General features: G+C 44.9%; 1 protein-coding gene across 1 annotated transcript; it reads left to right on the top strand.

The window, feature by feature from the left end:
- Nucleotides 1-26,674: 26,674 nt before the first annotated feature.
- Nucleotides 26,675-63,920, top strand: LOC144483491 (uncharacterized). Its single transcript, XM_078202184.1, has 11 exons — nucleotides 26,675-26,715; nucleotides 28,125-28,193; nucleotides 30,100-30,180; nucleotides 30,663-30,794; nucleotides 37,811-37,980; nucleotides 42,255-42,421; nucleotides 53,857-54,028; nucleotides 54,132-54,197; nucleotides 58,492-59,049; nucleotides 59,566-59,685; nucleotides 63,886-63,920. The coding sequence occupies exons 1-11, from the start codon at nucleotides 26,675-26,677 to the stop codon at nucleotides 63,918-63,920; spliced, it is 1,611 nt and encodes a 536-aa protein (XP_078058310.1).
- Nucleotides 63,921-72,089: the final 8,169 nt, after the last annotated feature.

The following is a 72,089-nucleotide window of genomic DNA, read 5'->3' as shown; positions in this document are numbered from 1 at the left end:
CCATCCCTGCAACCACATGTTTAAGTGCACTCTCTCCCTGTTCCTCAACTCGCTATCACGTGGCACCGGTAGCGTACCAGAGATGACCACATGTTTTGTCTTTGCTCTCAGCTTCCAGCCCAGCTCCCGAAATTCCTGTTTTAAATCCCCGTCCCTTCTCTTACCTATGTCGTTGGTACCAATGTGTACCACGACTTAAGAACATAGAACATAGAACATAGAACATTACAGCGCAGAACAGGCCCTTCGGCCCACGATGTTGCACCGACCAGTTAAAAAAAAAACTGTGACCCTCCAACCTAAACCAATTTCTTTTCGTCCATGAACCTATCTACGGATCTCTTAAACGCCCCCAAACTAGGCGCATTTACTACTGATGCTGGCAGGGCATTCCAATCCCTCACCACCCTCTGGGTAAAGAACCTACCCCTGACATCGGTTCTATAACTACCCCCCCTCAATTTAAAGCCATGCCCCCTCGTGCTGGATTTCTCCATCAGAGGAAAAAGGCTATCACTATCCACCCTATCTAAACCTCTAATCATCTTATATGTTTCAATAAGATCCCCTCTTAGCCGCCGCCTTTCCAGCGAAAACAATCCCAAATCCCTCAGCCTCTCCTCATAGGATCTCCCCTCCATACCAGGCAACATCCTGGTAAACCTCCTCTGCACCCTCTCCAAAGCCTCCACATCCTTCCTGTAACTTGTGACTGTTTCCCCTCCCCCTTAAGAATCCGGAAAACACGGTCCGAGACGTCACGGACCCTGGCATCCGGTAGGCAACAAACCATCCTCGAGTCTCTTTTGCTGCCACAGAACCTCCTATCTATCCCTCTAACTAATGAGTCCCCAATAACTATTGCCCTCCCGCTCTCCTCCTTACCCTCCTGAGCCACAGGGACGGACTCAGTGCCAGAGATCCTCTCACTGCGGCTCACCACTGGTATGTCGTCCCCCTCAACCGTATCCAAAGCGGAATACTTATTGCTAAGGGGAACGACCACAGGGGATCCCTGCACCGACTGCTTCTTCCCAGCCCCTCTCACCGTCACCCATCTATTTTCATTCCGCGGAGTAACTGTATCCCTGAAGCTTCTGTCTATGGCCATCTCTGCATCCCTAATGATCCTAAGTTCCTCCAACTCCAGCTCCAGTTCCCTTACACGGTTTTGGAGGAGCTGCAGATGGATGAACTTCTCACAGGTATAATCAGCAGGGACACTGACGTCGTCCCTCACCTCGAACATAGTGCAAGAGGAACATTGCACTGCCTTCACACCCATCCTCTCTAGATACCTTGACAGTACCAGGTAGAAACAGCAAAAAATGAATTAACTCACCCCTGCTCGCCCTTTCTGCCTAAGCCCTGTGAGCCAAAGCCCTACAGCTTTCACTCTGCCTCCTGCTCACTCCCCTGCCCGCTAATGACGCTGCCCGCTCAAAAGTGCGGCCTACTTTTAAACCCTCCAAAAACCTTCCCAGACTCCTGCTGGGCCCACTTCCTGTTTTGAAAAAAAAACCTCCGATTTTTTTACACAAATTTAACTTAAAATAAATAAATAAATGTAGTGAACAAACCAACTGCCTTCTCCTCAGCCTGGTCCTGTGGAACAATGAGAAGGACACAAGACACAGACACAGAGAGTGAGAAAAAGAGAGACACACAGATTGAGAGAGGTATAGATGGTCTCCCTTTTGCTGCACGTTTTAACTTGCTCCCATTGAATATGTCCAATGTCCCAACTCTCTGGGGAAGGGAATTCTAAACACTAACCAACCCATAAGAGAATAAATTATTCCTCCTCATCTCCATCTTTAATTGGAGCTGTATGAATTTTAAACTGTGCCCTCCCTGATACTAGATTCCACCATGTTGGCTCTGTTCTGTGATAATTAATGCAGATGTTTAAAGATTATTCAATAGTTCTTGAAGGGACACAGGGAAAAAACATGCGGCTCTTTACACAACAGATATATTTCAAGGGGATACTGCAGCCAGCTGTATCTGAGTGGGCAGTAATCTTCCCTCAGAATCAGACAGATTGTGGGTTCAGCTCAGAGCCTCAAATACTAGGCCCTTAGCATCAATCAGAGACTCCGAACACAGCATGATGGGAGAGGGGACAAAGGAAATTGGTGTTGAATTTGTGAGCCTTGTTTTGTGGAAAGCTTTAGTTCTTGGTCAGAATGTCAACTTTTGAGTGGACCTACCATATATTAAGCTGATCTTTCTCTACAGCCTATCAGTAACTGCAACACTATATTCCACACCCTTTCCTCTCCATCTCCCATGTGTACTCTATGTGCGGAATATTTTGTCTGTATAGCGCACAAGAAACTCTGCTCAGTCCTGTGTTGGGGTATTGCTAAGTGTGTGATCAGTGTTTGCTGTTCTCAAACCGCACTGATATTCCCAACAAGGTCAAGAGGTTTCAGTGTTTAAAAACAAAAGCAGACAGGATTTGGTAAAATCTCACGGGATCCAGGGTGAGGTAGCCAAATGGATATAAAATTGGCTTGATGACAGAAGACAAAGGGTGGTTGTAGAGGGTTGTTTTTTTGATCAAACTGGAGGCCTGTGACCAGCGGTCTGCCTCAGGGATCAGTGCTGGGTCCACTGTTATCTGTTATTTATATTAATGATTTGGATGAGAATTTAGGAGGCATGGTTAGTAAGTTTGCAGATGACACCAAGATTTGTGGCATAGTGGACAGTGAAGAAGGTTATCTAGGGTTGCAACGGGATCTTAATCACTTGGGCCAGTGGGCTGACGAATGGCAGATGGAGTTTAATTTAGATAAATGCGAGTTGATGCATTTTGGTAGATCGAACCAATACAAGACTTACTCAGTTAATGGTAGGGCGTTGGGGAGAGTTACAGAACAAAAATCTCGGGGTGCAGATTCATAGCTCCTTGAAAGTGGAGTCACAGGTGGACAGAGTGGTGAAGAAGGCATTCGGCATGCTTGGTTTCATCGGTCAGAACATTGAATCCAGGAGTTGGGACATCTTGTTGAAGTTGTACAAGACATTGGTAAGATCACACTTGGAATACTGTGTACAGTTCTGGTCATCCTATTATAGAAAGGATATTATTAATCGAGAAAGTGTGCAGAAAATAATTACTGGGATGCTACAGGGCTTGCTTGTTTGAGTTATAATAAGACGCTGGATTGTCTGGGACTGTTTTCCCTTGAGTCGGCTTAGGGGTGCCTTATAGAGGTCTATAAAATAATGAGGGCATGGATATAGCAGCTGTACAGAATCTTAGTTAGGCCACACTTAGAACATAGTGTTCAATTCTGGTCGCCACACTACCAGAAAGATGTGGAAGCTTTGGAGAGGATTCAGAAAAGATTTACCAGGATGTTGCCTGGTATGGAGGGCATTAGCTATGAGGAGAGGTTGAAGAAACTTGGTTTGTTCTTACTGGAACGACAGAGGTTGAGGGGAGACCTGATAGAAGTCTACAAGATTATGAGGGGCATGGACAGAGTGGATAGTCAGAAGCTTTTTCCCAGGGTGGAAGATTCACTTACATGGGGCCATACGTTTAAGGTGCGAGGGGCTAGGTTTAAAAGAGATGTATGAGGTACATTTTTTTAGAGTGTGGTGGGTGCCTAGAACTTGCTGCCGGGGGAGGTAAAGGAAGCAGATTCGATAGTGAGTTTTACGGGGGGTCTGGACAAGCACATGAATAGGATGGGAATAGAGGGATATGGTCCCCGGAAGGGTAGGGGGTTTTAGTTCAGTCGGGCAGCATGGTCGGTGCAGGCTTGGAGGGCCGAAGGGCCTGTTCCTGTGCTGTAATTTTCTTTGTTCTTTGGTAAGCTAGTCAACATCTTTTCCAAAAGGGAGGGGTGTCTAAAACTAGAGGAGATAGGTTTAAAGTGAGAGGGGAGAGGGTCCAGAGGGCAATTCTTTTCACACAGAGGGTGGTGAGGGATTGGAACAAGCTGCCAGAGATCGTAGCAGCGGGTACAATTTAGACAGCTAAATTGGTAAGATTGGTATAGAGAGATATGGGCCAACACAGGCAATTGGTACTACCTTAATGGTAAAAACTGGGTGGCATGGACATGTTGGGCCAAAGGGCCTGTTTCCATGTTGTAAACCTCCATGACTTTGTGGCACAGTGGTTAGCACTGTTGACTCACAACACCAGGGACCTGGGTTCGATTCCCACCCTTGGGTCACTGTCTTTGTTGAGTTTGCACGTTTGCTAAATTGCCCCTGAGTCTCAGGGGGATTCAGGCCTGGGTGGGATTACTGTCGGGGCAGGCTTGTTGAGCTGAATGGCTCCTTCTGCAGTATATGAATTCTATGACTCTCACTTTCCCCATTGCTGAACACTCACTTCTTCTCTTGAGAAATGCCAATGTCTCCCCACACTCTGTTTCCTATCTCTGAGCCAACAAGAAAAAAAAGATCCTCCTCACGTTACATTTGCCAATCACAGTGACTTTGCATTCGCTTGTTATCTAAACTCATGTTGTGAAGATGCCGGCGTTGGACTGGGGTAAGCACAGTAAGAAGTCTCACAACACCAGGTTAAAGTCCAACAGGTTTATTTGGTCGCACAATCCACAAGCTTTCGGAGCGCTGTCCCTTCATCAGGTGAGTGGGAGTTCTGTTCACAAACAGGGCATATAAAGACACAAACACAATTTACAAAATAATGTTTGGAATGCGTGTCTTTACAGGTAATCAAGTCTTAAAGATACAGACAATGTGAGTGGAGAGAGCATTATGCACAGGTTAAAGAGATGTGTATTGTCTCCAGCCAGGACAGTTAGTGAGGTTTGCAAGCCCAGGCAAGTCGTGGGGGTTACAGATAGTGTGACATGAACTCAAGATCCAGGTTGAGGCCGTCCTCATGTGTGCAGAACTTGGCTATCAGTCTCTGCTCAGCGACTCTGCATTGTCGTGTGTCGTGAAGGCTGCCTTCGAGAACGCTTACCCGAAGATCAGAGGCCGAATGCCCGTGTCCACTGAAGTGTTCCCCAACCGGAAGAGAACACTCTTGCCTGGTGATTTTTGAGCGGTGTTCATTCATCCGTTGTCGTGGCGTCTGCATGGTCTCCCCAATGTACCATGCCTCGGGACATCCTTTCCTGCAGCGTATCAGGTAGACAACGTTGGCCGAGTTGCAAGAGTATATACCGTGTACCGAGTGGATGGTGTTCTCACGTGAGATGGTGGCATCCGTGTCGATGATCCGGCACGTCTTGCAGAGGATGCTGTGGCAGGGTTGTGTAGCGTGGTCGCTGTTTTCCTGAAGGCTGGGTAGTTTGCTGTGGACAATGGTCTGTTTGAGGTTGTGCGGTTGTTTGAAGGCAAGAAGTGCGTATGTGGGGATGGCCTTGGCGAGATGTTCGTCTTCATCAATGACATGTTGAAGGCTCCGGAGAAGGCATTGGAGCTTCTCCGCTCCGGGGAAGTACTGGGCGACAAAGGGTACTCTGTCCGCCGTGTCTCGTATTTGTCTTCTGTGGAGTTTGGTGCGGTTTTTCGCTGTGACGCGTCGGAACTTTCGATCGAAGAATCGCGCGCCATATCCTGTTCTTATGAGGGCATCTTTGAACGTCTGGAGTGTTTGATCTGAACCTCCTCAAGAACCGCACCGACCTCCTCACAAGACAAACAAGTGTCGGTGTGTGTGTGTGTGTGTGTCTTTGTGTATGTGCTCCTAGATCTAAAGTCTGCTTTTCATGTCCTCCCTGTGTCCTAGTGGGTTTTCAGTGGCTGCACTGGTTTCCTTCCACTGTCCAAAGCCATGAAGACTAGACTGATTGTCCACGGTAAATCATCACACACAAATACCCGAGGCTGAAATCGAACTTAGAGCTGTGAGGCAGCAGTGCTTGCCTTACAAATAGACAATATATGCACATAAACAGACAAACACTGAGCGTTTCGTTTGTTTGTCGGAGTTTGTGTCCGTGAGAGTGCTTTTCATTTGCGAGTAAATCCTGTCCCTCAGAATCCTGTCCAGTAATCTTCCTCCCATTTGTGTAAGGCTCGCCAGCCTGTAATTTCAGAGAATACCCTTATTGCCCTCCTTATTCAAAGGAACAACACTGGCTATTAGCCTGTCCTCTGCGACCTCTCCTATGAATATAAAGGATATAAAGATTCCGAACAAGGCCCCAGCAATTTTCTCCCTCTCCTTCCTCAGTATCCTGGGATGAATCCCAGCATGTCCTGGGGACTTGCCTACCTGAATGCTTTTCAAAGAACCCAGCAATGGTATCATTCTTTATATCAGCATGCTCCCCTCTCGACCCACCACCCAACATGCCCCTCCTTTGTGAATATGAATGCAAAGTAAGACCTCACTCACTTTCTGAAGATGAACCCAGGCATTTTCTCCTTTAGCCTTGAGTGGACCTACATTTTCTGTAGCTGCCCACTTGCATGCATGCCCACTTATATACATATAAAACGCCTTGGGATTTTCCTTAACCATGTTTGTCAAGGACATTTCATAGTCCTCTTCAGACCGAAAGACTCCTTGATTCAGTTATTTCCTCATTTGTTGATATTCTCCGCGGGTTCTGTCTGCCTCCAGTTTACTCAATCGTACTTATGCCGCCTTTTTCTTTTTGACTTCCCTCACTATATGTCTTGTCACCCAAGTCTCCCAAAACTTGCGATCGTTTTCCTTCATTTCGCAGACATGTTGGTCATGAATTATAATCCACTGCCCTTTGAAACGTTTCCACATACCCTCAAACAGTGGCCCCTGATTTAAATTCCCCAGTTTCTGCCGAATACTGTTGTAGTAAGCTTTACCCATTTTAGTAACTCCATCAGATGGCTACACTTATACTTATCCATAAGTTACTTATAGCTTCCAGAATTATGTCTATTGTTTCCAAAATGCTCCACACTGAAATTTCGATCACCTGACCGAGTTCATTCCCCAATACCAGGCCGAGCATGGCCCCCTCCCTAGTTAGACTAATTACAAGATGCATAAAGAATGTCTCCTGAACGCACCTTACAAATTCCCCACCACTTTATCCAATCCTTTGGCACTAAGGGAGTCCCAGTTAATATAGGGGAAGTTAAAATCACCCGCCACAACAACCCTGTAGTTTTTACGTGATTCCAAAATCTGCCCATATACCTGTTCCGCTATCTCTCCCTGGCGGTTGGGAGGTCCAGTACAACCACACCAATGTGATTGCGACCTTCCAATTCCTGAACTCTACACTTATGGGTTCGCTGGATGAGCCCCCCACCAAGGTGTCCTCCCTCAGTACAGCTGAGATATTCCACCTAAGCCGGAATGCAACTACACCCACCTCTTTTACACCCCTCTCTATCACGCCTGAAATATCCAAATTCTGCAACGATAAGCTCCCAGTCCCGCCCCTCTCTCAACCAAGTCTCTGTAATACCTGCACCATCATAGTTATTTGTACTAATCCAAGCTTCAAGTTGATCTGTCTGAGCTGTCATACTCCTAAGGTTAGCACAAAGACATTTCAGACCGCCATCCCTGCCTTGCTGATTAACCTCTCTCTGACGGGCCTTGCCCTTAGCCTTATTGCTTTTAAACTCTAAGTCCTCGTCGGTCATTTCACTTGCTGATCTGTTGCTCTGATTGCTATCCTGCTGCCACAGTAGTTTTGAATTGAAAAACAATTCCCCTCAGGCCATGGAACATTCTCCCTCACTTGGCCTTTCAGTATCAAGCTGTAACTATTTTGCGCCAGTGCTTGTGTCCATGCCATGTAAAGTTTCAAAGCAGGTTTGTTTCTCTCCCTCCTGCCTGACCCATCACTCCCCTGCCTCCCTGTCCCTATACTCTGACTCCTACTACAGCCACAAAATAATACAGTGGGAATGTTGCGGTGAGTGGAGCAGAGCATCAGAGAATTTTCAGAATGGGGATGTTTATGTGTAGGCATCAGGTATTCCTCATCATGTCACATCACAGGGAAGCAGTTTATTCTGTAACAAAAAATGTTGTACTTGATGTTGTATGAGGTCATTATTGAAACATTTATAACAGGATTTTTTCCCAGTGTGGGAGTCATTTAATCGAAAAAAGAAGACGCTGATGAACGAGATCATATTCCAGCAAAGAAAAACAGAATAGAAAAGCCTGGCAGTAAGCAGCGTTGATACATCCATTGTTCTGGAATCGAGTTTCGTTTCTACAGGCGCCCGAAAACATATTTGAGTGAAAGCGAACAAATTGCAACCTCCATTTTGCTTCAAGACACGGGAAACGAATCTTTCAAGCCTCCAACAATTTCATGCATTATATTACAGACTGGAAATAAGTGACTTTTTTATGTTCTGCCCTTCTGATAATCTAAACGCCTGTTAAATTCCTGGATATGGCTTGATCAAATGTAATTTTGAGAAAAACCTTTCGTTACGTTTTTTTTTCTGGTTTTGCAATGAGCAAATTGTAAAGCTCGCGTTTCATGTCTAAGTTCACATGGACGCCTGTTTTGTGACTGTTCTGCAATTATACCACTGGAAGGGTTTAACATTCTTTCCGAGAAATACAACGTACTCCTGGTGTTAGTGAAGTTGGAAAAAAATGTTTTGTGCAACAGGCGTCCTTGTCGGTAATACAACCATAAGATCTGGTCACTCACCGAAGGTACAGCTTTCCCCGATTCCTTCCATCAACACATCTTGATCACACTGTTATGAATAGATCTCATTTTGCTCCTGGGTTCCCCATGGCCTGTGGAAACCCTTACTTGTGGTATCCTCCCGACTGTGTTCCAACTTTCGTTACCGAATCTTTGCTTTCTTCCGCAGCATTGCAGATCTTTCGGTTTGTTCTCTAACATTTTAATGTATTTCAAAATTTCGCAGCACATGCAATAACACCTGAATCAAACTGTTAACTATTTTCCAGGCTCAAAGCTTAATTTTCTTGTTTGGTTCCATTCCATACAGTGAACATTTTCACGATGGTGGTCCTGAAATTCAGAAACTGTGGTCTCTCAAAATGTGTCACTTCTCACCTCGTGGCCATGGCAGCAGCGGATCTACTGGTCATTATCCTCGATCTGATATTGAGACGCATTCCAATTGTTTATTGGGAACACTTTCTTTTCCTGCAGTATATTCTCGTGTGTAATGTCCACGCCATTCTGCTTTATGCAGCTACTGACTGTTCTGTCTGGTTCACCGTTACTTTCACCTTTGATCGATTTGTGGCCATCTGTTCCCAAAAACTGAAAAGTAAATATTGCAGCGAGAAAACGGCGGCTGTCGTGCTGGGAACAGTGACTGTGATGAGCTGTTCAAAGAACATTTTCTGGCCCCTTATGCTGAAGGGTGCATATAGGTTGAGGAACATCCCTTGGTTTTGCCAGTACCCGAATTATGTTTTGTTCTCTCCAGTCTGGGGGACTGTTGTGTTCTTGCACAACCTTTTGAACCCATGTGTCCCATTTATCGTCATTTTGGTACTCAATGTTTTCACCTTCAGGCACATTGTAGTAAGGAGCAGAGCCCGCAAGAGACTCCGAAAGAACAAGAGTCGCGAAAGCCCCAGAGACCTTGAGATGGAGAGCCGAAGGAAATCCATCATTTTATTGTTTATTCCCTTAGCCTAGTCAGGGAAAATGGGAGAAAAATTGACAGCAGTTATAGGCAACTAGTTACACCGGGGCATCGGGAGAATGACACGTGGGTCACAGTTAGGAGGAGTAAAGGGCAGAAGGGTAAAGTACGAGGGAGGACTCCAGAGGTGTCTCAAAATAGGAAGGGCTTGGTGACAGGTGTGAGAGGGGGGGGGGAGTGGACAGTTAGAAGAGGGGTCACCTGTGGTTGTCCCACTCCAAAACAGGTACATTGTTTTAGATAGTGTGGAGGAGTGTGCCTCTCCAGGGGTAAGACACAGTGACCAGGTCACTGGCACGCAGTCAGGCTCTGTGGCCCGGAAAGGGAAGAGAGGGGTTAGGAGAGCGATAGTGGTGGGGGATGCGTCAGTTAGAGGGACAGACAGGCGATTCTGTGGGGGCGAACGGGACTCCAGGATGGTAGTCTGCCTACCTGGTGCGGGGGTCACGGATGTCTCCGAGCGGATAAGAGGCATATTAAAAAGGGAAGATAAAGAAATGGATGTCATTATACACATTGGTGGAAATGACGTAGATAGGAAGAGTAGGGGGGTCCTAAGAGAGCAATTCAGGGAGTTGGGAAATAGGTTAAAAAGTAGGGTCACTAGGGTGGCCATCTCTGGGCTGCTCCCAATGCCTCGTGCCAGTGAGGCTAAGAATAGGGAGTTGGTTCAAATGAATGCCTGGCTAAAGGACTGGTCCAGGAGGGAGGGCTTTATTTTCATAGACCAATGGGAGGTTTTCAGGAGAGGATGGCACCTGTACAAGAGGGAGGGGTCACAACTAAGTTGGAAGGGCACAAATATCCTGGCTGGGAGCTTTGCTAATACAGTTCGGGGGGGTTTAAACTAGTATGGCAGGGGGGTGGGGATCAAAATATTAGGTCTATAAGTGTGGTGGCTGGGGACGAGCTTGGGGCTGGGACAAGGCTGGCAAAGAAGAGCACTCTGGGGGAGGACGACCTCACTGAGCCTGGGGGTCTGGAGTGCTTATACTTCAATGCAAGGAGCGTAGCAGGTAAAACAGACGAACTTGGGGCCTTAATGCGCACGAGGAATTTGGATGTGGTTGCGGTGACAGAGACTTGGTTGAAAGAGGGACAGGACTGGCAGCTGAATATTCCAGGGTACAAGTGTTTTAGGCGAGACAGAGGAGGGGCCAAAAGAGGTGGGGGAGTAGCGGTATTGGTTGGAGAGCATATTACAGCGGTGCAGAGGGAGGACAATTCGGTGGAGTCGTGTAGCGAGTCACTCTGGGTGGAGCTTAGAAACAGGAAAGGCGCAGTCACTATGTTGGGGGTGTACTACAGGCCCCCAAACAGCCCAAGGGAAGTGGAAGAATGGATATGTCAGGAGATACTGGATAGGTGCAGGAAATATAGGGTTGTTGTAGTGGGAGACTTCAATTTCCCTGGTATAGACTGGAAATCGCTGAGGGCAGGGACTCTGGATGGGGAGGAATTTGTAAAATGTGTACAGGAGGGTTCGTTGGAACAATATGTGGACAGCCCGACTAGAGAGGGGGCTATACTGGACCTGGTACTGGGGAATGAGCCCGGTCAGGTCTTCAAAGTTTTGGTTGGGGAACATGTGGCAAACAGTGACCACAATTCTGTTAGCTTTAGGATAGTGATGGAAAAGGATGAGTGGTGTCCCAAGGGTAAGGTGTTGGATTGGGGGAAGGCTAACTTTATTGGGATCAGGCAGAAATTGGCAGCTCTTGATTGGGAGAGGCTGTTTGAGGGTAAATCCACATCTGGTATGTGGCAGTCTTTTAAGGAACGGTTGTTAGGGCTACAGGACAAGCATGTGCCTGTAAAAAAGAAGGATAGGAAGGGTAGGATTAGGGAACCGTGGATAACCAGGGAAATTGAGGGACTGGTCAAAAGGAAAAGAGAGGCGTATGTTAGGTCCAATCAGCTAAAAACGGAGGGAGCTCTGGAGGAGTACAATGAAAGTAGGAAAATACTCAAACGGGGAATTAGAAGAGCAAAAAGGGGTCACGAAATGTTCTTGGCAGACAGGATTAAGGAGAATCCCAAGGCATTTTATTCATACGTTTGGAACAAAAGGGTTGTTAGGGAAAAAATCGGACCTCTCAGGGACAAAAGTGGGGACTTATGCTTGGAGCCCAAAGAGGTAGGGGAGATCCTAAATGAATACTTTGCGTCGGTATTCACAAAGGAGAGGGATGTGTTGACTGGGAGTGTCTCGGAGGGGAGTGTTGAACCGTTGGAGAAAATCTCCATTACAAAGGAGGAAGTGTTAGGTTTGTTAGAGAATATAAAGACTGACAAATCCCCAGGGCCTGATGGAATCTATCCAAGGCTGCTCAGGGAGACGAGAGGTGAAATCGTTGGGCCTCTGACGCAAATCTTTGTCTCGTCACTGGACACAGGTGAGGTCCCAGAGGATTGGAGGATAGCCAATGTGGTCCCATTATTTAAGAAGGGTAGGAAGGATAACCCGGGTAATTATAGGCCGGTGAGCTTGACGTCCGTGGTTGGGAAGTTGTTGGAGAAGATTCTTAAAGATAGGATGTATGCGCATTTAGAAAGGAATAAACTCATTAACGATAGTCAACATGGTTTTGTGAGAGGGAGGTCATGCCTCACTAACCTGGTGGTGTTTTTTGAAGAAGTGACCAAAATGGTTGACGAAGGAAGGGCCGTGGATGTTGTCTATATGGACTTTAGTAAAGCGTTTGACAAAGTCCCTCATGGTAGGCTAGTGAAAAAGGTTGGATCCCATGGGATAAAGGGGGAGGTGGCTAGATGGGTGGAGAACTGGCTTGGTCATAGAAGACAGAGGGTGGTAGTGGAAGGGTCTTTTTCCGGCTGGAGGCCTGTGACTAGTGGTGTACCGCAGGGCTCTGTATTGGGACCTCTGCTGTTTGTGATTTATATAAATGATCTGGAAGAAGGAGTAACTGGGGTGATCAGTAAGTTTGCGGACGACACAAAACTGGCAGGACTTGCAGATAGTGAGGAACATTGTCAGAGGCTACAGAAGGATATAGATAGGCTGGAAATTCGGGCAAGGAAATGGCAGATGGAGTTCAATCCTGATAAATGCGAAGTGATGCATTTTGGTGGGAATAATGTAAGGAGGAGCTACACGATAAATGGAAGAACCATAAAGGGTGTAGAGACGCAGAGGGACCTGGGTGTGCAAGTCCACAGATCTTTGAAGGTGACGTCACAGGTGGAGAAGGTGGTGAAGAAGGCATATGGCATGCTTGCTTTTATAGGACGGGGCATAGAGTATAAAAGTTGGGGTCTGATGTTGCAGATGTATAGAACGTTGGTTCGGCCGCATTTGGAGTACTGCGTCCAGTTCTGGTCGCCACACTACCAGAAGGACGTGGAGGCTTTGGAGAGAGTACAGAGGAGGTTTACCAGGATGTTGCCTGGTATGGAGGGGCTTGGTTATGAGGAGAGATTGGGGAAACTGGGGTTGTTCTCCTTGGAAAGACGGAGGATGAGGGGAGACTTAATAGAGGTGTATAAAATTATGAAAGGCATAGATAGGGTGAACGGTGGGAAGCTTTTCCCCGGGTCGGTGGTGACGTTCACGAGGGGTCATAGGTTCAAGGTGAAGGGGGGGGGGGAGGTTTAACACAGATATCAGAAGGACATATTTCACACAGAGGGTCGTGGGGGCCTGGAATGTGTTGCCGGGCAAGGTGGTGGAGGCGGACACACTGGGAACGTTTAAGACTTATCTAGACAGCTATATGAACGGAGTGGGAATGGAGGGATACAAAAGAGTGGTCTAGTTTGGACCAGGGAGCGGCGCAGGCTAATTGTTCCTTGTTTCTCGTGGAAGTGGAAATGACTAGGGTTGGGAAGCATTTTCCGATCAGGGCCATTGTGATCTCCTGGACTCGTTTCGATCGCCTCAGGGGGTCGGAGAGGAATTTCCCAGATTTTTTTTTCCCCATATTGGCCCTGGGGTTTTTCACTCTGGGTTTTCGCCTCTCCCTGGAGATCACATGGTCTGTAATGGGGGGGTGGGGGTGAGTTAATAGGTTGTAATGAACAAAGCATCGTAGCTGTGGGGGACAGCTCGGTGGATAGGATATTGGTATGTAGATAGGCTGGAAAATTGGGCGGGGATCCTGGATTCAGGATTCAATCCTGGACCGGGGAGCGGCGCGGGCTTGGAGGGCCGAAGGGCCTGTTCCTGTGCTGTATTGTTCTTTGTTCTTTGTTCTTTGTTCTTTGTTTGTTATATCGGCAAATTTCATCCTTTTATGGGCAATGTTAATGGTTTACTCTATATGATGGCGGATGTATTACTTCGGATATTGGCACATATGGTTAGATGCATTTGTTCAGGAATTGGGATTGATGCTGCAACCCCTGAATTGCTGCACGAACACTGCTATTTATGCCGTTACACAGACAATGTTCAGAGAGCAGCTAAAGAATGTGCTCAAGTATCCCTTAACTCCAATTCTTCAATTATTTCAACGATGAAAATAATTGAGTCATTGGGAACTAGTCAATCATTTTCATTTGATCCGAAGGTTCCAGGATTGAGAACACACAATTGTGCTTCTCTTGTCTCCCGGTAGCTGACCTGAATGTTCACATTCCCTCTTCGTCACATGGATCAACCAAAACAGTACGTTTCTCTCGTCCAGTAAACCTGTACACGAGTCTGATGCTGCATACTTAATGGGCAGAATCACAGTATCTTAGATTTGTTGCAGAACAGAAAGAGGTCTGGTGGCCCGCCATGTTTCTTCCGTCTCCACATCTGAGTATTCTTCCAACCACAACACATCACCTCACACTTCACCGCATTGAATTTCACCTGTCATCTATCAGCTCTCTCCACCTGCTTGTCCATGTATTCTTTATCGTTATCGTCTCTCAGGGTACAATGCCTCCTGTGTCAAAGTAGAAACTAATATCAAATTTACCAAAGTACACCAATATCGTAGTCAGTGCACAACATCAAGAAACTCAGTGGTCGCAATATCGATCCCTGGGGGATTCAAATGCAAAGCTTTCTCCACCCCTAAAACTATTCTTTGACGATTACTCTTAGTTGGCTGTGATTTTGCCCATTGTGTATCAACGATTCGGCTGACCCTGTTATCCCTTGCCACACGGGTCTGTGCTTAGCACTCTGTATAATCCGTTTTGAAAGAACATTGTACACCACAAGAACAGCATTACACCAGCTATCGCGACAGGCACGATGCTGCATCAATAAAATTTGAGCACATTAAAAAATATATATACTTGTTAGATTAACCAGAACAATTATTTTTCGTTTATGTATTCATCTCGGATGTTACAATACAATGATAATTTTTCCTTAATGTTTATCCATTAACCTGCATGACCCACCTCATCCGACCTTGCATTGTTTGTCCTTATACACCCTTTAAACTACCAATGCCACCGCCTACAGTTATGCTATGAAAGTCACGCAGTATGACGCATGTATAATGTTTTTATCTTTGTGTAATTTTCCTGCAGATTTATTTATCTGCATCACTCTCACTAGCTGGTGGTCTCTCGAAGATATTGAACAACGTATTTGCAATTCTTTTGTTCCATAGCACGAGCAAAAATGATTATGTTATTGATCCCCGTGGGAAGTCGTCTTCAACCAGCATTGCAACACTCTCTTTAATCAATGTCGTGCTATTTTCTCCTTTCCTTCTATTCCAACATTTCCAAGATATACGGAATGACTTGGAGCCAAGAATATTTAACGCCCAGCCCTGACCTTCCTTGAGCAACAACTCTGTTATTGCTCCAACATCACATTTGTACGAGACAATCAGCATCTGGAATGCACTAATTGCATGTGTCAAATTCAATGCAATCACATACATGCAGATTTAATCCTGGCTTGACCTCAGTACATTCTCCTTTCCTCCAATTGCACCTTTTTAACTTGCTCGTCTGTATACTCATTCTTATTACCGATTGGTGTCATTTCTCTATCATATTGATGCTGTTTAATATTTCCTCACAGATCCCACCCTGATCAAGTTATTTTCAAGCCCTCGCAACAGCAGAAACACAGTGCCCTGTCTATCTTGGTGCAACGCTCCATATGTCAAAATGGTGCTTACACCAAAGAAAGGCCCAGCGTCCAATTAGTCTCAAGGCCTCCTTCCTGCACCATTCTTCCAGCCAAGAATCCTTCTGTCTTATTGTCCTACTCTTTATTGGCTTGCACGTGACACTTGTTCTGCTTGCTCATGTTCTACATTGCTCCCGCAATTGTAAAAGAGGGGGCCTATCCTTCTGAGTCATTAGTATCAATATATTCAGCAGATTTCAGCTGTTTATCCACTCCTCCCGCCTTCCCAGAAGAATGCCCTACATCCGCTCTGTGACATATTTGATCTTAACACCATGGAGGCAATACAAAATGCAAGAATCAAGCTTTCTGTGTGGAGTTTGCACATTCTCCTCGTGTCTGCGTGGGTTTCCTCTGGGTGCTCCGGTTTCCTCCCACAGTCCAAAGATGTGCGGGTTCGGTTGATTGGCCATGCTAAAAATTGCCCCTTAGTGTCCTGGGATGCGTAGATTAGAGGGACTAGTGGGTGGGGCTTGGGTGGGATTGTGGTCGGTGCAGACTCGATGGGCCAAATGGCCTCTTTCTGTACTGTAGGGTTTCTATGATTTCTTTCCAACAACGTAAGCCTTTATATCACGAAACAATCACTTCAATATCACTATTCTTCTTCAATTCTTCTACCCTTCCTTCCTCTCCTGTCGTTTCACAGACCTTGCTCTAAATTCACTGCCAAGAGGAAACAGCATCTAAAACTATATATAAATTGCTGAGCAGGAACATTGTGACCCACGCACTATCTGCTTGCATTCATTTGAAGCTGAGTATTGACCAGTTCCCCCTTCGTCGATGCATTTAATTTAAGCTGTTACCACCTCTCTGAATTTACAATCCACATTGATCTCAGCCACGTTGTCTCTCACTGCCTCTCAATTTGTCACACCCGGATTTCAGATTGCTGCAGTGGTCAGCACCTTCAGCACATATGGTCACCAAGGATAATGTAAAGTACATGACTGTGCATATATTACTGGACACACATTCCACTGAGCTGCACTGCCATCTTCCTACTTACTTCTCTTACCTTGCATTTTACGACTTGGGATTAATTTTATTAACTGACTACATAGGCTCAAATGTTGCCTTATCCTGAAGCTGTTCTTCAAAACAATAACACCGAGTATTTAATCTGCTCGTAAGTTTCCTGTGACGAATTAGTTGTTCTTCCTTTTCTATTGCTGCCTCATATCAGCTGAAATAGTCACCAATAAGTCACAGGGGATAAGAACTTTCGCCGATGGCATATAACGCCCGAAAACAAACATGTAAATAACACTTCTCTCCCCTAATCACCAAATTGCTACCTTGAACCAAATTCACAAATGTGTTTGCCTGGTCCCAATCTCACTCAGGCTGAGCTCTCCCTCACAGGTTGTGCACCTCTTACCGGTTAACAGCTATGAAATCTCTCTATATTGAATGAATGTTTGAAGTGTGATTCTCTCGTTCAATCTACTGCTGCTGTAAACTAATTCAGGTCCCATTCGAAGAGCAATCCAGCGATTGAAAATGATTTGTAATTCAGTCACATATCTCACTAAATCGTCTACTTAAAGAACAAAGAACAAAGAGAATTACAGCACAGGAACAGGCCCTTCGGCCCTCCAAGCCAGCACCGACCATGCTGCCTGACTTCACTAAAACTCCCTCCACTTCCGGGGACCATATCCCTCTATTCCCATCCTATTCATGTATTTGTCAAGACGCTCCTTAAAAGTCACTACCGTATCCGCTTCCACTCCCTCCCCTGGCAGCGAGTTCCAGTCACCCACTACTCTCTGTGTAAAAGATCTGCCTCGTACGTCTCCTTTAAACCTTGCCCCTCGCACCTTAAACCTGTGCCCCCCTAGTAAGTGACTCTTCCACCCTGGGGGGAAAAAGCTTCTGACTATCCACTCTGTCCATGCCCCTCATAATCTTGTAGACTTCTATCAGGTCCGCCCCTCAACCTCCGTCGCTCCACTGAGAACAAACCAAGTTTCTCCAACCTCTCCTCATAGCTAATGTCCTCCATACCAGGCAACATCCTGGTAAATCTTTTCTGTACCCTCTCCAAAGCCTCCACATCCTTCTGTTAGTGTGGCGACCAGAATTGAACACTATATTCCAAGTGTGGCCTAACTAAGGTTCTATAAAGCTGTAACAATAACTTGCCTATTTTTAAACTCAGTGCTCCGGCCGATGAAGGCAAGCATGCCGTATGCTTTCTTGACTACCTTCTCCACCTGATATTGCCACTTTCAGTGACCTGTGTACCTGTACACCCAGATCCCTCTGCCTATCAATACCAATGAGGGTTCTGCCATTTACTGTCTATTTCCTATCTGTATTAGACTTTCCAAACTGCCTTACCTTTCAGTTGGAAAGTGAAATCCCACTCCAGTTGCCAAATTCCCAATGCATCATTTAGTTCTCAGTTTCACTGACTTCTCGTGCTCCTCTTCTATGATTTTGAATGGTAACGTGTGCTGAACAGACACATGATAACTCACAGAATAAGTGCAAATTAGTTTTGAATGAAAGAGTGGATCGTAACACAGAATTGTTCTTTTTACTTGGAACTGGATGTTACTTATGAACAAAATAACGGAATGCACCAAAGTTATTTTCTTTTGCAGAAAAAAATGAATGCGTAATTAGAACAAAGAGGAAAGTATAGCGCAGGAAATGGCCCTTCGGCCCTCCAATTGGCCCGTGCCGATCATAATGCCCTAACTAAACGAAAATAAACCTTCTGTCCTTACTCGGACCGTATCGCTATATTGCATCTCTATCCATGAATCCATGCAGATGCCTTTTAGATATTGCTGATGCGTCTGCTTCCACCACCTTCTCTGACAGCGCTTTCTAAGCACCCATCACTCGCTTTATGAAAAACATGCACTACACAGCTACCTTAAACTTTCCCCCTCTCATCTTGAGTTTGTGCACCCTTGTGACTGGGTGTCCACTTCCACCCTGGTTAAAAAGCCTCTGAGTATCGACTATCGACGCTGCCTCTATTTCTCATAATTTTGTAGACCTTTATCACATCTCCCCTCAGCCTCCGTCTTTCCCGTGAAAACAATGCCAGTTTTATCAACCTCTCCTCATAGTCAGCACCCTTGAGACCCCGCAACATCCTACTGAACAGCATTTGCACTCTTCCCAAAGCTTCCCCGTCCTTCTTGTACAGTGGCCACCAGAACTGCATGCAATACTCCAAAAGCGGCCGGACGAAGGTTTTTAAATCTGCATCAGGATTTGCCAATGTACTCAATGTCCCGGCCGACAAAGGCATCCATGCCATATGCTTGAATTTCACCTTGGCCACCTGTGTTGCCACTTTTAGGTAACAGTGCACCTGCACTCCCAGACCACTCAGTATGCTAATTTTCCTGATGCTTCTGCCATTTGCAGCATAATTTACACTACATTTTATCCTCCAAAATGCAGCACATCACGTCTGTCCAGATCACACTCCGTCTGCTATTTCCGTGCCCATGTCTCCAATCTATCTATATGCTGTTGCATCTCGGACAATTCCCGGCCCAAACTTACTGACCAGACCACCCACATTTTACTCCAGATCCTTTATATATATTGAAAACAACAGAGGTCCGAGCACTGAAACCTGCGGAACACAACTAGCTGCAGATCTCAATTTTGAATAAAAACCCTTCCACCACTACTCTCTGTCTTCTATGTCTAAGCCAGTTCTGTATCCGTCTCGCCAGTCCATCCCCAATCGAATGAGAATGTTTTGCACTAGACTGTCATGTGGGGCCTTGGCAAACACAAATTGTGACCCATAGGACATACTTGGCAGATATCTTCCTTCACAGTAGTCTTGAATGCATTGCTATGAACAATAGATTGAAATGCATCATCCATGTACTCCTGCAGTAGGTTTTGATGTGTCACTATGAAAAAAACGATTTGCATAGAAAACAGGAATGTTCATCTGCAGTAGAATTGTATGCGTTATTATGGATAACATCTAAACATGGAACACAGAGATCTTCTTCCAAAGGACAAAGGAATTTTATATTGTGAAAAAAAATCTTCTGAATATAACACCTGCAGGCCCTTCTAAAATGCAGCTAAGAATGCAATTGTGGACAATAATGTAGACGGATGCATAAATATATATCCAACTGTGCTCCAGATGGTCGTGTAATTGTGAACAATAAATTGCAATGGAAGGCGCACATGTTCTCATACACGGTGTTATGGAGAAAAAAGTACCGAAGATGTTCTTCGTTCGTATGGCTGATTGCTTTATTGTGAACAATGGAGAGGAATTTAAAAACGCACCAATTTTCAGTTGTTCCAATGCAACTTATTCTGAACAATATAATGTAATATGACACGGAACGATTTTGCATATTAAAGCTGGAGGTGAAACTATGAGAAAAATAAAGTATCGAATGGAAACGGAAAGCTTATTCTATACTACTGACAGATCTCTTATTCTGAACAATCAGGGCTTAGAAGGTAATGTAACATTAAGGCAAAACACTGCAAATCCTGGAACCGGAAACAAATGCTGGAAAATGCTGGAAAATCTCAGCAGATCTGATAGCATCCGTGGAGCGAGAATAGAACTGACGTTTCGAGTCTAAATGGCACTTCATCAGCTCTGACGAAGGATCATCGAGACTCCAAACGTTGCCTCTATTCTCTCTCGACAGATGCTGTTCAGACCTGCTGAGATTATCCAGAATATTTCCGCCTTGGTTTGAGAATGTGCAATGTAACATAAAGACATTCTTTCATAGTGTTGATTGACCTGAGTAAATTAGAATCATGAAGAACAGTGGTGTGCTCTACTACACGGAGCTGAATAAGCTTTAGTGAGAAAAAATCAATCCAGGCAAATAACGGCAGGGGAGGTGAATCTTTCTGAACACAATTTAATTCAACAACTAAAGAATGAATAAGCACAGAACAAGTTCCAACAGGAAGCTTACTCAAAGCTGCTGGAATGGTTGACAGATATCGCATTTAGACAACAGTCAATGACACTGCAATGTTCTGTAAAATTGATTCAGAAACAAGCCCAGTCAGTGGACTTGTGCAGCTCACATCAATGCATTGCTGGGTACACCCGATGAACCCTGCCCACAAAGTCAAACTGTTTGGTTCACCTCAGTTCATTTGATCAATGCTTCCGACGCATCATCATTTTCTGCCCCGAAAGCTATCTCGCTGCATTACTTGGTGGCCGACAGCTAGCAACCTTCCAACATTGCCGTTCTCCTCTCCATCTCCATGTATGTTTCGGAATATCTGGAATGGACCCCGGTCCAGCATGTGGGCCTCTGTTTGCCAAAACTGATGTGGACAGCCATGTGCCAAGGAAGTTTTTGTTTCTGTGGATTTGGGTGTTATAGCGCAGAAAATAGACTTCCAGGAGGAGGGGGGATGGGGCGGGGGGGTGGAAATAATTCCAGGATTTAATTGGATGCGTATTTGATGGGAAAATTCATGAAACGCCAGTGAAGGACCAATAATGAAAGGCTAGAAACCTAAGAATGGCATCATTAAAATGGGAGTGTTGTCTGGCCAGCGACCAATATAGGTCCAAGTTGAATCTATGGTGAATTTGAATTGCAGCAACAGTTTTTGCTGCTTTGAATTGTGGACGTCTGTAACTGCAGCGGAGTGGATGGTTCAGTGAAAAAAAAAACAGCAGGTTTGATGATAAAGGCAAATACAAGTGATAAAGATGAACATAAATTAGACAATGGAAAGCTGGATGCAGAGTCTTACCAGTGACACCTACGGTAGCCAGGATGGGGTCGCAAAAACATTGTATAATCTTCAGTGTGAAATCGATCCGATCAGCAATTGTTATCCAAAAATCGTCTGCGGTAATAGCTTCAAACCAGAAGGATAAAGCCCTTTCCATCGATATCAGACTTCTACCTATTGCTGTCAGATTCTGATCCACTGTTGTTACATTCCAATCGATCATTCCCAGATTCCAGTCCATTATTGTAACATTTGAATCGATTCTTCTTAGTTGTTGATCCATTACTGTAACACGGCAAACTATGGATCTCCTTTAAAGATCACTCCTTTCCCACAGCCTTTCTCACAAGCCGTTCACTGTTGGTGCCTCGGCTGCAACTCCCGCTCACACTACGATATAGCACGTGGAAAGTTGTTCCTTATTAATAGAACAGGGTAACACACCATGCTATCAGGTTCCATGGAGACTGGCGATAACTTAATTCACTGAACCAATATATACAGTTAACCCCTTTGAACGCAACTTAACTCACAAGAAAATTGAAAGTTGCTTGATCTGAATGCATGGTTAATATGGAGGAACGAATGACGCATATGGCGAAGGGAATGAAGAGAATCTTTCAAATATCTGATTATATTGGCTGTCTCAAAAGCTCCAACCTGATTATAATAAACATAGACAATTATTCATGGAAAGACACACCAACCAGATTATTGCCTTTGAATTAATGTGACAAATATTCGGACCACAGTCCAGGAGAACGTTATTTATTGTGTGGAAATCAATTGAATTAAGCCACACAAACAGCACAGATAAGATAGAATGAAATTATTTCTTCAAGACGTAACGAGTTTTCTCAAGCAGTATCGGATATGATCGATGAAAACTTTTGCTGTTTGCATTAAGAAAATGAATGGATTGTGATCATTTCCACTTTGTAGTCTTACAATAGGAAATTAAACAAATGAATTGTATCGTCTGTACTCTTGAATATAACATTCCATCTACCACTGCTTCCCTTCAAATTCCCGACCACCACGACGGCTGTCAGGATGCTCTTAACTCCCTCCCTTGCACTCGCGCTTTCCTCTCCCTGACCGTTTGGCATATCAGAAACTGCAAATGGCGTAATTGCCCTCCAAGATGACGTTGCTGACATTTCCCTTCAGCTGACATGTGGAAATATCTTCTGATTGGCTTCCAGGTCAATGAACCTGAGCTTTTGCTCCTTCACCGCAGGAAGGTATTGTAGATCCGTATGGCGATCAGCAGCTCCCACGTTCTGCAACTGCAACCTATAGCTTGCCCTGGAAATCCTAATATATTAGTTAAATATAGATTAGAGTTACACAACAATTAAATAGTCACAATAAGAATAGATCTTAATCTTCTAAAATCAAACTCGGGACGCAGCGACACTCAATATTCTTCCTGATTTGCTTCATAATGGATTTGATTGCATCAACTTAGCTGTTATGTTGGTGTACATTTGACTCGGCATCAATGACCATGTTTTTACTGCCCACTCCCAAATTCCTTGAGAATGTCAGGAGTTTGGAGGTCAAACACATTTCGGGACTTTCCTTTTTGATGCAGTTGATTCGTGTAAACTGGGGATTCTCATCTAATCATCGTACTCAATGGAAACTGCAGGACAAAAACAGTATATTTTGACAACATGTAAATATTGGTGAATGCTTTAATTTTATTCTGCACGTGGAATTGTGATACTTGATCCTGCGATATCCATCCCATTTGTTCATTTGGAAAGATTGACGCCGTCCATTTCTGTTGGTCCACAACTCTGCGTAGACAGCGCACATTCAATTATCAGAATAAACATTTTATGACAGCTGCTTCAAGACATATTATGAAACAAAGAACAGCGATTAGTATCATTTCTGTATTCTAATACAACCACAAGCTGAACCAACATTCACTAATTGGTACCATGTTTCACCCAGGACATAAAGGCATAGATTCATAGAGGTTAACAGCATGGGAACAGGCCCTTCGCCCCAACTTGTCCATGCCACCTTTTTTTTAAACCCCTAAGCTAATCTCCCGCATTTGGCCCATACCCATCTCTACCCATCGTACCAATGAAACTATCTAAATGCTTTTTAAAAGACAAAATTGTACCCACCTCTACATTGGCGTTCTCCTCTCCATCTCCGTGTATGTTTCGGACCCCGGTGCAGCATGTGGGTCTCTGTTTGCCAGAACTGATGCGGACAGCCATGTGCCAAGGAAGTTTTTGTTTCTGTGGATTTGGGTGTTATAGCACAGAAAATAGACTTCCAGGAGGGGGGGGGGGGTGGAATAATTCCAGGATTGAATTGGATGCGCATTTGATGGGAAAATAAAGGCATATAAAGACACAAACTCAATTTACAAACAAATGGTTGGAATGCGAGTCTTAACAGGTAATCAAGTCTTAAAGGTAGAGACAATGTGAGTGGAGAGAGCGTTAACCACAGGTTAAAGAGATGTGTATTGTCTCCAGCATGGACAGTTAGTGAGATTTTGCAAGCCCAGGCAAGTCGTGGGGGTTACAGATAGTGTGACATGAACCCAAGATCCCGGTTGAGGCCATCTGCATGTGTGCGGAACTTGGCTATCAGTCTCTGCTCAGCGACTCTGCGCTGTCGTGTGTCGTGAAGGCCGCCTTGGAGAACGCTTACCCGAAGATCAGAGGCCGAATGCCCGTGACCGCTGAAGTGTTCCCCAACAGGAAGAGAACACTCCTGCCTGGTGATTGTCGAGCGGTGTTCATTCATCCGTTGTCGTAGCGTCTGCATGGTCTCCCCAATGTACCATGCCCCGGGACATCCTTTCCTGCAGCGTATCAGGTAGACAACGTTGGCCGAGTTGCAAGTGTATGTACCATGTACCTGGTGGATGGTGTTCTCACGTGAGATGATGGCATTCGACACGTCTTGCACAGGTTGCTGTGGCAGGGTTGTGTGGTGTTGTGTTTACTGTTCTCCTGAAGGCTGCGTAGTTTGCTGCGGACAATGGTCTGTTTGAGGTTGTTTGAAGGCAAGACGTGGGGGTGTGGGGAGATGTTCGTCTTCATCAATGACATGTTGAAGGCTCCGGAGAAGATGTCGTAGCTTCTTCGCTCCAGGGAAGTAGTGGGCGACGATACACGGTACACACACTTGCAACTCGGCCAACGTTGTCTACCTGATCCGCTGCAGGAAAGGATGTCCCGAGGCATGGTACATTGGGGGGACCATGCAGACGCCACGACAACGGATCCACATCATAAACGCGAGAGGCCAGCAGTGGTTTTCCCTCCACCACGAGGTCTGCTGGAATTTACACATCTGGGAACTCAGAGTTTCAATTGTATCCAAAACACTAATTTCTGAGCTGCGAAAGCACATGAGCATTCTTATTTTCTGTGCTGCACTTGGGGCAATATCCATTGTTATAAGGAGATATGTTGTGTTCGAACAGTGTATTCAGATGTTATGTTTTATTAAATATCATGGGTGTTTTTTTCTTGCTTGTAATTTGTAAAAAATATTGCTAATTTTCATTCTATCTGTTATTCTTTGATAAAAGCTCCATAGTGGGTCATTTGAATCATACCTGAAGTGAAATATCTCATGCTTCCCTTGGCCAAATTCAAATTGCAAATCCTATGATGCAGGCTGACATCATAAAGTACCTTGGACATTCTGCTCTGGATTCTAACATTCACTGAGCAGTTAGACTGTGGAATTCGTCCCCTCTCCGAAAGCACTGGGGGCTGGGTCACTGAATTTATTCAACGCTGAGGTTTCCTGTCGACAACAGAGACAACCGTTGTGGAGGCCAGATAGGGCAGTGAGGTCGGGGCGATAAGCAAATCTGCTAAGTCCATGTTGAATGGCGGGTCAGGCTCTTAGGGCGCAGGGGCATATCCCTGCTTCTATCCCATGTTCCTATGATTCGGCGTGTTCGTTTTTCCCCTTAACAGCTCGATACCCGGATCACATGATTCAATCAATCCTGAAGAAGGAATTAGGTTCGTGAAGAATCGCTGACTCAAATGTAATAACGGAGCTTTGCTTTAGTGCGCGGAATTGGGGAGGCGTTGGAGAGAGCTCAAGGGACAAAGTGAGTTGCAGAGGTCAGAAATTTGAAATATTGGCCAGGAAAAATAATGAGGAACCAGATTCGAGTTCAAAAATCGGGTTGAAGCCCAGGAAATGAAGATTTTGCTTTTCCTGTGAAACATTTGCCAGTGCTCACATTCGTGCAAATTCCTGACCGGATGTTCAGGTGCGAAATTATCCCCAGCCTGTTGAATACTAAATTTAGCACAATGATTCTGGAGTTGCACGTTCCCTGAACCGAAATATATTCCCGCCTGATTATTAACCAGCGAATTTAGGATTTAGAGCAAGTTTTTAGAGCAATTAAATGCAAAACAAATAACAGGCCAGGTGCCCTTGGGATTTATGTGTTTACGTCAGTTCAATCCAGAGAGCGGCGCGATTCCACGGGCCGAGGTTCGCATTGTTTTACTGTAAATCGCATCACATTGTCAATCCATAGTCGAGCAGTTTTCAGATATATCGGGGCAGCAGCTTTTTGTTAATGCTCGTCAGCTGACTGTCTGTGAATTGCTGATTAAAAGCCTTCACTAAAATGGGCAGAAAGTTGGGGATCGGGTTATTGAGTAACAGACTCTTGCTGCTTTACAGCACAGAAAGAGGCCGTTTGGCCCATCTTGTCTCTGCCGGCCATCAAGCACCTATTTATTCTTTTTTCACTTTCCAGCAGTTGGCCTGCAGCCACCTCTGCTATGGCGTTTCAATCGTTCGTCTAAATGCCGAAATGTTGCGAGTTCCCCCGCCTCATCCACCCTTTCATGCAGTGAGTTTCCAGATTACCATCACCCTCTGGATGAAAACAGTTCTTCTCAAATCCCCCCTCAAGTTCCTTCTCCTTTTGTAAAATATTTCCTCTATTTTTATTGAACCCTCTACGAGGGGAAACATTTCATCCTATCTACCCAAGCTATATCCCTCCATCTGGGCTAATATGTTTCCTCAGGATCATATCAATAACTTCTTCAATCAACAATGCAACTTCACCATCTCTTCCTCTGGCGTTCCTTCCTAAACACCAACTACACCTCAATGCTTATTTCCCATTCCTGGACACCTCGGAGCATTGAGTCTGCAATATGAAATATATCATCTATCCGCATAGCTAATTCTTCCATGATGTTTGGGATGCTCGGCGCGTTCAGGTACAACACCTTAAGGTAAGCATTTTAACTTTTCTTGACCCGTTCCTACAATTTTTACTGAGCCCTTACCTGTCTCTGGCTCTTGATTTATCTGCGTCTCACTGTTATTATTCCTGCTGTATTTTCCACTTGTTCTTGCTGACCCAACCTCTGAATAGTCACATAGGTTCCCATCCCCCTGCCAAATTGATTGAAAGCCTGGCCAATGACTCTATCAAGTACCTTCCAAGGACAGCAGTCGCTGTCCTGCCCCGATGTAATTCATGTCTTTATCTAAAATGATCAGAGGGTAAAAATCAATTGAACATGAACTTGTGTGTAATTTATAAGGAGCTCATTATGAGAAAGTATGGCATGGAGGGATTATGATTTCATCATAACTTATTGTGGGTCAGAAAATAATGTCTGACATTCGGGGCACCAGAACTACGGAGTCATCTGAAGATGTCCTCACCTGGGCCCAGAGGTGCTCGGATGAGCATTCCAGGCTAATATCCCGGGATGTTCAATTTTGGTGTATTCCCTCTCAAGTCTCTGGTGGATTTGCGCTCTGCTGGGATAGATATTGAGTAATTTCATTCCAAAACGTGTAGGCGGCAGACAAGAATAATAACAAAATATTGAAATTAACTACTTGCAATATTACTGTTCATGGCTAAGGCTTAACAAACAGAAATATCGCATGTAACGAAATAGGGGCCATCTCCAGGGTATTCCAATCATTACTCTACTGTTAGTTGGTAAAATAATTTATGAAGGAAACTGCACATATTCAAGACTGTATAAATGAGGTAATATGATAGAAACATGATACCGAGATAAATCGAGCCAAGATGCAAATACATTCCGTTTATGGAGATAGAATTGGAGCAAAATAGAATGAAAAATCTAATGGTTAAAAGCAAAGTTTTTTTTAACAGGTATTTCAACATATTTCCTCCCTTCTGATGTTTGAACCCAATAAAGGAACAATGCTCTTTGCACATTGCTCTCTCTGGACGTTTATAGCCAAATAATAAAGACATTATATAGTGAGTAATAAAATAAGGAAAACATCAAATCTAACAAGTGCATACTGTTTCTCTGTCGGGCTGAAAGTGCCGGGGGAGGTATCACTGTCAACAGGCACGCAAAATGACTGATTTTGTTTAATTTGATCAGTGAGTTATCAGAATAAGTTCATATAAATGAAAATATGAGTGATTCAGACCCAGCACTAAATTAGGGAAAAATGTGATGAGGAATTGTACTGAGCAAGCTGAAGTTCATGTTTATGACTCTGCTGTGTGGCAACCATTATCAAATTTTAACGTAGCGACATTGTGAAATATTTGACTTTCTGGTGCAGTCCTTATTCCTTGCCATTTGAAGCCCTCTGTGAAATTGGATAAGAAGTTTCTGAATCCTGTCACCAATTGAAACAGATTCACTGTAGTTAATGCTGAAAATGTCCGTTATTTTGAACATCGCTTAAATTTGGTGATTGAAAGCAAGTATGTTTCAAAACGAGAGTTTAGTTTTTCCTATCATCGGCCGTCTGAACCCAATAAATGTACATTGTTCTTTGAACCTTGTTCTCTCTAGAGTTGCCTCATTAAATAATAGATAAGTGATACAGTGGATAATAACATCTAACAACTGCTGACTATTTATCTGTGGGTCTTAAAGATTCTGTGGAAAATACTCTCTGTTATTCAGGCACACAGAACGAATGACTTCGTTTAAATTGATTCCGGATTTATTGAAATGATTCAGTAAGATTATACTGTTTAATTCAGACCCAGCTGGCATTAAGAGAAAGGTGTGGTGAGGAGTTGCACTGATCAGGCTGAAGGTCGTATTTATGACTGTGTGTAACTGATCTTTACCCAGGGTGTGTTTGATAAACGGTTGAATCCAATATACTAATTTGTTCAGACTTTCTGGAACCAGGAGCGGGAACGGCTGCTCAAGGTAAGAGCCCAGAATATTGTGACCACCTTTACATTGTTTTAATGTAGGGAATCTGAACAATCTCGAGTTTTGGTGCAGTAGTTCCATTGATTCATAGGTTAGAAAGTTCAAGGAGGTCAGTGTGCCGGTGTTAGCTCTCCGTAAGAATAATCCAGCCAGTCCCTCTGTCCCCTATTTGTCCATGTACCCCCTCATCCTTTCCTTCAATACTTCTTCGTTTATGTTTAAACAAGGTGAAATGGGATATAAACGCTTCCCAATCATTCTAGCAATGATAACAGTTTATCTGTAGTTAATATTAAACTGTTCAGTGTTTGTAACATCTCGCGAAACCTTCTGTCGACCCCTCTTTTACATGTGCTGACAGTAATCATGCAACTGAGTTACTTTATCCATGGATGATTTTCCTATTTTTTTTTATTCTCTGTGAACCTCACAGCTTCACTCAATATTCCTACTTCAAGCCGAAACAAAGTTTCATAAATTTTCATCGTAACCTCCTAGGTCTGAGCATGTCAAGTCTGGCATGCAGTGTGGGGCCTCACATCCTAACTGTGAGGTATCCAAAGATGCCCCTACAACAGGCCAGAGGTCCTTTAGTCAGGGTTGCACGACATTGCCCGAGAAGTTCAATTCTGAGGGCTCCCAGCAACTCTCCTGCGATAATACTGCCACTCCCTCTGGTGGATCTGTTCTCTCATGTGACACACACTGAGTGATTCCATTCCAAAAAAAGAAACCAGCAGACAAAGCCAATTATCAAATATTGAGGCTGATTAGGTGCTATATTTCTGATCACATCTCAGGCTGTAAACAAAAAAAAAGCGCAGATAACCAACTGGAGACCATTCTAAGACATTCTCCGCATTAATCTACTGTTGCTGGGAGAATAATCTATGATGGAAAATGCACAAGTTCAGGGCAGTGGAATATGATAGAAGCCTGGGTCCCGAGATTAATGCATCAACAATATCAATAAATAGCATTTACACGGATAGAATTGCAGCAAAATGGAGTGAAAATGTCGCCATTGAAAACAAATATATTTCAGCGGTCGAGCTCAGTGTTTTCTATCCCCTGGTGTCTGAACCCCATAAAGCAACCATGTTTGAACTTTGAACTTTGCTCTCTTTGAAAGTTTATAGTCCAATAATAAAGACGTTACACAGTAGGTAATAAAAAGAGAAAAAAAACATCACAGCCAATAAATGTAGACTGTTGCTCTGTGTGTCTAAAAGAGCAGGGGAAATGTAATCACTATCAACAGGGAACAAAATGAACACCCTTGTCAAAACTGATCAGTGAATAATCAGAATAATTCAATTAAAATGATACGCCATTTAATTCGGATCCAGCTCTAAATAAAATTACAATGTGTTACTAGTTTGTGCTGATCAGGCTGAAGGTCTTGTTTATGACTGTAATATGTAATTAATCTTTACGCAGGGTGTGTTCGATAATCTGCTGTAACCAGTACACTAATTTATCCGGACTCTCTGGAACCAGATTCAAGAACCGCAGCATAAGGTAAGAACCCAGAATAGACTGACAACTATTACAGAGATTTAAGAAACATGAGCCTTTGTGGCATTTTACAGAGTGGTCCAGTAGATTTATTGAATGGTTAACAGCACTGAAGAACGTCAGCGAGCCTGTGCCGGACAGTGCAAGATCAATCCATCGAGCCCAAATATCCCGCCTTCCTTGTCACCCTGCTTCCTGCAAATCGAGTTGTTTTCTTTGGAAGATATCGGCGAAATTGAGACAAAGATTTTTAATTCTTCCAGCAATAGTTACAGTTTCTCTTTACTTCGTCTAAACCGCTCAGAACTTTAAACATCTATTGAAAACATTTCTCAATGCTGTTCTCCATGTTGCTATACTTACCAATGTAACTGAAGATCGCCATTTCTGGGACCATTTTTATCAACATTTTCTTCGCCTCTCTGAACCGGTTATGTTCTTTCTTTACTACGTGTCCAATGTTCAACTCTTTCTTCCGGCTTAAGGCTGAACCAGTGTTTTAGGTTATCTTCATTCAATTCGGGCTCATACTTTTCGGGCTCTGAGATATCCGAATTGGGCAGAACCCCAAAAGAAAATATGCTGGGACACCACGGCCACGGCGCAGAGTTCCCCCGGTAAAACTTGTGTGACAATTGCCCGAGAAGTTCAATCTTTTATTGAGCCATCGCCCTGTGATGGAACCACCAGACAGTGTGATGTAAATTACGAACTTCCGATTGTTCAGACTGCCTTAAGTAGTCATCACTTCGACAAATTTAGAAGAATTAAATCCACTTCAAACTGAGATCTAACTATATTACTGAGGCATCTATCGATAACATGGTGATCGATAGATCGATAGATCCACAGACCACCCATCAATATCGAATAACCCAATAGGAACAACGGACTGCCTTCTTGAAACTCCCACCCTCCTATCTGACTACTCATTGGCAATACATGGCATCCTAACTTACCACCATGACGCTCTATGTTATTCCACATCTAACTTCCGAACATTTTGACTGTCCCTTCGATCCCCTCTGGCCAAACTCCCCTCGATCCCCTCTGGCCAAACCCACATAACATCAGTTGCCCTCCCCCTGTCCCGACTTCACCACCACCAACATTCCACGGGATCCCACGGAAAACCACCTGATCTACAGAGCACCTCTGACTGTGTCTTCCGTGTGACCCCACCAGACCACGCCCGCCTACCCAGACGCTACCACGTGAGCTATTATGAGCCCCTCGAGTAAACCCCACCTCCCTTCCTCAGGACTACACATTTAATTACCCCCTAGTCAACTCGTCGCTGACTAAATGCCAGTGAGCTCCATTCACTACTGACCACTATACCCACTGATCATCCAGACCATCTGAACATCCCATTGCAGCCCGCCTCCCCACTGAGCACCCACCAAAGTCCTGACTGCCCTACTGACTGACGCGGCTGACAATCTGACTGATCTCCACCAAGTAACGAAGCCATTTAAAATATGACAACCCATAGCAACTTTTTTCACCATCTGACAACACCACACTGAACACTGAACACCTCCTATCCAAGCCTTCCGCTGACCATCCCCCTGACCACCCGTCCCCCTGGCATTTGTCAAAGGAAGATCTTGCCTCACGAATTTCATTGAATTCTTTGAGGACATGACAAGAAGGGGTAGTGCTGTGTATGTTGTGTACATCGAACTTCGCCAGGCGTTTGACAAGGTCTCATATGGCAGATCGGTGAAAAGTGTTTAAACCCATGGGTACAGTGTAATGTGGCAAACTGGATAAAACGTTCCACACTGCTCGCTTTTGCGACCCCTTACAGTTTGTGTTACAGATTAACGATGTGGAAATGAACGTGGCGGATCGATTTGGAAATTTACAGATGGCAAAAATATTGGCCGAGGAGTGAATAGTGTAGAGGGTAGCTATAATTTCGAAATGATATAGATGGCTTGGTGGAGTAGGCGGTGAAGTGGCAGACGCATTTTAAAATGCAATTAGGGAGGTAAATCAGTTTTAGAGATTACACAAATAAATGGGAATATATTAAGAGGAGTAGATGAGGTGAATGATCATGGTGTACAAGTACACTGGAGCCTAAATGCAGCAGTTCAAGTAGACGAGGTTGTAAGGAAGGCATAGAAAATGTTCTCCTTCATTGCCAGAGGTATAGAATACAAAAGTAAGGATGTAATGTTGGAATTGGACAAAGTACTGATGAGGCCACAACTGAAATATAGTTGTGTAGTTCTTGTCACCATATTACAGTAAGAACGTAATTGCTCTGGAATGAATGTAGAGGAGGTTTAAAGGAATGTTGCCAGGGCTAGAAAACTTGCTATGAGGAGAGATTAAATAGATTGTGGTTATTTTCCTTGGAAAAGAGTAAACTAAACCCAAAAATTACCTGAGCCCGGACACATGATTGGAATCTGGAGCTTTTTCCTCCACAAATGATGAACGCTGCACTATGATTTTGTGGTCTAGATATTCCACACTTTGTGTCTAGAAAATTCCCACGCTGTGCCTCTGATGCAATGCTGCCTCTGAAGACCTCTAACACTTGATTCAGGGTGCTGAGGTGCTCCTCCTCAGTTTTCCCTGTAATTAGATGTCATGAAAATGAACGAGTACATGGGGAAAATCTTGTCACAGATTATCCATTTCTCCCAGCATGGCTTGAAAACAGAAACTCCAGGCCTCCAGGTAATCACGTGTATGCACAGTATCATCATTTTTATGAACAGGGATATTTAATGCTCCCCAACCGAATAGACTCATCGAGTGGCTGCAAAGGCTTGGAATCAAACTCCTCCCCCACTTTACCTTTCATGGTGTAGGGCACTGTCCTGCACTTGAAAAAGCGCGGATAGCCTGTGGACCAATGAGCAACTTAACTATAGTGCCACGCAATGTGCCCAGTTCATCTGGAAAATCTCAGGATATTTCTGAATGACATCCTCTCTCACCTTTGTGTGCTTTATTTTATCCCAGTTCTACCGAACTTCACTGAGCCAGCCATGCCCTATAGATAAGGCTCCTTCCCTTTTACCACAAAAACTAGAGGACGCAGCCTCAAAATAAGGGGGAGTCAGTTTAGGACAGAGTTGAGGAGGAACTTCTTCTCTCAGAGGGTAGTGAATATCTGGAATTCTCCGCCCATTGAAGCAGTGGAGGCTACCTCGTTAAATATGTTTAAGTCACAGGTAGATAGATTTCTGATCAATATGGGAATTAAGGGTTATGGGGAGCGGGCGGGTAAGTGGAACTGAACCACTATCAGATCAGCCATGATCTTATTGAATGGCGGGGCAGGCTTGAGGGGCTAGATGGCCTACTCCTGCTCCTATTTCTTATGTTCTTCTGACATGTGTCCTTGCTTCTTTTCTGTTATGTGCAATGTCCATTTCTAACACCTGAAGCAATGGTATGGTCTCTCCGGTGTACATCTGAAGTTTGATCCCAGTCTGAGTAAGGGCTGGCGCCTGGTTAGAGTCTCAAGTTGTCTTGTTGGTCCTTTCAGGGATTACAGACACAGAGGCTCCCATGTCCATCACCATCTTCGTTTGTTTTCCACTAACTCCAGTATTGCTCAGATAGGTTTCACACCCCTCACTCACATTAAACATGTTGTAAGAGTGCTCCTAGAGCAAAGAAAAGTACAACACAAGAACAGGCCATTCGACCCTCCAAGACTGTGCCGATCATGATGCGCTAACTGAACTTAAAGCCCTTCTGCCCTTACTCGGTCTGTATCCCTCTATTCCCTCTCTGTTCAAGTACCTATCCAGATGCCTCTTATATGTTGCTAATGTGCCTGTGTCAGCCACCTCCTCAGGCAGCATGTTCCAGGCACCAACCACTCTCTGCATGAAAAATTCCCCTGCACATCTCTCTTAAACTCAGCCCATCTCACCTTGAATCCTTTTATTGACACTTGCACCCTGTGAAAACATGCCGAATGATATGCACCGGGTCTATACATCTCATAACTTTCTAAACCTCTATCAAATCTCCACTCAGCCCCCGGGTGTCCAGTGAACACAATCCTCGTTTATTCAACCTCTCGCCATAGCCAACACCCTTGAGACCAGGCAACATCCTGGTGAACCGTATTTGAGCTCTCCAAAGCTTCCACATTCTTCTGGTAGTGGAGACCAGAACTGTGTGCAATACTCCAAATGCGGCCTAACCAAGGTTTTATATCGCTGCAACATGATTTTCCAACGCTTGTACTCAATGTCCTGGCCATAGGCCTTCTTAATCACCTTAGTCAACTGCCACTTATAGGGAAATGTGGACCTGCACGCCCAGATCCCTCTGTGTCTTAATGTTCCAAAGGGCTCTGCCATTTACAGTACAATTCACACATAAATTTGATCCTCCAAGATGCATTGACTCACATTTCTCCACATTAAATTTCATTTGCCATTTCTGTGCCCAAATTTCCAATCTATCTATATCCTGTTGTAAACTCAACGCTATTAGCATCTCCACCAATCTTCGTGTCACCCGCAAACTTACTAATCAGACCACCCACGTTTTCCTCCAAATAAAATAGGTCCCAGCACTGATCCTTGCAGAACACTTCGAGCTACAGGTCACCATTCTGAAAAAAATACCCTTTCCCTGCTGTTCCCTGGGGTGAATTTTCCCGTTCCGCCCACCATGGGAATCGGAAAGCCGAGGGGTGGACCATGGAAAGGTCCGTTGACCTTGGGTTGGATTTTACGGTTTTGGGACGAGCGCAGCATAACATCCTGCCGTCTGTCTTCTGTCACCAAGCCAGTTCTGTTTCCATCCAGCCAGCCCACCCGATTCCTTGTGATTTCCAGTCTGTCCTGTGGGATCTTGTCAAACGCCTTACTACAGTCCATATAAACTACATCCACAGCCCTTCCCTCATCAATTATCTTTGTCACCTCTTGAAAAAACTCAATCAAGTTGGTGAGACATGACTTTCCCCTACAAAACCATGCTGCCTGACACAAGCTAGTCAATTTCTTCCAAATGTGCACAAATCCTCACCAAAAGCTTCTCCACCACAGGCGTTAGGCTCACCAGCCTTTGATTTCCTGGATTATCCCTGCTTTCTTCCTGAAACAAGGGATCAACAATAGCTATTCTCCAGTCCTCTGGAACCTCACCTGTGGTTAAAAAGGATGTGAAGATATATTTTTACTCCCCTATCTCTTTCCTCCCACAGTAAACTGAGCTCGATCCCATCTGGCCCCGGGGACTTGTCCATCTTAATTTAATTTAGGAAATCTATCACTACCTCCTTCGATATATTGACATTATCTAGAGTGTTCACACACCTATCTTTGGCCTCAACATCCTCCATGTCCATCTCCTTCATGAATACCGATACATCGTACTCATTAAGGATTTCGCCGCCGTCCTGTGGTTCCATGTATAACTTTCCTCCATTGTCCTTGAGTGGGCCTATTCTTTCTTGAACTACCCTCTTGCTCCGAATACATGCATAAAAGCCTTGGGATTCTCCATCTCCCTGTTTGCTAATAACGTTTCATGGTCTCTTTTAGCCCTCCTAATTTGGCGTTTAAGTTCCTTCCTATTTTCCTTGTCGTCCATTGTTCCCGAATTCTGCTATTTCTAACCTTCATTTTTATGGGTCATGCATGTTCTGCAATTCGGTTAACTGGCCTTTAAAAGCTGCCCACATGCCAGACCTGGACTTGCCGTCAGATTGCCGCTCCCAAACCAAATTCCCCTGATCCTGTCTAATTTGTATGTATTTGGCTCTCGTCCTGAACCAAGGGCCGCTCTTGTCCTTCTCCATTGCTCCCCGAAATCCTATGGAATTATATGGAATCCTTTGCTTCTGTGTCTGTTCTGATTTTCCCAGTTGATGTCTAGCTGACTCATGCATTTTCAAATTTGAATTTCCTTACTCCACCTTCGACTTGCTCTTAGCATCTTTGCAGTTCGTGGCTAAACCCCCATTTTTGTTGCAGTGGCGAAAGCATTTGCAATGATTCACATAGTGTGTCCCACGACACCTGACACACTCCATTGCTTTCACCTTTCTTCTTGCTGCCTCTTTCGTTACTTGATGCAGTGCCCCCTCCTCCGCACCACCATTGGTCTTCTGGATATCTTTTGCATTGCAGCCATTTCCATGCACTGAGAAATTTCAGGGGTCCTCTTGAAAGTCAATGTGGCTTCACCCAATAACTGATGCTGGCTCGGTGTGGGCGAGGCCGGGTCATTGGGGTTGATGAGGAATAAATCCGGATCTGTTCAGATGACCAGATGTGTATTACAGATCTGTGCTTTGGGATATTTTTTCACAAAATCAGACACACTGGAAATCTGAGTTGTTGTATGAGATTAAGAGTGAAACGGGTAACTGCATTTTACATTGCTGGTTTTAAACCTTGGTTGTAAACTATTGCTGTTGAATAACTTCCAATTCTAATTTGAAGAAATTAAATGTCTGAATCACTTTTCCATTTCCATATTGGAGAAAGGAGAGGACAATAACTGAGTTTGATTAGGGATACAGGTGCAGGGACACAGACACTGACACATCCACGCGAGTGGAGAATATGGAGCCACGTGCATTTGTATAGCAGCTTTAACGTAGCAAAACATCCCAAAACACTCAACAAGAGAACAATTTAGTAGGAAAACAATTACATAAAACATTCGAAGGGGTCGCTGGGCAGGTGACTAATTTTAGTCAGATTGTTAATCTTTTTAAGGTGAATCTGAGAAGAGGGATATGTAAAGCAGCCGAGAGGCTTCGGGAGGGAATTTCGGAGCTCAGGACTTGGCCTGAATTGTGGATAAATTATCCTCAAGATGCACAACTTGTCAGATTGGGCACGGTAGAGATATCGCTGGCTTCTGGGGCTGCTGTAGGCTGCATGAATAGGAAGAGAGGGGCCATGGAGAGATTGAAAAGCTAGTTTGAGCATTTTAAAATTGAGGTGTTGTCAGGCTGTGAGACAGTGAGAGTTGGTGAACACAGGTGAATGAACTGGGACGTGGTGTGAGTTAGTCAGGATTCAGGAAGCAGAGTTTCAGAGCAGTGAGAATGTGGAGCTGGATATCAGCAGTTTTCATGTTGAACCTGCTGCCAGGTTACCGAGGGGCAGCATGTTGATGAGAAATAGAAGAGGGCCAATGATGGAGATAATGGTGTGGGAGTGGCAAGAGAAAGCAATGTCACTGATTCTCTGGATGGAAAGGAATAGAGAAGAATTGAACCGGGGCCTTTGATGCATTTCCACTCAGCTGCACGACAAGAGGCAGGAGTTGAGAAGGATGACATGGTCAAGCACGTTAAAGGTTGCAGACGGGTGAATGAAGATACTTCATTGACTTTTGTCAGAGTCGGATAGGATAGTATTTGTGATTTTAACAGCAGCGGCAGGGTGCAAACTTAACTGTATGGAGCTCCTGCAAAAATGGTGCTGGATTTGGGAGGTAACAACATGTTCAATAACTTTGGAGAGGGAAGTGGGAACTGGAAATGGGGCAGAGGATTGCATGGATAAAGGATGGATTTTTCAAGGGACCTGATGTGGGTGACTGGTATTTTGTGAAACAGCTGCCACTAATATCGTGGTAACATGTGCAATTGTAATATTCTGAAATATATTTTACATATCAGTGAAGATCTCAACGCTCTGCTTCTGATTTTAATATTTACATCTGATCCTGACATTGATATTATCCTCATTACAGAGTCTCAGAATCAGGGAACGTCTGTCAATATCATGGCTGAAGGTTCAAACAGGGGAGAATGTTCAACATCTTCAAAAAGAATGGGAATGGACACAGGTAGGATCACAAAACAATACAAATATAATTCCTGTCTTGTCTGCTGCTCACACAGGAAGAGGGAACAGGACAGGGACTGAGTAGAAAGTGGGAGTGAGTCACCATCTCGAGCGGGTTTATCCAAAGTTCAGCCCAGGGGCCGGGTGTGACTTGTGAAGCTCCTCTACGCGGCCCCGGAGGCAGTTTTCAAATTGTTGTCAAACAGCTGGGTTCGAATTCAAGATTCTGCTTGGAGCTGCTCCTCCAATCAGAGATTGTTTCTCTCTCCCGTTGCTGCTGATTGGCTGACTAGCGAGTGTTAATAGGAGAAACAATCCATGATTGGTGACGCAGTGAACAGCGTGCTGAAGGCTGGTGTGAAAAAGGAGCAAAGGTATCTCTGGGTGGGGCAAAGTGCAGTGAGGCTGCAGTCCGGTGGGAGGGAACAGGCGTGGCAGGGCTGGGGTGGGTGAAGTCTAGTCGGGTAAAATCGAATCGGGGCTTAATGCAGAATGTTTGTCATTTTCGTGAGAACAGTGACTAAAGGGATGTGTGAATGAATGAGGGTGTGTGGGAGAAAGAGTGACCATGTATCTGTGTGGGGTGGTGAGAGTGAGAGAGAAAATTGAGACTGAACGTATGTAATCACACTCATCCCCACTGTCTCAGACAAAACAATCAGGACCTTTCTCCCGTTATCTCTCCAAGATTTGGCCTCTTGAGTGATTAAAAATGTATATATGTCCTCAAGTTGTAAAGGTGAACAAGCCTGATCTAGAGTGAGATCACATTTACAGGTGGAGGGAGCCCCGACGTACTCAGACTGTCCAATCGGCAACTGGAAGTGGGCATTGTAAGGGTGACTCAAGCAGAGTGTTCCTGAGCAACAGTGTGACGTGGGCCACAGAAATAAGAGTGATAGTGGTTGGAGATTCTGTTGTCAGGGGAATAGACAGATTCTTCTACAGCCCTGGCACATCACAAATGGTAAATTAGCTCCCTCGTACCAGAGGAAAGAATATCCTGGAACTGATGGGATCGTCTTTGAGAAGGAGGAAAGACCAGAAAAGATGCATGTTTTGAAGTAGTGACACAGATGGAAAGATGTTCATAGAGGAGCTGTTAAAACTGACGCACTGGAGTGAAAAACAAAGCCTGAGTGAGTGATATCTGGATTGTTCTGTGCTGGGTCAGGTCAGGAGGGGAATAAGAGGCTGGTCAATGTGAAACTGCAAGGCTGGAACAGGAGTGGGGTTTCTCATCCTCGGCTTCAGAAGAAAGGGCCCTAACGTCTGTACCATGAACCCATCAAGGACAATAGAAAGATAAGTGGAAAAGTGAGAACAAATAATTGATACGAACATATGGAATAGGAGCAGAAGTCGGCTATTCGGCCCCTTCAGCGCTTCTGCCATTCAATAGGACCATCACGGATCTATTTGTGTTTCGAAATCAACAGCCCTCTGAAAGAAGAAAAAATCTCATCATCTCTGACCTAAAAAGACAACTTTGTTTTAAAATAGTGTCCCCTTGTTCTGGACTTACCCACAAGGGGAAACATCCTTTCCATGTCCTCGGTGTCAATACCAGATTTTATAGGCTTCAACCAAGTCACTGCTCTCTTTTCTAGACTCTGGAAGAAACAAGCCCAGTCTTTCTCGCGTTTCCTCATAAGATAACCCGCTTCTTCTGGGTATCAGTCCAGTTAACTTCCTCTCAATAGCATCTAATGCACTAATATCTTTGTTACATAATGAGCTCATTAACTGGGCACAATATTGATAGAGTCATAGAGGTTTACAGAATGGAAAGAGGCCCTTCGGCCCAACTTGTCCATGCCACCCTTTTTTGTTAACCTGTAAGCTAGTCCCAATTGCCTGCGTTTGGCCCATATCCTTCCATACACATCTTACCCATATAACTTCTAAATGCTTTTTAAAAGACACAATTGTATCTGACTCCACTCCCATCTCTGGCAGCTTGTTCCAGACACTCACTACTCTCTGTGGAAAAAATTGTATCTCTCCCCTCTCACCCTAAACCTATGCCCTCGAGTTTTAGATCCCCCCACATTTGGGAAAAGTTGCCCCTCATTAATTTACAGACTCTATAAGATGTCCCCTAAGCCTCCTACGCTCCAGGGAAAACAGTCCCAGTCTATGCAACCTGGCCTTAAACCTCAAACCATCAAGTCCCAGTAGCATCCTAGTAAATAATCTTTTCTGCACTCTTTCTTGTTTAATAATATCCTTTCTATAATAGGGTGACCAGAACTGCACACAGTATTCCAAGTGTGGCCTCACCAATGTCTTGTACAACTTCAACAAGACATCCCAACTCCTGTATTCAATGTTCTGACCAATGAAACCAAACATGCTGAATGCCGCCTTCACCATTCTGTCCACCTGTGACTCCACTGTCAAGGAGCTATGAACCTGTTCCCCAAGATCCCTTTGTTCTGTCACTCTCACCAACGCCCTATCATTAACTGAGTAAGTCCTGCCCTGGTTCGATCTACCAAAATGCACCGCCTCGCATTTATCTGAATTAAACTCCATCCGCTGTTCATCAGCCATTTGAGATGTGGTCTTCCCAATTCCCTGTAAATCTGAAGCATAATATCCTTTTCTCCAAGTCCCCTCAAAATAACGGACGATATCCCATTCGCCTTTCAATGACTTGCTGTACCTGCAAATTATTTTTTTCTGACTCATGCACGAGAAAATCCAAATCCAAATGCATCAGAATCCTGCAGCCATTCTCCTGTTTAGTAATACTGTTTCTTTTATCCTCCCTGCCAAAGCAAACAGATTCACATTCTCCCACATAATACTCCATCTGTCAGTTTTACTTACTCACCTATGCACAACCTCCTTATATCCTCTTCACAAGACCCTGTTCTACCGATGTTTGTATCATTTGTAAATTTAACCTTGATGCCTTCGCTTCTCTCGTCTATTTCATTCATAAAAATTGTAACAAGTTGATGCCACAGCATAGACGCTTGCAACTTTCCACTGGTCCCAGCCGGCCAATCGGATACAGCACCCATTCATCAATACTCTGTTTTCTACCAGCCAGCCAATCTTCTATCAATACTATTATGTTACTCCCTGCACTGTCAACTTTTATTTTCCACAAAACTTTGATGTGGCACCTCCTCAAATGGCCTCTGGAATCCAAGTGCAGCATGTCTACAGGCTCCTCTTTATCCACTGTGTCACTGATCCTTCAAAGAACTCCAGCAAATTAGTTCAGCACGATTTCCCTTTTCATGCTGACTCTTCCAGATTTCCTTGAGTTTCTCTGAGTGTCCAGGTATAACCTTCTTAATGATCGATTTGAATGCTTTACCTGTGTCAGATTATAGGTCTCTGTAAGATCCCGCCTCAGCCTTCTAAATTCCAACGAGTACAAACCCAATCTGCACAGTCTCTCCTCATAATCAACACCCCTCATCTCTGGGATCAACCTGGTGAACCTTCTCTGCACTCCCTCCAAGGCCAATATATCCTTCCGCAAATAAGCGGACCAATACTGCACACAGTATTCCAGCTGCGGCCTCACCAATGCCCTGTACAGATGCAGCAAGACATCTCTGCTTTTATATTCTATCCCCTTGCGATATAGGCCAATATCCCATTTGCCGCCTTGATCACCTGTTGCACCTGCAGGCTAGGTTTTTGCGTCTCATGCACAAGGACCCCCAGGTCCGTTTGCACAAAAGGGGCTGGATAGGGTAGAGGTGGAGAGATTCTTTCCACTTTGAAAGGTAGCTAGAACTAGAGGACACAGCCTCAAAATAAAGGGGGGTCAGTTTAGGACAGAGTTGAGGAGGAACTTCTTCTCTCAGAGGGTGGTGAATCTCTGGAATTCTCTGCCCACTGAAGTGGTGGAGGCTACCTCGTTGAATATGTTTAAATCACGGATAGATGGATTCCTGATCGGTAAGGGAATTAGGGGTTATAGGGATCAGGCGGGTAAGTGGTACTGATCCACGTCAGATCAGCCATGATCTTATTGAATGGCGGGGCAGGCTCGAGGGGCTAGATGGCCTACTCCTGCTCCTATTTCTTGTGTTCTTATGTTCTTATTAACAGTGGATGTTCATGGATTTGGAGCTAAGTTCGTTCTTGGGATAAGGTCAAATAAGCTTTCACTGAATGTTTCTGTGTTCCCAGAAGGTGTTTGATAATACGGTTCACAGGGGGCTTCAGTTGCTCTTGTAAAGTGAAGTGTAACAACATGGATAGAAACTCATTGACGTGTTTATTTTTCTCCATTTGTGTTCACAGATCCAAACTCCACAATCCCTCAGTTCCTGACAAACTGTGATGATGACCAGTTGTTCCAATTGACAAAATTCTACCGGGACAGACTAGTGCAGGCGATGGAAGGAGGAGTGGATGGAGTCAGCTTAACGTTAACATACGAGAGGATTTTCACTGGACAAGAACATGGGGTAAGTGGGAGGAATACAAAATTAGTTTGCATTATTCCGATCAGTACACAACTTTCAGGATATATTGACAAATGATGGTAAAAGAGCAGGTTCTGTCCAGATAATCTTCCAGCAGACAAGGAATCACACGCTGCACTGATAATGGAGTTATTGACTGATAATATTCCTGTCTTTAAGTCTACACCAGACCCAGGTATGAGGAGAGGGAAATCTCAGAGTTTGGGAATTTTGGGATCTGGAGATCCTTTTGGATACTTCCCAGCTCGACTGTACTCACCACGCACGGGGACAGCAGCTTGGCTGCACTCACCACGCAGTTTATTGGGATATTACTGGGTCCACTCAGGTGCTTGCGTAAACCAGTGTTAAAGGCGCCCTTGCGGGATCGGAGCTTTAGAACACCATGAAACATGCCTTGATCTCACTGTGGCAGTTTGTATAGTTCGTCAAAACCAATTTGTTTCGCTAAGGCCCTTTATAGAGTCATAGAGATTTACAGCATGCAAACAGGCGCTTCGGCCCAACTTGTCCATGCAGCCCCATTTTTGTAACCCCTAAGCGAGTCCCAATTGCGCCTTTTTGTCCCATATCCCTCTATACCCATCTCATGTAACTCTCTCAATGCTTTTTAAAAGACAAAATTGTACCCGCATCTACTATTACCTCTGGCAGCTTGTTCCAGACACGCGCCATCCTCTGTGTGAAAAAATTGCCCCTCTGGACCCTTTTGTATCTCTTCCCTCTCACCTTAAACCTATGCCCTCCAGTTTAGTCTCCTCTACCTTTGGGAAAATATATTGACTCTGTAGCTGATCTGTGCACCTCTATTTTATATACCTCTATAAGATCACCCCTCAGCCTTCTACACTCCAGAGAAAAAAGTCCCAGTCTATCCAGCCTCTCCTTATAACTCAAACCATCAAGTCCCGCTAGCATCCTAGTAAATCTTTTCTGCATTCTTTCTAGTTTAATATACTTTCTATAATAGGGTGACTAGAACTGTACACAGTATTCCAAATGTGGCCTTACCAATGTCTTGTACAACTTGAAGACATCCCAACTCCTGTATTCAATGTTCTGACTAATGAAACCAAGCATGCCGAATGTCGTCTTCACCACTCTGTCCACTTTCAAGGAGCTATGAACTTGTGCCCCTAGATCTCTTTGTTCTGTAACTCTCACCAACGTCCTACCATTAACTGAGTAAGTCCTGCCCTGGTTCGATCTACCAGAATGCATCACCTCGCATTTATTTAAATTAAACTCCATCTGCCATTCGTCAGTCCACTGGCCCAATTGATCAAGATCCCGTTGCAATCCGAGATAACTGTCTTCACTATCCGCTATGCCACCAATCTTGGTGTCATCTGCAAACTTACTAACCATGCCTCATCCAAATCATTAATATGAATGACAAATAACAGTAGACCCAGCACCGATCCCTGAGGCACATCACTAGTCATAGGCTTCCAGTTTGAAAGACAACCCTATACAACCACCCTCTCTGCTGTCATCAAGCCAATTATGTCTCCATTTGGCTACCTCACCCTGGATCCCGTGAAATCTAACCTTATGCAACAACCTACCATGTGGTACCTTGTCAAAGACCTTGCTAAAGTCCATATCGACAACATCAACTGCACTCCCCTCATCTACCTTCTTGGTTACCCCTTCAAAAAACTCAATCAAATTTGAGAGACCTGATTTTCCACTCACAAAACCACGCTGACTGTCCCCGATCAGTCGTTGCGTCTCTAAATGCCTGTAGATCCTGTCTCTCAAAATACCTTCTAACAACTTACCCACTACAGATGTGAGGCTCACCGCCCTGTAGTTCCCAGGCTTTTCCCTGCAACCCTTCTTAAACAAACGCACAACATTTGCCACCCTTCAATCTTCAGGCATCTTACCTGTGACTTTCGCTGAGGAAACCTGCTGTCCTGACTCAAGCTGGCCTGTATGTGGATCCAATCACACAGAAATGTGATTGACTACTCACTGCCCTCTGAAATAGTTTAGAAAAAGAGGCAAAGCAGCTTAATTTCTCCAATCAAGAATGTCTTGGCAGCACGATTGTTGACTCAACTTTCCAGTCTTGAAAGACTGATCATCCAGGCTGAAATTGTGGCAGATTCACTTGTTCATGACAGTGTTGGTAAGACTCAGCGCACAGCCTGTGTTGGAGATGAAGTACCTTCTTTAAACTGAGGAGTGGGTGTGGTGTTGTGCGATGCTCTGCCCTTGTGAAATGTGATAGATTTATCAGGTGCAGCATTGCTTATCACCTCAATCTATTCAATAATAGCATGACACACCCATCACTCCACCATTATATTCAAACCAGAGGCCTAGCCCTGGTTCAATGAGTTGTGTAGACGAGTGTTATGACGGCCATAAAGGACATGGGAGATTGTCATTAAATCTGTCAGCTTTTTGAAGTACAAACTTCCTGCTTGAGCGGAGGCTTTAATCGGACTGCTGGTCCTGGGATACAGACTTGCTTGCTGTAAGTCGCGATTGCGGCTCTTCCTTTTGATTTTCAATAAACGGTTTCTGGTGATGGGAAAGTGGATTTGGAGGCTTCCTGCATTGGCGATGAGGAGTGAATAAAAAAACATTTTTTTCCTCTCTCAGGCCGACCGCCATTGGTCAAGTAGCTTCCTCAGTAATGAAAGGCAAATATGTTTCTTCTTGGGAAACCTGAACCTTATGATCGCAGTGTACAGAGTGCATGCATTACTAATTTCATGTTAGCAACATTGAAGGAGATGAAAAACAAATGTAATGTTGTTGACAGCATGCGAGGCCCTGACATTCAGTGTGATTTTAAAAGTTTGACCTTGCCACATCTCCCTCACTTAAACCTTTGATGAGCTAGTAGTCCTGGGGAAAACCACCGTGACCCGAATCCCTCTGTTATACTCCAGAGATACCACTTCAACGTGGCTGAGAAACCTGTAGGGAACCTGTCACCCAATTCTAGTCTGGATTCTGAAAATTAGCAGAACATTTGTGAAGTCAGGCTGCCTCTGGATGAATTGTGGTGATATAGATTGGTATGCAGCATCAATAACCTAACTACCCAAAAGAAGCTGTCAGCATAACACAGTCTGGATTTACAACAAATAGTTTCAATAACCTAATGTCAGAAGAATGAAGACGAGGTGCTCAGGAGCTACAAGGGGCGTCAGGCAGCAAAGTTATCCAACTGGGGAGAGTGTCATTGTGTAAACAGCTGGTGTAAACCAGGTGTTAAAGGACCCCTTGCGAGATCGGAGCTTTAAAACACCATGAAACAATCAACGAAAGGCAATGATGACCCTATGAGTGTTAGAGAACATAGGCCAGAGAGTTGCAGATTTTAGAAATAGGCAAAACACGTGCTGCCGAGTGAAGAAACCATGGCCAATACCTGACCGTACCATGCTGCTATTCCTTCTTCCAGAGTCAGGGATATACAACGGAATCACATCACCACAACAAAGACTACCCTCATAATTGCAGAATTAATGGTAAATGGGTAACCCCAAAGAACAAAGGAACCGGCCCTCCATGCTGCCCGACTTAACTAAAACCCTCTACGGTTCTGGGGACCATATCCCTCCATTCCCATCCTATTCATGTATTTGTCAAGATGCCCCTTAAAGTCACTATCGTATCTGCTTCCACTACCTCCCCCAGCAGCGAGTTCCAGGCACCCACCACCCTCTGTGTAAAAAAAAAAATCTGTCTCGCACACCTTTAAAACTTGCCTCCTGCACCTTAAACCTGTGCCCCCTAGTAATTGACTCTTCGCCCTGGAAAAAAGCTTCTGATGATCCACTCTGTCCATGCCCCTCATAATCTTGTAAACTTCTATCAGATCGCCACTCAACCTCCGTAGCTCCAGTGAGAACAAAATTTCTCCAACCTCTCCTCATAGCTAATGCCCTTCATACCAGGCAACATCCTGGTAAAGCTTTTCTGAAGCCTCTCCAAAGCCTCCGCATCCTTCTGGTAGTGTGGCGACCAGAATTTAACACTATATTCCAAGTGTGGCCCAACTAAGGTTCTATAAAGCTGCAACATGACTTACCAATTTTTAAACTCAGTGCCCCGGCCGATGAAGGCCAGCATGCCATATGCCTTCTTGACTACCTTCTCCATCTGCATTGCCACTTTCAGTGACCTGTGTACCTGTACACCCAGATCCCTTTGTTTATCAATACTCTTAAGGGTTCTGCCATTTACTGTGTATTTCCTTTCTGTATTAGACCTCCAAAATGCATTACCTCACATTTGTCCAGATTAAACTCCATCTGCCACCTCCCCGCAAGTCTCCAACCGATCTATAGCCTGCTGTATCCTCTGATGGTCCTCATCGCTATCCGCAAATCCACCAACCTTTGTGTCGTCCGTAAACTTACTAATCGAATCAGTTACATTTTCCTCCAAATCATTTATATATATATATATAAATCAGTCCCAGCACTGATCTCTGACTACCGCCACTTGTCACAGCCCTCCATTCAGAAACGTACTCTTCCACTGCTAACCCTCTGTCTTCTTTGACCGAGCCAGTTTTGTATCCACCTTGCCAGCTCACCTCTGATCCCATGCGGCTTCACCTTCTGCACCAGTCTGCCATGCGGGACCTTGTCAAACGCCTTACTGAAGTCCATGTCGACAAGATCCACTGCCCTACCCTCACCAATCATCTTCGTCACTTCCTCTAAAAACTTGATCAAGTTAGTGAGACACGACCTCCGCTTCATAAAACCATGTTGCCTCTCTCTAATTTCCAAGTGGGAATAAATCCTGTCTCGAAGAATCCTCTCCAATAATTTCCCGACACTGATGGACATCATAATGGATACCCATAATGGGCATTTGGTACATCCTTAGCTGGTCTCTGTTCTAGGAGAACAGACACACAAACACCTCCAACCTGGCATCCAACTCCTAAGTTTGGAAGACACAAAGGCGAGGCTAGCCACCTGCACACGGGAATCTTGACAAGTAAAAATCACCACCGTGGTCTCAGTGACATCAACGCAGCAAACAACTCGCCTCACACAAAAGGATCAAGATTTATGGGACGAGATTGGCTCCAGAAGACCCGTCTGATGCGGTTGGAGATCTTTAGGCTCGGAGTTCGGTGATTGTACAAAGTCCAGTCGATGCCCTGGAAGTTTCCAAGAAAGTCTTGAAAAAAATAAAAGGGGCCAATGCCAAGGTCTACATCGACCCCGATGCTAAACCTAGGGCAAGACCAGTTCCTTACTCCATGCTGGAGAAGTTGGAAACTGAACTAGGGTGTCTTGAAAATGCAGATAGAATAAGGCCTGTGCAATTTGCAGAATGGGCGGTGCCTGTAGTGGCTGTATTTTAAGTCCAGCAAATCAGTTTGTCATCGGGATTATAAACAGTCAGCTGGTTTTTCAAACTCGATAGGCACTTCTGTTCAGAATCAAAGATCTCTATGCTAACTCAACAGGTGGCCAGATGTTCACCAATTTGGACATGTGCCACGTCTATCTTCGGCTTGTATTGGATGAGTCCTCCTAGAAATATGTGATAAATGCGAACAAGGAACAATAGAAGTAAACTCGCTTGCCCTTCGATCTCATCAGCGTGCCATTTTCCAATGAGTCATGGAGAACATTCTTCAAGGGCAACCCAAGGAGCTTCGTAACAGGGACACCTGGCATACTTTAAAAAAGGTCTTGCAGAGTTTTTCAAAAACGGGCGTGTGCTTGATGAGGGAGAAATGCATCTTCCAAGCAGCTGAAGTAACCTACTTAGGCTACCAGATAGATGGCAACGGGTTAGACCCAGTGGAGGATAAGCTAAAAACAATCAAGGAGGCATCAACTCCAAAGAACTCCACAGGGGTTGAAATATTTTCTGGGATTGGTTACTTATTATGGAAAAATTATCCTGAATTTGCCTTCCATGCTGGCCGCCTTGCACGCCTTACTATGAAAATACAGAGATGGTCCTGGGAAGCTCCACAGGCAGAGGCTTTCGCCAAAGTCAAACGTTGGCTATTATAATCTAACTCATTGGCCCATTTTGATGCCGACAAATAACTTGTGCTGACACGCAACGTTTCCCTGTACAGGGATGGGCCGGTGCTTTTACAGCACTAGAAAGATGGGACGGAGAAGCCCATCGTGTGTGCATCCAGGACCTTTCTGGATGTAGAGTGAAGGTATTCTCAGATTGAGGAAGAAGGGTTGGTGGTGTATTTGGTGTGGAAAAGTTCCATCACTATGTCTACGGTAGACGTTTCCCAATTGTTACCAACCACAAATTCTTATTGGGACGTTTCAACCAGGACAAGGCATCCCGTTATTGTCTCCATCCAGATAGAGTTGGGCCTTTTTACTGGCTGCCTACAAATATCGTACAGAGCACCAGGCTGGAATCCAGATTGCCAATACACTGAGTCACCTCACATTGCCCACAAGCCTGTCTCCTTTACCAGCATTGCATCAGGTCGTGATGACACTGAATCATTTGGAGAGTTTGCCAGTCTCCGCAAGGCAGATTAGAGCCTGGACATAGAAAGATCAATCTCCAGCATTTGATCCTAGATGGAGGATTCCAATGATGACCCTGCGAAGAAATGCAACCTTACCTAGCTAAGAAAGACTAGCAGTGTTGAGGATGGGATCATTGAGGGTCTCGAGTGTCGTTCCGCCCCCAGGATGACATCCAATATTAGTGGAAGTACATAATGGCCACCTTGGAGTATCAGAGATGAAAATGCTGGCCAGGAGCTACGCCTGCTGGCCCGGCCTCGACTCAGTCACGACGGACTTGGAGAAGCAGTGTGACTTGTGCTAAGAAAATCAAAAGCTTCCTCCCTCAGCCTCTCCACACCCATGGGAATAATGTGGCAGGCCATGGGTACAAGTACATGTGGACTTTGCAGGGCCCTTTATGGGTTCCATGCTTTTAATCATGGTACATACACACTTCAAATGGTTGGAGATGCACTGCATGAGTTCCACGACTTATCCCAGGCTGCGATCAATAAATTGCGATAAAGCTGTTGTACGCATGGGGCAGCAGAAGCCCTGGTTTCCAATAGTGTTATGGCCATTACCTGCAGTGATTTTCAGAATGTCGGCTCTCTAATAGTGTCCAAATCACCCGACTCAGCACCTACCAGCCCGTCGTCAAACAGATTGGCGGAACAGGCGGTGCAAACCTTCAGAAATGGCATGAGAAAAAGAACTGATGGCACCCATGGAGAGCAAACTGGCATGATATTTGTTTGACTATAGGACCGCACCACATATAACAAATGGAGTTGCCTCTGTGGAACTGTTACTGGGATAGCAGCTTCATATCAGACAGAGACTGCTGTTTCCAAACCTGGCAGGGAGGGTGGGGACCCAACGAGAAAATCAGAAGAAAAATCAAGATTCTACAACGACAGAAAGAACATTTGAAACAGGTCACCTGATTCACACAATCAACTTCAGCGATGGTCCCAGCTAGGACCCTGTGCTTGTTATGGAGAAAACGATGCCTGTATCTTAAGCTTAAAGCCTTAAAGAAACAGCTGGAGCATCTCAGACGCAGGTTGTCCACTTCTGAACAGGTCTCATTCCCATGGAGACAGCCGCTTCCAAGGTTGGCTCTCAATGCGAAGCTAAGTCCGCATTAGCCTCTCCAGATAAACAAGGCATGGACTCTGAGATGAAAGCTGAGGAAGCGGGTGTCCAGGCTACAAAAAAACCAAAAGAGGAGACCGCATCAGTGAACCTACGATGCTCCCTCGAAACAGAGATCCCCATTCACTTCACTGCCTGACCCAGGCCCGCCTTCAATGCACAGCAGTCCAAACGCTAAGTGACAGAAAGTATCTCCTCATGGTGGGGGTTGAGGGGGAGAAACGGACTCTAGGTGGGGGGAGGGGTGGGGCGAGTGTTATGAAGGACATGGGGGATTGTTGATAGATCTGCCCAGGGGCTTTGTGGAGTACAAAGTCACTTATTAAGCAAAGGGAGCCTTGCCCAATGGGAAGATAGCGATTGGAGTTTAAAACCTTTTGCTTTAAGCCACACTGTTATTGCAGGTCCCAGGTTTACAGACTTGTTTACTCTAACGGATGCAACTCATCTTGTTAGTCCCACTAAAGGGTTTCTGGAGAGTGGAAACTGTCTTTTTCTGAATTACTACAGAGGGCATTGCAGGAACAGCAGCAGGGATACATAAAAATGATGTGCCAACCTGGTGAATCTACAACCCCTCACCATGCTATAGATAGACAGGCAAGTTGAGCCACAACTGACACAGCATAAAGCTTTTCTATCCTGCCACGTCAGGCATATCATGTTGCATAATTAAACAGCAAACGTGTGGAGGGGATTTCGCAAAGTTCCACATCAAAAACATCAGAGTCCAGCTCATGAGTGCAAAAGACACGGCTGAAGCATTCGCAATAATATTCAGTCAGACATGTTACTGAGTTATTCATTTCAGCCTCTTCATGGGATCCCCATCATCACAGAAAAACCAATTCAGTTCCCTCCACATGATCTAAAGGAATAACTTAGTGCTTGGTGTGCAGGAACACTGACAACATCCTGGCTGTCATACTGAAGCTTTGTGCTCCAGCACAGGCTGCACTGTGAGCCAAGCTGTTCAGTGCAGCTACAACACTGGCATCTACCCGACAATATGGAAATATTGCCAGCAACAGCCTGTCCATGATAAACAGGACAAACCCACTCCAGGAATTACCATTCTATTAATCTATTCACAGTCATCAAAATGACGGAAGGGATCATCAACAGTTCTTGCAGTGGTCCTTGCTCAGCAATAACCTGCTCACAGATACTTAGTTTGTGTTCTGCCAGGACCACTCTGCTGCAGAGCTCCTTTGGTTCAGACATGGCGAAAAGAATTACAGGGGAGAGGTGAAAGGGTCTGTCATTCACATCAAGACAGCATTTTCACTCAATTAGCATCAAAACCTTCCGGCAAAACTGGAGTCAATGGAAATCCGTAATCATATCGCCTCTGAAACTTGTTTTCAGTGAAGACAGATCCACTTTCCACAATGGGTCCTCGTCCAACCACACAATCATCTCAACCATTCCAGTTGTTTTCAGAAGCTGCAATAATTTTGTTGCACTGAGGGAACCACAACTTATACAATATTCTAAATGTGGTCTCATCAATGATTTTAGGAATGAGCTGGATTATCTCACTTTTTGACTCAATATTACCCTCATAATCCACCACAACGCTTAGTTTACTGCAACTAACACTGGGTCGTATCAATTTTCGATCCTTATAGTCTCAGAATCTTACAGAATAGAAGCTGGAATCATGTTAAAAAGAATGCTGTCCCTATTTTTTTCATTGTGGAAAGTCAGTCTTCACGGGGGAATATAACATCATTGAATTCATTCACTTTGTGATTTTCTGCCCCTGTGCTCTGGGAAAGTAATTTACTCCCTCTCTTAAACATTGAAAAAAATAACTCCATTGTCTGCTACCCCCGACACAAACTCCATCTCCTCACCACCGGATTGTATTCCATTCCCAGCCGCTGACTGAGACCTGGCCAGACTATCTGTGACTTCAGTGTTCAGAATCAAGCTGAACTCCATTTCCTGCATAATTGTCAGTGCAGAAATATCCTTATTCTCTGAATGTAACACTGCAAATTTCTCCTCCCACCTCAGCACAGCTCCTGCTGAATCCGAATCTAAATTTTTGTTACCCCCAGATTCGTCTGTTCCAATGTTCTCCTGTTGGGCCTCCCACATCGCCCTTTATCTTCAGCTCTTCAGATTCTGCTGCCTTCACTGTGTTCCCCGTCAGACTCCAGATATCACTTTGTGCTCACAATGGCCCCCCAGTCCTCAGATGTCTTCAATTTAAAATTCCCATTCTTCTAGTTTCCGAGTCAATGAGTTTGAACCATTCCTGTAAACTCCAGTCTGAAATTCTCCATTAGCACGACTCTGACATCTTGCACAGCCCCTCCTTCACACCCCACTTGTAACTGTGTTAATATCTCTCGAATCCTATCTCACTCCCCTCTCCTCTTCACCCAGATTTCATACTAGTAATTTGAAAACAAAAAATGTTTTGTTTCTGGAATTTGAGTTACTGAGCGGTAAAGATTACATTAGATTTTTCACCATTGTCAATGGCTCATTCTCCTGACCTAAATTAGCAGTCGGTATTTGGATTAGTCAATGGCAATTTGTCAGTCAAATTTCATTTTAACATTGCTTCCATTTAAATAACTTAAGGATCAGATTCATTATTTCCCTGTCATCTGAGTTCTGATTCGTTGTTTATTTTACTTACACATGGAGAGCAGGAATCCCTACAGTCCATAAGGAGGCCCATCATTCTGCACCAACTCTTTAAAAGAGCAACTTACCCAGGCCCATCTTTAGACAATGGAAACAGGAGCACCTGCAGGAAACCGACACAGACATGGGAAGAATGTGCAAACTCCGCACAGCCAGTCACCCAACACCGGGATCAAACCTGTGCGACTGCAATGGTAACCACTGTGCGGCTAGGAGTAGGCCGTCCAGCCCCTCGAGTCTGCCCCGCTCTTTAATGACATGATTTGATTGTAGCCTCCAATCTGCAGACTGCCTATCCACGATACCCATAACTCCTTGCTGACCAAGACGCCATCCACCTCTCCGTTCCTACCACCTTTTGAGGAAGAGCGTTTCAAAGACGCATTACCCTTTCGGAGAAAAAAAAACATAGCCACATCTCATCAGGATCCTGGTAAATCACAGCGTGATTTAAGTGTGTGGAAAAAGTGCATCATGTTGTCAATCAGTCATCGAATCAGAAAGAGTGCAGAAAGAGGCCATTCGGCCCATCAAGTCTGCACCGACCACAATCCCACCCAGGCCCCCCCATATCCCTAAACATTTACCCGCTAATCCCTTTAACCTACGCATCTCAGGACACTAAGGTGCAATTTTAGCATGGCCAATCCACTTAACCCGCACATCTTTAGACTGTGGGAGGAAACCGGAGCACCCGGAGGAAACCCACGCAGACACGAGGAGAATCGAACCCAGGTCCTTGGGGCTGTGAAGCAGCAGTGCTAACCACTGTGCTACCGTGCCGCCCCATCATGTTGGACACTGAAGGACAGACAGCTAATCACATGAAAATATATCAGATTCTCAGTGATTCCTCACACGAGTTGAAATGTGTTTTTGATTTCCAGTTCAGTTGATTCACATTTGTTTATTGTTAGTGATTGGAACGAGATTTCAAGAGAATTTTCAGTCCGTGTTTATTATGGATCAGGACCCGGCCCAGTGACTGATTTCTGAGCTGAAAACAACTGGGAAATGCCATCACTGAGCAGATCCTTTCCTTCTCATTCTCAGTGTTTATCTTTCACTCTGCGTCTCATTATTCTTCATTACTATTCTCCATAGAAAGTCACTGAGCTCGTGGATAAGGGAAACCGGGCGTACAGTTCCAAACTTCTCCTCAATCTGGTGATGGAAAAAGGATCTCGGGCTCGAAGGGTGATGTGGGAATCCTTTGTGAGAATGCGTCACGGAGTCCCAAAACTGGATAAAATACTGAAAGAAATACAGGAGCTTGGTACGGTAAAATCACAGTGAATTCAATTTCCCATTTAAACACTGTCGATATCACTGTAATATTACACTGAGCTGGTTTCATGGAAGTTTATTTATTTAAACAGGTGCTGATTCGTTTGATTATATCAACATCGCACATGGTTTATGTGAATTACCCACTAACCTGAAAGGTAAGAGAGGAAATGGAGATTATAAACTATTTCACTTCTGAGAATCTGAATGATTGGTTGGAGCCTTTGTTTAAGAGATTGTGAAAATCTGGGATACTGAAAATTCAAGACTGTGGAAATTGGGTCGAGCATGATTCGGTTTTGTCATTAATGCTCGACCATACATAGCTTCAAATTACAATTCAGATGATCTGTCGTTTTTTTTCTAAAAATGTGTGACCATTGCATCTTTTCACTTAACCTCGCTGTTAATTGCTATTACTTCTGAAGTCTTATAGACACCTGTCCGAAACCCGGTACCGTGTGAATTCAGTACAGAGCTTCTGCGTGCCTGGGTGTTCTAACAGAAAGCAAAGAGTGGGGTAAATGGTTATTTTGGTTGGCGATCAGTGACGAGTGGTGTGCCTCAGGGATCAGTGTTGGGACCGCAATTGTTTATGATTTACACAGATGAGTTGGAGACCAAGTGTAGTGTGTCAAAATTAGCAGATGACACTAAGATGAGTGGCAGAGCAAAGTGTGCAGAGGACGCTGAAAGTCTACAAAGGGATATAGATAGTCTGAGTGGGCGAGAGTCTGGCAGATGGAGTGCAATGTTGGGAAATGTGAGGTCATCCATTTTGGTAGGAATAACAGCAAAATGGACTATTACTTAAATGGCAACAAATTGCAGCATGCGGCTGTGCAGAGAGACCTGGGTGTCCTTGTGCAAGAATCACAAGGTGTTTGTAGGTGTAGCAGGGAATTAAGAAGGCAAATGGAATTTTGTCCTTCATTGATAGACGGATGGAGTTTAAAAACAGCGAGGTTATGTTGCAGCTGTATAAGGTGCTGGTGAGGCCACACCTGGAGCATTGTGCACAGTTTTGGTTTCCTTATTGAGAAAGGATATACTGGCACTGGAGGGGGTGCAAAGGAAATTTCCTCGGTTGATTCCGGAGCTGAGAGGGTTGGCTTTTGAGGAGAGACTGAGTGGACTGTGAAGATACATATAAGATTATGAAGGGAATAGATAAGATAGAAGCAGGGAAGTTGTTTCCACTGGCAGGTGAAATTAGAACTTGGGGGCATGGCCTCAAAATAAGAGGGAGCAGATTTAGGACCGAGTTGAGGCGGAACTTCTTCAACCAAAGTGTTGTGAATCTGTGGAATTCCCTGCCGAGTGAAGCAGTTGAGGCTACCTCACTCAATGTTTTTAAAGCAAGGATAGCTACATTTTTGAACAGTAAAGGAATTAAGTGTTATGGTGAGCAGGTGGGTAAGTGGAGCTGAGTCCACAAAAAAATCAGCCATGATCTTGAATGGTAGAGCAGGCTTGAGGGGCCAGATGGCCTATTCCTGCCCCTAGTTCTTATGTTCTGGGTTCACAGTAAAGAGTCGGGCCTTGAGCCAGATGTAAAGGGTTCGCTGCACCTGAGAAATCATTCCTACCGTAAACATATCAAATTAGTGAGTAGCAAAATCCCAGATGGCCCATCAAGCCAAACCCGGGCCACCAGGGCTCAGTGTTCAGAAGCGGAGATGTCCACTGATGACTGTGCAATGTTCCAGAACATTCATGACTCCTCAGATACTGAAGCAATTCATGTCCAAATACAGCAAGTTCTGGACAAAATCTAGGTTTGATCTGACAAGGTTGCATGTAAACTTCACACCACACACGTACCAAGCTATAACTATCTCCAACAAGAGTGGATTCAACCATCACCCCTTGACAATCGGTGGCATCAGTTTTCTGTATCCCCCACTATCAACAACCTGAGGGTTACCATTGACCAGAAACTGAACTGGACTAGATATATAAATAGTGTGACGACAAGAACAAGTCAGCTGCTAAGAATTCTACAGCGTGAAAGTCATCTCTTGCTCCCTGTAAACTTTCCACCATCCACAAGGCACAAGTCAGAAGTGTGATGGAATTCTCTGCCCTCACCTGGGTAAGTGCAGCTCAACGACACGCGTGGAATTCCTCACATACCAGTTTAAAGTAGACTGTTTGATTAATACCCGCCCACAAAACTTATCCCCTTCACCACCGACGAAAAATGGCAGCAGTGTTTACCATCTACAAGATGCATTGCCGAACACAGCAAGGCTGCTGAGACAGCACTTTCCAAACTCATGGCTGCTGCCATCCAGAAGATCAAGGGCAGCAGTCACAGGGGCACACCACTATGTTTTCCACCAAGTCACTCACCACCCTGACTTGGAAATATCTCTGTCCGTTCAAAAACAAAGAACAAAGTAAAGTCCAGCGCAGGAACAGGCATCTTTGGCACTCCGGGCCTGCGCAAACCATGATGCGTGCCTAAACTGAAAACGTATGCACATACAGAGTCCGTATCCTTCCATTCCCATCCTATTCATGTATTCGTCTAGTTACCCCTTAAATGCTGCTGTCGTACCTGTCCCCGCCCCCTCCCCAGACAGCACGTCCCAGACATTCACCATCCTCTGTGTAAAAGAAACTTGTCTCACACATCTGCTCTAAACTTCTCCCCACGCACCTTAAACCTATGTTCCCTAGTACTTGACTTGAAACACTATAAAAGGGGAAAGTTATTTTTGTTTTGAGTTCTCTGTCTAAAGGCAGGTTATGTCTCCACCATGGGCAGGGCAACGAGCGAGGTCCTGAATTCACCTTGGAACAGGGATCAATCGTCAGGCTGTTGTTATAACATAAACCACATCATGTGTCCACCCAACTGATCCAAACGGCTCTGCAATAACTCGCTTAATGTGGTAACAGCCCTGATAGAATAGCAGAACTTTCCATGTTCAAAACTGTTGCTTTTCCAATGCACACAATATGACGAGAACCTACTGAAGTTTACGCACAGTAACAGTGAGACTCCTGAACAATTACAGTCTCTCCCGCTCCTACGCAGCGTCTAATATCCCACTTACCATTTCTGCAGCAGATTGGGAGCTCTGACCAGTTCACAAACTATGTGGACTGCTATATAATCAAGATCTACCAATGAGATGTCTATAATAAGGGCAGCGTGGAAAGTATTAACCATCAGAGTTAAAACATCACCTTTGTAAAATCAATGGGGGCGATTCTCCCAGGCCGGCTGTGCTGCTTTGGTAGTGCAGCAGACCAGGAGGCTGGTGCAGAGCCGTTTCACAGGCTCCCCGCTGGGGGCCATAGCCTGCCTGCGTCTCCGGCAGCTGGATTTCGGGCGCCGACAACTCCGTGCCAGAGATCCGCGCGGAGCTGTATAAATTATTACAATGCGCATTTGAATCTGCTTAAAAGTCATTAGCGGGCCCAGCACTGAGATTTCCGGGCCCACGAGCCTCTCGCTCCGCCATCCCCTCACGTCAGGAGTGGTTCACTCCAACAGGGTTTTGTACAACTTCCCATTTGCAGGGAGCTGGCGACCAGACCCCGCTGGAGTGAAGGGGATGTCATCGAGGCCCCCAGGAGGTTGGAGGTGGCTGGGGTACCCTGGGCATTGCCAGCCTGGGCCCTGGCACTTCCAAAGGGGCAAAGTGCTAATGTCCAGGACACCTTGGCACTGCCTAGTGGGCATTGAGCAGTGCCAAGAGTACAGGGCCTAATGGGGATCGGGCCTGTGGGGGTGGGGAGTCCCGCTTCCACTCTGCATTCGGGCTGAGTGACGGAGGGAGGGAGGACAGCGATTGGGGCTGGCCATCAGGGTGGGGGGAGGAGATCAGCCTTCTGGGGTGGGTGGGGGGGGGGGGTCAAGATTACGGCGGGGTCAGTCCGTTGGGGTGGGGGGGGAGGGGGCGTTGGGACTGTGTAGGAGGGGGAGGGGAGGTGGCGTTGGGACTGTGTAGGAGGGGGAGGGGAGGGGGCATTGGGACTGTGTAGGAGGGGGAGAAGTGCTGGCCGCCGGCATTGTGGGGCCAGTACGCATGCGCCGATCTCTGCACTGACAGATCATCGCACGCACAGTGGCCGCTCAGCGCGATGCTGCCGGCCCCTCCAGCCTGATTCACGCTCCTGCACTCTGCTCTGCAGAGATTGTGGGAGATTCATTTTGAACCTCCCGCTGAAAAGACCAGCGTGATTTACTCCAGTTTTTACACAAATTCGACACCGAGATTCCTTTTCGGGAGAATCGCCCCCAACATGTGATAGAAACATTGGAATTAAGTGAAGACCTGAAACTTTAAGTGGAAATTAATCATTGTCAAATGAGGTTTTCAATAACTCAATTTTATATCCTACTCAAACCTTGACTGACACTGTAAATTAAATCTCTCAAATCGGCAAAGACAGTGTCTTAATGCAACTAACATTTTCTCTTTGTTCTAATTGAAGATCTCCAACAGAAACACAAGGAGACACTCCGGGTACAAACTGAAACACTGAGAGTGAACACTATCCTCATAAAGGAGAAGGTTAAGATTTTCCAGCTGGTTGGTCGATACGCTGAGCTAACGGTTATTTCTACTGTTCGAGATCGGACACTTGTCGAACATGAACTGCTGGCAAGAGGCCGAGACCATGAAGAATGGAGAGAGAAACATCTCCGGAAAGAACTGGAAAAAATCCGAACTGATCAATTGTTTCAGAGCAGCTTTTCCCAGAGAAAATCCAAATCTGGGAATTCAGCAGCAGTGAGCGGAGTGCCGGGAATTGGAAAAACAACAATGGTACAAAAGATTGTTTATGACTGGGCCACTGGGAAAATATACCCACACTTTCAATTTGTTTTCAGTTTTAAATTCCGGGATTTGAACACTATTAACTGTAGAATAAACCTGAGGAATCTGATACTGTTTTTCTATCCTTACTTTGGGAATATTCTGGGAGAGTTCTGGAAGAACCCAGAGGCATTGCTGTTTATATTCGATGGTTTGGATGAATTCAAGGACAGTATTGATTTTGCTGACAATCGGAGAAATACAGAACCTCAGTACATGTGCACAGATCCCGAATGCTGCTGTGAAGTGTCTGATATTGTGTACAGTTTAATACAGCACAAGCTGCTCCCTGGATGTTCAGTGTTAGTGACCAGCCGCCCCACTGCATTACATTTATTGGAAAAGGCTGACATCAGTGTCTGGGCTGAAATTCTGGGATTTGTTGGTGATGAACGGAAGGAATATTTCAACAAGTTTTTTGAAGATCAGACGGTGGCAGCAGCTGTTTTCAAACACGTGGAGGAGAACGAGATCCTGTACACCATGTGTTACAACCCTTCCTACTGCTGGATCCTCGGTCTGTCACTGGGTCCCTTCTTTACACAAAGAGACAGGAAACGGCAGCAAGTTCCCAAGACCATCACCCAACTATATTCCTACTATATTTACAACATTCTGAAAAACCATGGCCGAGAGATTGAAAACCCCCGTGATGTGTTACTGAAGCTTGGTGAGATGGCCCACACAGGAGTCTCCGAGAAGAAGACTGTGTTTAGAAATGGAGATTTGATCAAGTACAAGCTGGAACCTTCCCAGTTCCTGTCTGGATTCCTGGTGGAACTTTTGGAGAAAGATGAATCTGCCCAGAGTGTGGTTTACACATTCCCACACCTCACCATCCAAGAGTTTGCAGCTGCACTCTCACAATTCCTGACTCCAGATCCCGGGGAGATCGGGAAACTCCTCAGTGAAGCCCACAGCGAGGAAGATGGGCGATTTGAGATATTTCTCCGTTTTGTTGCTGGTCTGTCCTCCCCACAGTCAGCTCGACCCCTGGTGGAGTTTCTGGGTCCGTTTCTTCATCAAACAACCTGCCGAGTGCTTGACTGGGTGAAGGAGAAGGTTGAAGGGCAGATTGGAGACACACAGACTGAAACTGGGAAGAGGAAGCTCCTGAACACATTCCACTACCTGTTTGAGTCTCAGAATAAAGCACTGGCTCGGAACACAGTGGGATCTGTGGAAAAGCTTTCATTTCGCGGATTGCGACTGACCCCGATTGACTGTGCCCTCCTGTCTCATGTCATTGGACACTGTGGTACAATAAAACACCTCGATCTATGGGAATGTTACATTCAGCGTGAAGGGCTCCAGCGGCTGGGACCCGTTCTGCACAAATGTCAGGAATTGAGGTAACTGTTTGGTCTCATAGCGGATATTTTCATTGCTGAGAAGCCATTTCCTTTGTTCCAAATAAAACAGAGACATGTTCAGTTGAGGAAGTCAAGAGGGAAATAATGTCCAATGGTCACAGAGAAAGCGCGGGAGAATGGCACAAAGTCATAAAGCTCATTTGAGAGCAGCTGCAGACATGATGGGCCGATTGGCCTCCTTCTGAACCTGTAATAAATTTTTAATTCTCTGATAAAACTACAGCGGTTCAAGAAGGCAGATTCTCGTGGGCAAATAGGCATCGGCAATAAATGTTGGCAAAACCAGCGATGATCACGTTACTTGAGTGAATAAAAGCATTATTGGGATAAATTTTAAATCATTAGAGGTGTAAAGGCCTCGTTACAAAATTTAAAAAAAGGATATTTCACTCTCCCAACAGAAACCATCTGATTATGTATGATGCGAGAAGGAAATTTGTTTCTCTTGTGTTTGGTACAGCTTACAGTTTGTGGCTAATTATTGTCAGGATTATTTTCCTGCACGCTGCCTCTGTTATGTATTATAGTTGGTGTGTGTTTTATCGGGACAGTGTCCTTTTATAAGTCATGTGATAACTGGTGACATCAGTCAGGGTCGCAGTGGAGGTTCAGTCTTGTATTAAACCTCACAGTGTGCAGTTATGAAAAGAAACCTCCCTTAGGTTACAGCAGCCCACGCTGTTTCTGTTCCATGGTTCTGACTGCAGCCTCATAAAACCTGAATCACTCGCTGTGTTTAAAAAAAAAGCTTTATTCACACTGTATTTGCATCTTTTGCAAATCACTTTAAATCTTGTTGTTGATCCTTGTCCGAGCAGCAACATTTTGATTTGCTACCTGTTCTCTACAGCACCATCACTATTTTGAACATTTCTATCAAATGTCCTCTCAGCTTTCTTCCTTCCAAGGTGAACAACCTCTCCTATCGATCCTCGTGTCTGAAGTTTCACATCCCTGTAGCCAATCTTTTAAACATGTTCAGCGCTCTCTCCAATGTGTTCCAAGCCTTCCTAAAGTATGACGCACTGAACTGAGATCTAACTGATGTCTTTTGCAGGTTCAGCACAGCCTCCTTGCTCTTGTACTCTATGCCCCTATTGACAATGTTATGATCCCAGCTGATTTCTGGACAGTCAGGTCGAAGAGCAGAAACCCGGCTCAGTAAATCATAACTTTTATTTATTGTTTTATTATTTAGAAATGTAGATGAACAGAATAACAAGGTAGGCGATTAACTTTTAACAAAAGAATAAAACCTTTGTTAAAAAAATAACTGCAATGCACCACCCCATCTAACTTCACAGATGTCTGCAGATCTGTAAGGATGACACGAGTTACAAAATAGATCTTATGCTTTAATGTTCTCAGTAAGTACACAGTTAATGTAAACCAACAATCCACCTGTGGTTCAGAAATACCACTCTCTGAAACTCAGTGACAGATGCCACCCAAAGTAACTTCAGTGGATTCTTCTTCAAATCCCCCCAAATGTTTGTAACAATGTGAGAAAACCCGTCTCACTGGGACTGATGCTTCCGCTCCAGAAGCTCCACTCGAGAAACAAAAGCAGCTTTTGGAATCTTTTCAATGCTTTCTGTCAGATGCCTTCACCAAGGATCCCTGTCCAATATTTCAATGTTTCCTTTCATTATTCCTCCATACTCAGCCGTGCCAACAGACACCAGCGCCTCATAGTCTGTATGAAGATGTCACCAACTTTAGGAATATATCAGATATCTGGATTCTCGTGAGCAAACTTTACACTGTCTGCACCTCGCAGCTCTGTCTTTAACTGGGAGCCTCTCTCTGCTCCTCTCTTTAACTTCGGGAGCAGTAGCTAGTTCAGATTCAGGTTTTTTTTGTCTCTTCGACTTCTGTCTTCCTGGCACTCCTCTTTTCCTCCTTGGTTTCTGACGGTGATTTATCTTGTGGGTCCTGCTTTCTGAGTCCCTGCATTGCCCTGCCTCTACTGGCAGCCTCTGTGAACTCCGTCTTGCTTCTTGGATTAACTGGTTGTAACTGAAACTCAGTGTTTCTATCATTCATTGTGGACTTCTGAATATAAGCAACCATTTTTTTAACCTCTATAACTCTAACAATGTCGTAAACCTTAAATTAAAATGCAGGGACACAAAAAACCCGCAGGCAGGCAGCTTTGTTTAACACGAAGTGAAATTAAAGTTTTGGCTCTTTCTTAACACACAAGCACAGAAACACAAATTCAACTTAAACTCATGAATTATTATCTGATGCCTACAAACATAAACTATTTCACAGCAGTAAAGCCCAAGATGCTGTATTCTTTATTAACTGCTACCTACACTTGCCCTGCTAACGGCAATGATCAATGTACATATACGTCCGGTCCCTCTGCTCCTGCACTCTGCTAACTATTCTACCGATTATTTTATATTCCTTCCTCATCTGCATGTTACCAGAAAGTATCACCTCACCCGTCTCTGCATTGTACTTAATCTGCCACCTATCTGTACACTCCAATATTGTCCGTTTTTCAGTCCCAAGCTCCCCTCATCACAGTATCCGATGCCTCAAAGGTTTCTGTGATCAACAAACTTTGAAATTTTCCTCTATACTGCAAATACCTAGATCATTCATATATATCAGGGAAAAGCAAGGATCCCAATACTGACCTCTCGGGTTCTCCACTACCGACATCCTCCAGCCTGAAAAATATCCATTATTCATTGTTCATCCAATTTTGTATCCACATTGCGACTTTCCCATTTATTTTATGAGCTTATGCCACAAGTCTGTTGTGTTACTGCATCAGATGATTTTTGAATCTCCATGTCCACCACATCAACAGCAGAACCATCATTGACCCTTTCTGTTGCTCCCTCCAATTCACAGCAATATAAAGCCAGTCGCAAATGGCATTTTTTTTTACCAACCAATGAATTTAGTTTCCTGTGTGTCATTATTAGACTTACCATTTCCCTTTTGAACAAAGTGTGGGTCGACTCAGTGTAGTTAAATGATCAACTGACCCTCCAACCCTCAGCTGAGCTTAACACCAGTGCTCCCGTCTGGAGCCACAGACTTGACTCAATTGGATTGACTCACTATTTAAGGTTGTGGTTACAGGCTCCTGGCCCTCTCTTCATCCACTCCAACAAACTGAGATAGCTGGGAATTAAACCCGTATCAACTGCTTAGAAAGCAACTATGCTGACCATTATATCATTGTCATCATTACATCATAGGGGTAAGTTTTTCACTCACAGGATGGTTGGTGCGTGGAATCGGCTGCCGGTAGTGGTGGTGGAAGTGGATTCGATTGAGTCTTTTAAGAGACTTTTGGACAGGTTCATGGAGGTTAGTAAGATAGAGGGTTATCGATGAGCCGAGAATGTAAGGAAATTGTTCGGCGCAACTTGCGGGCCGAAGGGCCTGTTTGTGCTGTAGCTTTTCTATGTTCTATGTTCTATGTTCTTCTATGTTCTAATGTAGTGTTACAGTCATAGCGAGGGTGTAGAGAAAGATCAACTTGGGTGAGGTATCGTATCGTAACTTGAATCTGAACTTGCTAAGTTTCTGACACAAAAATAGATCCAGCTATTTTTCCTGCTGAACATTCATCTGAATTTAATGTGTTTCTCACTTTCTCCATTTAGTCTGTATTGCAATGAAGTGGGAGATTCAGGAGTGAAACTATTGTCTGCGGCTCTGAGGAATCCTGAATATAAAATACAGAAACTGGAGTAAGTATCAGACTGTGAGAGATTGTGTTAATAATCAGTGGCTGTCTGACGCTGTAAATTATTATCAGCGTCAGTAATCGTGTCATTAATAACCATTCCACATCATTCCTGTCAGTATTCGTGTTAAACACCACGGATTCACTCTGATTCCTGAAATCTTTCTCTCTCTGATCTCCAGTTTGGAGAGTAAAAGCCTCAGATATTCTCACCTCTGCTCTCAGTACAAACCCGTCAGTGATGTGTCTGAACCTGAGTTACAATAAACTGCGAGATTCAGGAGTGAAAGAATTAACTAATCATTTATAATTATTCTCAAAACCATTCATGAGAATAAAAAAGCTGGACAAAACGATTAAATGTTTATAGAATTCCCAGATATGGCTGGTCACATGTTCAATTCAGTATAATTTGTCATTCAGATTATAGATGTTTATGTCTGTCAGCTTCTCAGTTTGATTAAACATGGAAAACTGCTGTATATTGGTAAGGCAGATGACAAGCTACATTGAATTCTGATGAGTTTTATCCCGAGGGATCCACTTTCAAATGTATGTTAAACGGAGCTTAAGGAGCATCTGAAAAGAGAATGCAGAGATGGAGGTGGGGAGGGTTATGAAGAAAATTCCAGAGCTTACAGCCCAGCAGTTCAAGGCACAGCTCAGCTGGCAATGGCAATAATCATTCTGGTGTTGTTACAACTCTTACAATGGCAATAATCACTGTGCAGAATAGTCTGAATGATGTCCCTATTAATAATGGACATTGTTTTTAAGAACACAAATAATGATACAAAATATACCATTGCTATCAGTATTTTTGTTATTAAAAACACGATCCGCTATGAGGAGACACATACTGAGCTTGGGGGCAAAGTAAGAAGACCATGAAATAAAAGAGACAAAGGCAGCCTGGATATGAAGTTATCTGAGTGACAGGAAATAGGCAGGAGAGGTGATCTCTACTTTTTCATTTATGGGAAGCTGACAGTGGCGTTCCCCAGAAACCAGTACTGTGTTACTACGACTAATTTTCTTTACATATACTGCCAAATGAGACTTGGGTTTATCTAAAGATGAGATGTGAAGCTCCAGCACACGGCCACCAGAGCAGAGAGCGGACGCAGCATATGATAGACCGAGCTCAATCATACCAAAACCAATGGATCAGATCAGAGATCTGCAGTGTTGCCATATCCAGTCCTAAATAGTGTTACACATGCCACAAATGGTGGACATGCCGCTTACATGAGGTGACATGGTGGCACAGTGGTCAGCACTGCTGCCTCACAGCGCCAGGGACCAGGGTTCAATTCCGGCCTTGGGTGACTTGTGTGGAGTTTGCACATTCTTCCAGTTTCTGTGTGGGTTTCCTCTGGGTACTCCAATTTTCTCCCACAGTGCAAAGATGTGCAGGTTCTGTTGATTGGCTATGCTAAGTTGTCCCTTGGTATCTCAGGGTGTGTAGGTTACGGGGATTAGTGGGCCATATATGTGGAGTTACAGAGATAGGGCCTGGATATGATATTCTTTCAAAGAATTGGTGAAGACTCGATGGGTCAAAGGGCCTCCTTCTACACTGTGGGAATTCTATGATTCTATAAACATGCACAAGAATTCCATCATTACTGATGAGGGAACCCAGAGCATCAGTGCCATCTTCAGCCAGAAGTGCTGAGTAGAATGATTAATCTCGGCCTCCTCCTGAGGTCCCCAGCATTACAGATGACAATTTGATGCACTGCATGTGAGGTAAAGAAATGACTGAAGGCGCTGCGTACTGCAAACTCTGTCAGCCTGGCTGTACCCCAGCAATGGTACTGAAGAATTGTGCTCCATAACTAGCCATTCCCCTGGCCAAGCTGTTCCAGTACAGCTACAACACTGGATCTACCGGACAATGTGGAAAAAAAACAGGGCAAATCCAATCTGATGAATTGCTGCTCCATCAGTCTGCTCTTGAACGTCAGAAAAGTGTCATCCTTCCAGTGCCTCATGAACATCACTGCAGGAGTTCCTGAGGGTGATGTCCAAATCCCAACCACCTTCAATTGCTTTATCAATGTCCTGCCTTCCATTATAATGTCAGAAGTGAGGATGCTCACTAATGATTGCACAATGCTCAGTACTGTTCACAATTCCTCAGAGACTGAAGCAGTCCATGTCCATAAACAGCAAGACCTGAACAAAACAGAAAATGCTGGAAAGGCTCAGCATGTCTGACAGCTTCTGCAAACGTTTCGAATCTGGATGACTCTTCGACAGAGCTCGCGTCTTATGGTCTGAAGAACATTCAGGCTTAACTTGAAAAATGGCAAGTAATGTTTCACTACACAAATGCCAGGCAAGGACCATCTCCAACGGACGGGAATCTAACCATAATTCCCTTTACGTTGAATGGCAGCACCATCGCTGAATCCTCGACCATCAGCATCCTGAGTGGTGGGGGTGCACTGGGACCATTGAACAGACACTGAACTGTAAACACTATGGCTCCAAGGGTAGATCACAGTCTGGGAATTCGGAGATGAGGAACTCGCCTCCTGTCTCCCAGATTTTTCCCACCATCTCCAAGGCACAAGTCAGCAGTGTGATGGAATCCGCTCATCTTGCTGGATTGACTGCAGCTTCAAAAACACTGAAGAAGCTCATCCATGGAACTGGAGCCCACTGGATCAGCTGGCCATTCACCAAACTAAACATTGGCTGTCTCTACCACTGACGCACAGTGGCAGTATTTTACCACATACAAGGTGGAATGTAGCAGCTCACCAAGGTTCCTGAGCCAGCATCATCCAAACAGACACTATCCATCACCGAGATGGCCAAGGTTATCAGAAGGATGGAACACCAACCAGCTTCAGATTTCTTTCCAAACCACACACCATTCTGACTTGGAATATATTGCTTTTCCATCACTGATGCGGGATCATAATCCCGGATGTCCCTTCCGAACGGTTTTGTACTAGATGCTCTGCAGAATTTAAGAAGATGGCTCACCACCTCCTTCTGAAAAGCAATTGGGGATGGGCTGCAAGTGTTGGCATTGCCAGTGATACCATCATCCCTTGAAAGAATTAATAAAGACAAGCGCTACCCACTGTAGAGGTGGGTAATTGTGCCTGTGTGTAACCCAAACACAGTCACGGAAGAGAGAAAAAACAGCTGCGACAGGACAAATAGTGTGACCATTGCACAGGCCAGAGGAATTCTAAAGATAGATCTGGTGGAACTATTTAATATACTCAGCGAGGGTCTCAAATGTCCAGGTGTTGTGCTGTGTTCCATACAACCTGGATCTAGAGTGGAGAAGCTTTGAACCAAGTGTGATGCAATACAATGTTGCCCAGATGCTTCATGATGAGGAACCCCATGGACCACAGGCCAGGGACATGGGATATGTGTCAGGGAGGATGGAGATTCAGTAATGCAGACATGTTTTCCAAGAACCTTAACTCTCACAGCCATTCAGTGTAATAAATCTTCACCATCTCCAGCACTGTTGCTGTTTCTGTGAATGTTTTATAATTTCCCTGGAGCCGTCACGACATGAAACAAAGGTATTGGAATTGTATTGACCTGATTCAGTGCTGTATTTCCCATCTCACATTCCCAGTGAACTGTTAAAGACCCAGTAATATGGTGAACGAGTTTTTTAGTGGTGCTCCATCTCTGAATTTACTGAAAATACAGACATAACAAAGTGACCAGTAATAACAAAGTATAATCCTGTGAAACCCAAGGAAGCAACCCCACCATGACAACCACCGGCATCCCCGCACTTTCCGCTGAGCTGCAGGCAGCATCTTACCTCTCTCCTCTCCTCTGGGAATTTCGATGACCGTGGCCTTTGTCCTCGGATTTCCTGAGTCCTGGAAGGATCCGGCCAACTGCGGGTCCTCTGCACAGATGCTGGAGTTGTCTCTGTCATCATAGCTTCGTGAGGTGCTTGTGTCACAGTCGGAGCAGAAGGGGACCCACTGCCCACACCAGAGCCATCCTGAGAGGAGCTCCCGAATACTGCAGGCAGCCGCTCCTCTATCCATTCAGGGCAAACTGGACCCTCCCTGCTCAGCTGGGGAGGTCCTGACAGTTACTCCAGGCACATTTTCCCACCCCTCCCACAGCCCGTGTTCCACAGAGCTCATGGAGGTGGTGAGAACATGCAGGTTCATGTGTATTTCCTGTGGGTGATGGGCTGGATGTGACTCTCCATGAAGGTCACCAATCTCTCTGTGGAGGATGCTATTTGTGCTCAGACCTGAGACATGGTAACACTGCTGGCCTGGATTGACTCCTCCATCCTTTGTGTATGGATACACACAGCCTTTGGAAACTCAACCAAATGTTAAAGTATCCTACGCTGCAGCTCCAGTATCTGCTGCATTGTTAAAGACTCCAGTCACATTTCATCTTCCTGAAGCTGACAATGACCTGTTCTCTCGAGAGTGTGAGTGAACTCAGCTATTGCTGCCTCCATCAGCTGTTCGGGTTTGTGTGTGTGCTCTCCTGTGCTGCCAGATTGTAACCCGTTTACTAATCGTGAGAGACATTATCTGCTCTGGCGGACGTTATAGAGTATAATGTGACAATCCATCCTCTGACCCTCCCCATCTTCAGAGCTACACGCCTGTCTCCCGCTCACCGCAGCTGTTGATTTGTGAGAGAGTGAAGAATGTTAGAGGGTAATACACATTCCAACATGTCCTGCAGACTGTTCCTAACCCAGAGCTCCATGTGACCAATGGAAGACACACAAGCACCAGGTTTGGGACTCAGCAGCAGAGTCTCTCCTGTGCCCATCCATTCACTCACTCACTCTCTCTGGATCCACAACCCATCTCACCATCAGCGATTGCCCACCCAGCCTCCAGGTCTCCCAGCTCCAGCACTGCATCTTCCATTGGCATAAGGATCGCACAATCCACTGTCACTCTTGGCTCCTTCTCTGACGCTCTGTGCCCTCTCCTCCAAGAACATAAATTTCCATTGTTACTCACCCATCAAAGACACACACAAACCTGACGCTAATTTAGACTGCCCATCATGGGACCACCAGGATGGTCACTCAGTGTCGGCAGTGCAGCAGCCATCTCTGACTGACTCTTTACTCAGAGAGCGGTTGGGGTGTGGAATGGACTGCCTGCTGTCATATTGGAGTCGGACACTTTAGGAACTTTCAAGCGGTTATTGGATAGGCAGATGGAGCACACTAGAATGATAGGGAGTGGGATAGCTTGATCTTGGTTTTGGACAAAGCTCGGCACAACATTGTGGGCCGAAGGGTCTGTACTGTCCTGTACTGTTCTATGTCCTATGTTCCATGTAACCCTTCACAGAGAGGCTGACATGTTCCTGAAGATTGATGCTGCTGTCTGGACATTGCCAGTGTCTGGGTGGAGATGGTCTTTCCACAATTTCTCTTTCATCCTTATTCACATATCAGCCTGTAGGCTTAACGCTCACCTTGTCAGAACATATCAGATTATTCATCTTTTGCCTCATTGCAGCCACTGCTCAGACCCTTGGCAGTGTCTATCCAGACTTGCTTGGGTTGATGTGACAGGTATCCTTCTCCAGTCCTGAGGGAACAGAACCTTCCTCCAAACCGAAATAGCCTTGAGAATTTCCAGGGAAGTGTCAGCGAATTGGGTTTAATCTGCCTTCTGCCATTTCAGCTCTTTGTTCATTAACCAGGGCTCCCTCACTGCTCCCTACAGAGCCTTTAAAAGTGCTGCTGGCTGCCTTTAAATCTGGTGCCAGCATTGCCAGAATTGTGCTGTCCCCTGCAGCCAGTGGTTAAGCTCTGGAATGCGCAGGGATTTGGGGGAAGGTGGGGGAATGCCACTTAGTGAATTGCTCATTCGGAGAGTCAGTGCAGACACGATGGGCCGAGTGGCCTCCTTCTGCTCTCTGACAATACTGTGATTCTGCCTGTGCTGCCTGAGTGGACGGATTTCCCGAACCTGTCAGACATTTACTGTGCCCGTTCTGGCTCTGTGTGGAGTTGGTTAGTTCAGTTGGTTCGGTGTCTCCAGCGTGATGTAGAATGACGCTGTTGTTGAGGGTTTGGTCCTCGTACTGGCTGTGGGGTTAATGGAGTCCCAACTCTTCCCATATCCCCACGTTTACTAAGTTGTATCCCTGAAGCGACATGTACCAAATTGTGTCTCTTTCTATTGGAGAGATTTCATTGAGGACTGTGGCTACTAACACTGTCCACACGGCAACATCACCAACTTCCAGTTGAAATATCGATAACATTTTCAGCCACTGTCTCCACAGAATTGTTATGGAGCACAATGAGGCCATTTGGCCCATCGTGTCTGCACTAGCTCACCAAATTGACATTCGAAATTCGTGTCATTCTCCAGCCTTTTTGTCGTATCCATTTTCGGAGCTCATTGCCTATCTTAAAAAAATCATCTAATTCCTTTTTGACTACTTTGATGCAGCCGACCTCCACCACACTTCCCGGCTGCGAATTCCAGACCCGAACCACTGGCAGTGTGAGAAAGGTTTCTGTCGCATCATCTTCAACCCCACCACACACTCCATTCCTGAGCCCCAGTTACAATACTCACTGTCTCCATCTCCTGGTGACCCTGTCTAACTGCACTCAGTTACCCCCCTCACTGTCTCCATCTCCTGGTGTCTCTGTCTAACTGCACTCAGTTAGAATACTCACTGTCTCCATCTCCTGGTTTCCCTGTCTAACTGCACTCAGTTAGAATACTCACCGTCTCCATCTCCTGGTGTCTCTGTCTAACTGCACTCAGTTAGAATACTCACTGTCTCCATCTCCTGGTGTCTCTGTCTAACTGCACTCAGTTAGAATACTCACTGTCTCCATCTCCTGGTGTCCCTGTCTAACTGCACTCAGTTACCCCCCTCACTGTCTCCATCTCCTGGTGTCTCTGTCTAACTGCACTCAGTTACCCCCCTCACTGTCTCCATCTACTGGTGTCTCTGTCTAACTGCACTCAGTTAGAATACTCACTGTCTCCATCTCCTGGTGTCTCTGTCTAACTGCACTCAGTTACCCCCCCTCACTGTCTCCATCTCCTGGGGTCTCAGTCTAACTGCACTCAGTTACACCCCTCACTGTCTCCATCTCCTGTTGTCTCTGTCTCACTGCACTCAGTTAGGATACTCACTGTCTCCATCTCCTGGTGTCTCTGTCTAACTGCACTCAGTTACCCCCTCACTGTCTCCATCTCCTGGTGTCCCTGTCTAACTGCACTCAGTTAGAATACTCACTGTCTCCATCTCCTGGTGTCTCTGTCTAACTGCACTCAGTTACCCCCTCACTGTCTCCATCTCCTGGTGTCTCTGTCGAACTGCACTCAGTTAGAATACTCACTGTCTCCATCTCCTGGTGTCTCTGTCTCACTGCACTCAGTTAGAATACTCACTGTCTCCATCTCCTGGTGTCTCTGTCTAACTGCACTCAGTTAGAAAACTCACTGTCTCCATCTCCTGGTGTCTCTGTCTAACTGCACTCAGTTAGAATACTCATTGAATGTCCCGCGCTGTACATTATTATTGTTAATGATCTTATTCTTAAAAACACTGTGGATTTACCCTGATTCCTGTTATTTTTCTCTCTCTGATCTCCAGTCTCCGTGGTAACGATCTCACAGATTCTTGTGCCGAGGACCTGGCCTCTGCTCTCAGTACAAACCGCTCACTGATAGATCTGGATCTGGGTGCCAATGAACTGGGAGATTCCGGAGTGAAACTGCTGTCTGTGGCTCTGAGGAATCCGGACTGTAAAATACAGAAACTGCAGTAAGTAGCAGACTGTGTGAGATTGTGTTTATAATAACTGAATATTCAACAATATAATTTCACCACTGGTATTTGTATAAAAAACACTGCCCGTTACTATTGGCGTCAGTTATGAATAAGGAAAACTGCTTTTCCTCTGACTCCTGTTGCTTCTCTCTCTGATCTCTGAGCAATAGGATGTCAGTCCCACAAATCCTTATGTTGAGGGAGTGGGGGAATAATGTTATGTCTGAGGTCCAGTCATTGGTAACTGCAAACTGTATTGAATTTTTACCTTCGGGTGTGCTGACTCTCAGAATCCCCAACCTGATCCAATCACATGACTTCATA

The sequence above is a fragment of the Mustelus asterias genome, unplaced genomic scaffold (genome assembly GCF_964213995.1).
Source record: "Mustelus asterias unplaced genomic scaffold, sMusAst1.hap1.1 HAP1_SCAFFOLD_74, whole genome shotgun sequence".
NCBI lineage: Eukaryota > Metazoa > Chordata > Chondrichthyes > Carcharhiniformes > Triakidae > Mustelus > Mustelus asterias.
The sequence above is the reverse complement of the archived record's forward strand: the minus strand, read 5'-3'. Positions and strand labels throughout refer to the sequence as shown.

What these genes read in the sequence shown, in the direction of transcription:
- LOC144483491 (XM_078202184.1), top strand. Translation starts at nt 26,675, where the DNA reads ATGTTTGGGATGCTCGGCGCGTTCAGGTACAACACCTTAAG. An exon ending in AATTTGGTGATTGAAAGCAA is followed by an intron (nt 28,194 to 30,099) that starts GTATGTTTCAAA and finishes ATCTTTACGCAG; the next exon opens with GGTGTGTTCGATAATCTGCT. An exon ending in TTTGGATGAATTCAAGGACA is followed by an intron (nt 59,050 to 59,565) that starts GTATTGATTTTG and finishes TGGCCCACACAG; the next exon opens with GAGTCTCCGAGAAGAAGACT.